This window comes from Brassica napus, chromosome A1 (genome assembly GCF_020379485.1).
Source record: "Brassica napus cultivar Da-Ae chromosome A1, Da-Ae, whole genome shotgun sequence".
Classification (NCBI taxonomy): Eukaryota; Viridiplantae; Streptophyta; class Magnoliopsida; order Brassicales; family Brassicaceae; genus Brassica; species Brassica napus.
In genome coordinates this window covers 20202227-20273206 of record NC_063434.1, presented here as the reverse complement: position 1 = coordinate 20273206, position 70980 = coordinate 20202227, and the positions used below count along the sequence as shown (strand labels likewise).

Genomic DNA, 70980 nt, shown 5'->3' with positions numbered 1-70980 from the left:
AGGAAAGTAGTATATTCTGTTCAAAGTAAACATTGATTTTGGCGGCTAAATTTGGCGGCTAATTCGTTAGGATACGATTCCTTAATGATTTGTGTAACCTTATTTATTTGTCCTCTTCTTCTCTAGCTAAAGTTCATCACCGCCGCTTTATATTACGTGAGTATCTAGCATTATTTCACACTTTGTTCACCAATTAGACAGTTTCTTATGACTTGTTATTTATGTTTTTGTGCAGAGATTTCAATGGCTCATATTGTTAATGCAAATGAAGAGATACAAGTTAGGAAAAAGAGAAAAAAGATGTCAAATTTCAAGATAGACGTTGATATTCTCTTACTGGTTTTTTCTATCATTGTGAAGGTACGTAATGTCACTTCACGTATTCCACAAATACAACGTGAAATTAGAAGATCAACTACAACACTCGGACATGAATACATACAAAATGCTTTGGTTGAAGATCCTAAACATTTTCGACATCTATATCGTATGTATCCGGATGTGTTTTTGAAGCTATGCTCTATTATAAGAGTAAAGATGGGATTAAAAGATACAAGATATGTTTCAGTTGAAGAAATGCTAGCCACCTTTTTGTTCATTGTTGGTCAAAACTCAAGGTATATTCAGGCTCAAGATAGATTCAAGAGGTCAAGATTCTCAATAAGTACGAGTTTTCATACAATTCTGAAAGTGTTAAACGCACTTGCTCCAAGTTACATGGCCAAGCCTGAAACAACAGTGCCTCCAAAGATAAGAGATAGCACACGATTCTATCCTTATTTTAAGGTACATGTAGTTCTTCTCTTATGCATTTTTTAAATACCGCAAAAAAATTTACATGTTTCTATATTTTATTAGGATTGTGTAGGAGCTATTGATGGAACACATATTCTTGCGATGATAAGTGGAAAGGATTCATCTAGCTACCGCAATCGAAAAGGACAACTATCACAAAATGTTTTAGCTGCATGCAATTTTGATTTAGAATTTATATATGTTCTTAGTGGATGGGAAGGTTCAGCTCATGATGCTAAAGTATTACAAGATGCTTTAACAAGAAATTTTAACAGATTACAAGTTCCAGAAGGTATGTCTGGTTCTTATGATTAAAATATTGATGTGTTATTTTTGTATTTTCTTAAAATTATTTGTATATGTTATATGATTTCAGGAAAATTCTATTTAGTCGACTGTGGATACGCCAATCATCGTAATTTTCTGGCTCCATTTCGAAGTACTCGCTATCATCTTCAAGATTTTAAGGGACAAGGCAAAGATCCTGTGAATCAAAATGAGTTGTTCAATCATCGTCATTCATCCTTGCGAAATGTGATTGAGAGAATTTTTGGCATCTTTAAGTCAAGATTCCTCATCTTCAAATCTGCTCCACCATTTCCGTATAAAACACAAGCAAAGTTAGTTCTTGCATGTGTTGTTCTACATAATTATCTTCGTAAAGAATGTCGTTCAGACGTGTTTCCTGAAGAAGTTGTTGTCGCTGATGATAATGAAAGTGATGTTCAAGAAATAGGTGAAGATGAGAACATGGATGATGATGTTCAAAATGGCACTCAAGAACAACAAAGAGTGAATGCTAATAATTGGAGAGCAAATATAGCAGCAACCATGTGGACAGATGCTATGCATATGGGATCTTGATGCAGCAACAGTTTACGTTGTTTTTAGATGTTATCTCTGCTACTATGTTTTTAAATTTATCTTTCATGTTGTGGTTTATGAATTTGGTTTTTTGATAAACAATTTTGATCTATTATATTGGCTTTTAGTAAGTTCTGTAGCTTTCTTGAATATTGTCAAGAGACTGCTGTTCAAACTTGTTGCAGAGATTGAATTGGAAGAAGTACAAGACAAATTGATTATGTAATATGCCATTGGATCTTCTTGTTTTTGGGATCTCGATGAGTCAACCTCAGGAAGTTGGATATGGAAGAGTATCTGCAAACTTTGATCTATAGCTCTCTCTCTCTCGTTCCCACAAACGAAGGAAGAAGACAAAATATTGAAATTTCACGTTTTTACTCTGTTAGTAAAAATAGTGATTACTTCATGTTTTAAAATAATTGGACTTTGAAAAGTACTCTGAAATTTAAGTTCAAATGATCTCAAGTACTCTGAAATTTTTAAAAAATCCTATTCAAATCTATTTTCCTTTTTTTAAATCCCACCCATCGTTTCGGGATTTAACCCAAATCTCTTCAAACTCCAATATTTTTTCAAATCCACCCAAACTTTTAAAATCCACATTTCAATACATCCCCCTAAAAGAACATCTCTCAATAGTTGCAATGAAAAAATACAATATCAAACTAAATTGATAATCTATTAATCAAAAGATGGGATATATCTATATGAATCCATCGCCATATGAACAATATCTTTCATCACTTCAAACATTATGCATACTCTTCATTGTTGTTCAAGTGATATATGCTCTATAAGATTAACTTCGTATAGAACTTGATTAATTTCATCAATTTTCTAAAATAGACAAAAAGGAAATCAATCGAAGATAAGAAGTCAACACATTTAAGCAATTTGGTTTTTAGTTAAACAAACAATAAACTTATTAATCTGCAAATCCAAAACGACATATAAGCATTTGAACTTATAGTGATGCATATTTCGTATTTATGTATTTTTTTCTTGGTTTCGTTTGGTCAATAAATCATTTTCAGTTTCAACCTTTTCAATATCATATTTTCCCATAAAATAAATTTTATCCGTGAAAAAATGTCACATGTCATTTTGAAATTTTTAAAGTTATAGTTTCACTGATTTCACCAATAACATAACATTCATAATATATTGATTAGTTTGTTACAAATACTTAGATAAACTATATGTATGTCCCAAAATGTGAATCATCATTTACAGATAAACACAAAGCAAAGTTGTGGAAGTTTATAAAGACCACTTGCTTAATGTTTTTGAATATTTTATGCTCTCATTATGAACATGCTTAAACACATTGATAATAGGAGAAAATAGCTCAAATAAATATACACAATACTGTAATGCGAACCCTAACAAATATATTGTGGTAAACCTAAAGAATATATTGTGGTATTTGAATAACAACATTTTTGGGCAGATTTCATCATTAAAAATACATTTTTCAATCATATTCATATGATTTTTACGAGTCATATATACTTTTTTACATGTATAACTAACCACATTCAAGACTGAGAAATCGTAAAACAAAACTTCCAATCTCGAACACTTTTGTTTTGCAACTACCACAATAACTGATTGAAGTTGATGAGCAGAACAATAAAATCATGATGTTTTCCTTAAAATTAATGACATTAGTCTATGTAATATTTTTATATTATTAACTCTGTCGAATATTTGGTCTCGTAACTTTTAACCAAGTTTCGAAGCTTAGCAAATAAAGAATTAATAACAATTTCATATATGATGAAGATATCTTGTAATACTAATGAAATTTTATTTGATTTTCTATTTTATCAAGAAACAAAAACTACTACTATCATTTATTTATTTTTCTCAGAAACATCAACAACATGAACCACAAACAAACCAAAAATACCATGATCAATTATTTAATATAGATTTGACGATCTTTTCTACAAAACAATACATAATACATTGTTTCTTAACTAGAGTGAGTATACTGGGACATACATTTTAATCTATCATAACAGTCATTGGCAATGAGTATAATTTTGTAAGGGTTCTTGGTCTCTCAATTCCACGTCTATGTTTCTTCCGATTTTTGTTTCTTATAATTTCACGTTTCTGTTCATGGTCTTCCTCATACACAAGCTGAAATTGACTTGTAGTTATTTGTTTAAATTTTCAGAGATCCATCACAAATCACCAACGTTGCAAGCTAAGTTCGTTTACTTTAAATTTGGCATGAACCATGGCTAGTCTGACTCTAAAGAAATGATAGATGAGATGTTACTACTTTCATACGATCTGAGTCTTGCTTCAGAATACAACTTTGATCTTGGTTTATCAGACCAATATGGTGCACAACCACCAAGTGGTAGGTGTTAGGCTACCCGTGAAAATAGGTTATTGGTGGGTCACTATTTCCAAGTTAATCCTATGTCAAGTATGATAATCCAGGATTTAAGTAGAATTTGAGAGTTATACAATTTTCCTGCTTTGGTTATACTTAGGGTTCCTGGAAATTATGAGAGAGATGACAGTCCATGCCCAAACAAGATTATAGTCTACGAGACTTATTTTTCCTCATGTTTATGGGAAGCTATACCTTCTCTGATTGTTGAAGTTGTTAGCTTCTTCAACATTTCCCCTAGACAATTTAATCTTTCAGCTTGAAGGATGTTAACTTCTATCCAAGTTTTTGGTGAATTACATTCTCACGAGTTGGATGAAATAACTTTTTTATGCCCATTATTTTAGATCTCATAATGTCTTAACAAAAAATTTAAGATATGCATGGAGTTGATTTTTTTTATATACATTATAAATGTTTTTTATTTAAATAATATGTTTATAAAAGAAACAAAGAATTATTTATTTGCGTGGATATTCATTTAGTTCAGAAAAATATTATTAGTTACGAACTTCATTATATAAAGTTCATATAATGAAATCTCAAATCATATGTTTATTAATAACTATGACTAATGTAATTTTTTTCTTTAAAAAATATATATATCAATACAATACTAAAAGTTGAATAAGATCAACAAAGAGGGTGTCCACGTCAGATCAAAAAATCAACCAATCAGAAAGTAGTATACCGCCACGTCATGCTGCAGTCAAACATAATCATATCGGTCCTATTTATTTGGGCTTATAATAATCTTCCGATACAGTTCATCTATCCTCCAAAAAAGAAAGCAATCGTTCTCCAACTTTTGCACTTCTCCATTATCGTTCCAAATCTCTAAAATTTCGCCGTTTCTGACTCACTCATTATACCTGTGTCATCCTTCCCCCTCCGTTTGTTTCTCTTCCTATATAAATCCTTTCGTCGTAATCTTTCGTCCAACAAAAAATCTACAACCTCCATAGAAGAACATCAAGCTATGGCCATGAAAGCTGTTAAATCCTTCAGAAAGTTTTCCGTTTGGGCTCCTCCGTCTATAGATCCTTCTGATCGGGTGTGTCCTATCCTTTTTATATTTTTAGGTTTCAGTTCTATGGAGATATATTTTTTTTTTTTTGGTAATCTCTATGGAGATATTTATTTGATAATAATCATCAATCATTGTAGAATTGTGAGATTTGAATATGCATTGACTGGAATCATAGATGTTTTTTTCACAGAGAAACTCTCAGGAAAGTTTAAGAGTTATTGGATTGAACCATTTTGATTCAAAACAAAATTCAACTAAACCTCAATACTTTTATAAATGTTTCTCCGATAAATAAAAGAGGAGGTGGAAGACAAGATTAAGAAGCTTGAGGTTGAGATATATGCAAATACAAAAACAAGACCTGGTACTTCTCTAGAAGCTGTCGAAGCCCGTGTGATGAGGGTTCTGAAGCAGAACAAAATGTAAGAATCGTTATACATTCCTTTCTTTATTAAATAGTCTCATGAAACAACTAATTTTGCTATAAACCACTGCATCATCATCCAATTTACAGATACGTTTTGTTTATTAGCTTTGGTGGTTGATAAATGGAGATTTGAAAGCGGTTTCTAAATTAGTTGAGCTACCTATTCTATGTGTTCTTTAGTTAAGTTGTAGACTTTTTCATCTCTGAATTTTCAACATCCTTGAGCTGGTTAGGTTTAGCTTCTTTTCCTTTAAAGTTTAGGATTTCTTCCATCTTTTAATCTTCATCTTTTTGTAGGTCTTTCAATTCGGTGGCCTGGAATTCTAACGGGAAAAGCTTGCTTCTGGCTCTGTTGATCAAATGGGTCATATTTGGAAAGTCAAACCTCACGCTTAGGTAGTTTTTTTGCCTTTTTGCTGGATATGTTTCAGTCTTCTGTCATTCTACAAGAAAATTTTTATAGGTTTTATTTGTTTTGAATCTAATGAGACTTCCTTTCCTACAGATTTCCCTTCTGATGTTTCGTATTACTGTACTTTCCAAGGACAGAGATGCAATAGGCACATAGATTGAGGTGAAAGAAGTTGGTGTGGCAAAGTGATGCAGAATGGTGAAATAAACTACCATTATGAAACTGAGAATCACACTTTACAAAGTAGAAATAAAATCTTCTACTCACAGGCTTCGATTCTCATCATGTTACAGTGGGAACTTTTATTCCAGCGGAGTCTATGAGTTATGATCAGTGTTTACATGCTGGAAATGAAAGAAAGTATTGACTCCAGAGGTATGTCTATGAAGTTTCCTTCCGCTTTCACGGTTGGCATCTACAGATAAAAAAGAGAAGAAGCAGAAGGCCAAAAGTTCCTAGAATTCCAGATTATCAGCTACATCCTCAAATGTTCACAGTCTAGCTGATTCCTACAATGAGAAATGTTGGAGCTTAATTCTTCCCATGACAGATTCAGTTTCTATGTGCTGAGCAATGAATCAGGTGACATACATATCTTAAAACTCTTAATTGTCCTATTTCCTGGCAATTGTTTCACTGATGCACTGAGCGATGAATCAGGTGGAGTTGAATATTGAGTTTATGCAAATGAAGATAGAGATGAAGCTGCTTTCTTTCCAAACGATCAACAGTCGATAGAAACGTTTCTTCAGCAAAACAAGACTGCTCTGTATACAAAATTCTATCAAAGCATCATAGGCAAAGCTCTTGGAAAAAAAAGAGCTGAGACAGGTGTGAGAATAATTATAATAAAGTTTGTGGTTTTTCAACTCAGTTTGTAAGGTTGGAGAGACCGTAGCGGTTAGAATTCTCAAATTTTGTAAATTATTTTTGTTCCATGAATTATTCTCGAAATCATACAAAACATATGAATTATATGTTCTTCAAATTAAAAAAATTATGGTAGAAAATAAACACAATAGCTAAATAAATTCATGGAACTTGAGACCTCTGCCAGGCAAGCCCTCGAGGTAATTTTGATTTCACCTTTCTAAAAATAATTTGTAGATGTAATAAAAGTTCAAGTGGATTATAGTTTGGGGACGGTGTTAACTATCTTATATCTCGGTGCTGTTATCTTATATCTCTATCACTATGCTTTTCTTCAGGTCATTTAGTACCATGTTTGAGTAAGTAGACTTGATTTTCCGGAAATGATGGCCGAGCACATAAGCTATCTAACAAAAATAAAAGAAACCACAGAGACTATGAAAAAATGTATTAATATATATAATTATTTTTATAAGTAAAATCTGATTACTTAGATTATAAAAAAAAAATGAATTTAACATCAAATCAACTGTAACAAAATAGACCTCTACAACTAAAGTACTTCATGAAATAAAATGTCTCTCCATCACATGACAAAATAAAACAAAGGTTAAAAAGAAACAAAAATTAAACAGAAAACAAAAATGATTATAAAATGATAAATTTAAAGATGAAATAAAAAAAAATGGGAACTTAATGATTGTAAAACCAACAAAAGTTATATATCATAAATTTAATTATTATTTTACATAAAGTTATATATTATTGTTTTACATAGAAACTAAACAAGCAAAATAAAAGAATATCTAGGTCAAAACTAACTTTTAATATTTTTAATTTATCTTACTACTATCATATATTTAGTTTCAATAACAAAACACAACAAAATTATTTCAAAAAGTTTAAAAAACTTTTTTAAAATTATAAGAAAAATTTCTTACGATATCCCTTTTTAGTTTTTTTTTTGTAAACTCTTCTTTTAGTTTATTTTACAAAAATAGCCCTCAATGAAGAAAATGACCAAAATAAATTTTATTAAAAAGGAAAAATACATTTTTATCCTAGGATTAACTAATCTAGACTTAGGGTTTAGAGTTAAAGGGTGGAATTTTGGGGATATAGTTTTAAAATTTAAAAAATAAAAAACAAATTTTAAAAATTTCAAAATAAAAGAGGCTATTTTAGTCATTTTTTGTTTGAATACTATTTTTGTGACAGAAACTTAAAAATTTATATTTGAGAGAATTGTCCAAATTATAGTTCTAGAAACAGTTTTAATAAATAAAATAAAACTCAAAATTTTGACAACATAGTAAATGATAAATTGAAAAAAATACATCAAAATACGAAAACTCGCGTAGCACGGAAAATGAACCTAGTATGTATAATCTCTATATTTCTATTTAAAACATCACACTGTTTCTCTTCAAAACTTAGTGTTTCAAAGATGGATCCATAAAAAAAATTATCAAGTCAAAACAAAACTAGAGATTAAATGTTATATGAAATTCTAGTAACATGTCTATTAGGTCCAATTTTTTAAATATCAGGCACGAAAAAAAGGCTGTGATCGTGACTTCTCCTTTATTTAATAGATAAGATTAAACATTGCTCAATTTATTAAACGATCATCGTCGTCGCTGCGGAGAAAAATCGAAATCGAAATCGATGTGGACGCACTCGTTTCGTTGAAGCAGACAATTTGAAGAAGAAGAAGAAGAAGAAGAACGAAGATGGATCCGGAGCAGACGTTTATAAGGGTTCAGGAGAGGTTTTCACAGATCTTAAATCCAAGGATTAGGGCTTTGTTAGAGTATACGTTCCTCTTCGTCGCCATCACTTTGTTCTCCATCCTTGTCGTTATGCACGCCAACTATGTTCAGCAGGTACTCTATTCACTCAAAGATTTAAACTTTAATAAGTCTGTAATTAGAGTTAATTGTTGATCAGACTTTTATGTTAATTGTTGAGCTTAAGCCTATAAATATGGATAGAAGGTATTTTGATTTGGAGACTACTGTTAGATCCTTCTCTAAAACTTGCAGTGGTCATAGAATCCTCCCCAATATACATTTCTGATTTCTTTATGTTTACGGCAAATAGATAGAATACAAATTCACATTTTGATTTCTTTGTGGCACACTTCAATTTTTTTCTTGCAAAGCCTGGTTGTTCAAGTGAGCTGACTGGAGTAGAGTTATCTGAAGCAGAGCTTTTACAAATCAAGGTATGTAATGTAACCTCTGATGCGAGTTTGCTTTATTTTAGTGCAAGTTTTTAGATTTTCCTGGCCCATCTTTTAGTTCTCTCTACAACATATATGGCACTAACTTATCTGTGTTGTTGTATAGATAACAAGCGCGGGGTTGTGGTCACGTACTGATGAAAGTACCGCTGCTCATGTTCCTCAAGTTGAAGCTTCAGCTGACAACTTAGAACAAGTCTCAAAGAATGATCAAGGTGATTCTTTATCTTCAGGAGTAGACTCTGGTTGTGTTGGTTTAGATAGGGGCTCATGCTGCTTCTTTTTTTAAATCATGTAGAAAGCTGTCCTAGTGAAGAGAATGCTGATGATACATTTGTCAAAATTGACAAGGAAGAGCCCCGGAGTAGTTTCTCCGTGTCTGCAAAAGAGACTGTCAGAGCAGCTATTCTTCGCTTTCCCAAAAAGTTTTATAGGCGCATATCTTTCGTTTTGCAGCATACAGCACGGTTCCTCAGTGGTGTTAGAAAAATATGGGTGAGTTGTCTCTTTAACTGACTTAGAATATCCCCGAATAATGAGTTCATCTTTGTTTCTTTTACTTTTGTTTCTCAAAATATGACTTAGATATTGCTTACGGCTGTTATATATAAGCGTTTTATCTCCTCTGTGAGGTTTCTGTTGAATATTCTTGGCAACAACTATCATGATTCTTTTGTTCGGAAATATAGGCTACTGGAAGATTTAAGTGGCTCAATTGTTAGGGTGTGGAATTTTTTCATTATTGCATCCCTTTGTTTTGGGAGGAAAATGAACTTAGGTCTAGTTACGAAATTTGGCTCTTTAAAGATATCTATATTTTGGTGGCACAGTATTTTATGATCTGTTGAGTTTCAGTCTGGTTTTTTTTTTTGTCTTTGACTAAACAAATTATTTTGCTCTTCAAAATTTTAAATGCAGAACGTTATTGCCATACCGCTGAATCTTAATTTGCCCAAATTGTTTCATGTGCTGTATATGGATAAGGTCAACTACTATGCAGGTAAAAGCCTTCTCAATAGAATCTCTATTATATATCTATAGTGGTTTTGTTCTTCATATCTAATGAACCTATCAGACAATGATGAGCCTTTTTTACAAATGAAAAATTGAATCTGAATACATACATTACATTGTTAACATTTCTTGTTCCAGATAGGCAAATTACCAAAAGTTTCAATTTTCATTTATGAGGTGTAGGGATTAGAAGAGGAAAATCACACAAATTGGGCTTTTGCTCTGTTTTGGGTGGGAAGATGTATGCACTTACTCATGTGGTATGTTTGAAATTAATGTGTTTGTCGATTGTTTGTGACAGTTCAATGGCTTGAGAGAAGAACTCAAGAGTTTGAGCCAACATATCTATATACTATGGAAAAGGTAAAGATTGTTCTCTGTTAAGAATTCAAAGCTGACTAGCGGAAAATCCATGAGCATTTTATACCCTAGAATAAACTATTTTGTTAAGGAAGATTTAAAAAATGAGGAACTCTTCAGTTGAAATTCTGGTTCGATCTTACAGTTGCTTTGCCCTATTTCCATATAGGGTTACTTTTTGCTGCCTGATGAAGCAAAGTCACGGCATAACATTCGCACTGCAAATGTAAGCATATCAGCACGGCATCCCTGCTTTGGCAACAGGTAATACTCATGTCATTTCTCCTCATAATGGAAACAATTAAAATTTAATTGGATAGGCTGGATCCTGATGATAAGCTTCGTAAAATTAAAATTAAATTACTTTTGCAGGTGGCAGCAACTTACTATAAACAGAGTTGTAGGATATGATACAATTATAATGAATAGCTTGCAGAACTCTGCTGGTCAAGGTAGGTATTAGCTGTTTGTCTGGTTGATAGAGCCCATGCAAGTTTCATTAATCGTGGGTCTCTTCATTTTGCAATTAGGCAGAGCTAAGTTATATATCTGTATCCTTCTAAGCCTGTGATTCCTTGCTTTTGTAGCTTGTGTGCAACCTATTTCCATCTGGAAGTTTAGCCTACTCTGACAAGAGACTCTCTGTTTATATTTTATTGATACCTTAATTATCATTTGGGAAATGCATGAAAATGCATAATGTAAAATAATCACTGTCATTACCACCTGCGCATGTCCCTTTGATTATTTTTATCTATATGCTATTGTGAAAGCTGGAGATTTCACCTCATATAACTGCGAACTTCACCCATTACAGGTTACATGTACAACTTTCAGACAAGAGAGTTTTACAATCTTAGTTACTCCCAAGAGCTTTCTGAAGGTTCTTCGCAATTTGGAGGTATGCCATGTTCTGTATCATGAACAACATATGTTAAAAAGTTTACCTTGAATCTCTCAAATCTCTTTAGTGTGAGCATTATGTTGGATTGGAAGATCTGGTTAAGGCGTTAGTAGCTCTTGCAATTCTCTTTAGATCAGTATAACCATTTGCTCAAGTAATATCATTATTCCGGGCTTCTGCAGATTACTTGGTGACAAAATGTGGTGTCCTTATGATGTCTCTGTTTGTGTTTTTCACAACCACAATGTCTGTGTCATTCACTTTGCGAGAGACACAAACTCGCATGTTGAAGTTCACAGGTTTGTCTTTCTTCTGTTTCACTAGCCACCTAGCCGGTGATTTCCCATCTTTGCTTCTCAGAATTTATTTTTGTTTGGATATCAATATTTTTGCAGTGCAGCTTCAACACCATGCTCAGCATCGGTTACCAACGTTTCAGTTGATCTTTGTGCACGTGATTGAATCCCTCGTCTTTGTCCCGGTATGCGTACACATCCCTGGTTCGTTTTGTATTACAACATTTCAGAGTATTCTCTCGTGACTGACATAATATAATCATTTGAAATTGCAGATAATGATTGGGATTCTCTTCTTCCTGTTTGAGTTTTACGACGATCAGCTATTAGCTTTCATGGTCCTAGTTCTTGTCTGGCTATGCGAATTATTCACCCTGATAAGGTTTGGTCTTTCTTTTGCCTCAGTTAGCTCTCTTGCAACCAATTAAAAGTTTGTTCCTCAAAAGGCCTATGTTTCAAATGTTGTAGTGTTAGGACACCAATATCGATGAAGTTCTTCCCGCGTTTCTTTTTGCTCTACTTCTTGGTGTTCCACATTTATTTCTTCTCGTATGCATATGGTAAGGACTGATTAACTACTGTCTATATTTTTCAGAGACGTCACGTATAAATGTCTCTAACTGCTTAACTCTCTCAACAGGTTTTTCTTATCTAGCGCTAATGACAACCGCTGCATTCATGCAACACTTGATTTTGTATTTCTGGAACCGTTTTGAGGTAAACTTTGATCCCAATAGCTCTCAGTGAAAAGTTCTTTCTTTATCTAAAAACTAAAACACAAAAGTCTGCAGGTACCGGCACTTGAGAGGTTCCTTCAAAGCCGACAGTCGCATCTTCACCAACATCCAGACTTCCACATCACTTCCTCAACAATCCTAGCGTCAACTCTTCACATCACAAGGCTGAACAGAACAACAAGAAACCGAGCTCCGTCTGGTCCAAACAACCCAACCCCAAACCAAAACACTGAATCAAGATCTCCAGCAGCAGTAGCGGATGCAGGAGACGAGAATCAAATGCAAAATCAACCGCAAGAAGTGAACACAGCAAACGCCATTCCTGTAGAGCCTAATCCGCACGCAGGCGCTATGAGCTCGTTCAGCTCGATGTTACTACGGATTTTAGGCGGTGCTTCCTCAGAAGGATTTAACTCGTTTCTCTCGATGTTTAGGGATGTGAGAGATGAAGATGAAGCTCAAGTGTTCGCAGATACTTCCCCTCCGAACCCTCATCATGATACTCTTTTAGTGGACTAAATGTATTCCTTTGTTTGCTGTATATCGTTTTTTTTGTTGTTCTGGTTTTCTGTTCCTTGTTGCTTGTATAGTCCAGTGGCCAGAGAAACAAGCATTTGGGATACAAAACAGAGAGGCTTGATAAAGAAATGGTAAAACGGTTGGTAAAGAATTTATGACACTGTTTTGGAGAAAATGAGCTTTTATGTAAGTATTTGCAATCCGCAACTAGTTATTGACAGCATAAAACTAGGATTAAAATACCCATCTACCTCTAATAAATTAACAGAAAACCAATAATTAACTATCTTAAACATATAGATGATTTACCCGCACATGTAGATATTTAAAGATACGTAATTAGTACATCAATACTATTAAAACACAAACATTTTAATCTACTTACAAATAGTCTATGTCAAACCATAATATTTAACTACTATATCTACTTATGTTTAACTTAATTATTATTAAATATATATTCTAACCTAAAATTAAGTAATAAATAACTGATCTATTAATTTTAAAAAATAATAAATTTAATTTATATTAACACCAAATTTAAGTAACTAATCAATTATATTTTATTTATTAATAAAATAAATTATATATGCCTATTAATTCGTATATATAGAATTGTACATTAGTCCAAATGCAAGAAATAAAATTTTCAAAATCCTCACCAAATGCATAATAATATAATTCTTCTAGATCTATACTATTAAAACAGAATCCTCTTTAGGATTATACCCCTGAATTTTCCTTTTAATTACAAAACATTCCAGCCCAAAAACTTTTGAATTATTTAAAAGCCTTTTACGAAAATGACTAGCCCACCTATTCTATACTATCAGAAATTTAAGCCCACCACTTCTATAATATAGTTTTCGAAAATTTAAGGAATATTTTCGAATTTACAACCCATTTAGCACTATAAGATTTTCAAAATCAAATCAAATAAAGAGAATATTTCCAATCTTGAAGAACACTCATAAAATATAACCGAAAATCTCTCTAAATATATGAAGATTTGATTTTCCAAATCGACATCCCTCAACTTTCTCCCCAAGTTTACAATCAAACCTAACACCTAGCTTAAATTCCGATCAATACTATAAGAACCCTTCACCAGTTTCCTGTTCAAAGCGCAACCTTCCAACAAACCAAAAAATAAATCTATGGCTACTAAAAAAATTTCACCTTCAATGCAAATCCAAGCATCGAAAGGTCCTAATGAAAAATCTGTCCTCTTCGGCGACTTGAAACCGTGGAAAAACACTTGGTTGGTTCATGTAAAGGTGCTACACGCTTGGAAACAATACATTCAATCCGTAGAGACAATGGAATTCGTCTTGGCTGATGAGACTGTAAGCGTTCCTTACTGTATTTATCAGTCGATTTGGTTTTATTTAACATTTTGGGATTGGCTACTAATATTTCAATTTCATATGGTTTTTGTTTTAGGGGCAAAAAATTCATGCAACATGTAAACAGACTTACATTGAAAGTAAGGGAAGGATCCTTACGGTTGGAGCATGGCGCTACATCCAGAATTTCCAGATTACTCCTGCTGGTGGAGCTTATCGAACCACAGATCATACCTGGAAAATTGTTTTCAATCAAAATACGGCCGTTACGCGATCTAATCACGTTAATGACGAGCTGTATCTGAATTTGTCAGACTTTTAAACTGTTTTGTCTGGAACACTTGATGAGAATTTTTTAATTGGTAAACATATAAATGTTTTCTGTTTTGCCACTATCTATTTGTAACAGTCTATACTAACGTCATCAGTTTTTTACAGATGTGCTCGGTCAAGTTTTGGATTGTGGTGATGTCGAAAACATTCAGTGTACCGGGGGAAAGCAACGAAAAAAACTTGAATTCACCCTAAGCGACATCAAGTAAGTTAGCTGTCATTTACTCCAAAAACAAATGTATTGCATACGAGTAAGATAATAAAACTAACCATATCTTGACAACCTTTCATAGTGATTCGCATTTACCATGCTGCATATGGGGCAACTTAGCCGAGAAACTCCATTCTGCAATTAACCAAGAAGTTGGTATGGTTACTATGCTGCTCAGGTTTGCTAAGCTTGGGAGATTTAGAGGTACATAATTCACGATAAACCATTATGATAAACTTAATGGTTTATATCTTAATTTTCCATCAAACAAGTTTGTTTCATATGGGCTTTACATTATATACTAAACATTGTTTTTGAAGTTATATAAGAATTTCATATTTATAATTAAAAAATTTAAATATACAATTAATAAACATAAACATAAAGTAGATAGGAATGTAATACATGATATCAATACACTCGGTCATAATTTAAATAATATTACAATTCATTTAAATATTTTAATAATTTAATAAGACAATGTACACATTAATTTTACCAAAAAAAATTGTAAAGTTAATATCTTCCTGTATTTTTGAAAAAAAAAATTATTTCACAATATTAACATTTGGTATAGATGAAAAAGTAATGTAAAACATAAAAACAAATGCTAACAAAAAACACTAAGACATTTGATATACATTTGTTATAATACTAGATATATGTCCAATAAAACAAACTCGCGCTTAATAATAAAATTGACAAAGAATACAAACCCGCGCTTTGAAAGCGCGGGTCAAAATCTAGTAGAGTATTAAAATTAGATATATATATATATATATAGTTAGCTAATATTAATATTTAATGATATGATGGAACATGTTACTATTAATATTTTTACGAGTATAGTTTTACGGGTTGTTCCAACAAACATGTAAATATTTATCAAATATAAAACTAACTGACAAAAAAAAACACATTTTAAGTTAGGCTTGGGAGTCTATGTACCTGTTGGGATACGGGTTCGGTATTTTGAATTTTGGTTCAAATTTACATCCTATGTCTAATTCTGGTAAATTTGTAAGTACGGATCGAGTTCGGATATAACACATTGTTTTTGATTCTAATTTTTATGACATCCTAAAACTCATAAAGTAATCATCCATCGTATGGATTCAGGTTATATTAGTTCGGTTTTGATATATCTGAAGTTAAATTTAAAATTTAAAAGAAAAGCATTAAAAATAAATACTTATTAATAGAGAATTAGATATTTAAAGTAATTATTTAAAATTTAAATACTTATTCTTAGATATCATTTCAAAGTAATATAAAATGGAGTATATGAAGTACATATTTATGCTTCAAATATTTATATTTGTGATTAATTTGAATATTAGAAACGGTTTTCTGGATTTTATTCGGATATTTTGGTTTTCCGAGTTATATGTTTGAGTTTGTCTAATAACACTCCGGGTTCGAATATGTTTTGAACCACTGTACAATATTCTTTTTGGTATTTCTTATATTTCAGAGTACGAATCAGGTTTTTTGTTTGGGTTTGGTTCGAACTTCAGGTTACATGTTTTATGCTCTGGCCTACTTTAGATAAAGAGAAAATGTGATTATATAAAATTTTCACCAAAACTAGTGTATTATTAATTTATAAGTCAATAACTTTAAATCAAACATCAAATTTATACTATTTCTTTTATGAATTTTTCTCTTCTTTGATTTTTAACTTTTATTGATTGAAAAAAAAATATATTAGTATAGGATAATAATATTATTTTGTTTATCTTTTCAAAATGCGTTGTTATTTTAGCCAGTTTGTATTATATTGATTTACAATAAATTATCTAATAAATAATATGTTCTCACTAATATATAATGATGTTACTAAATCAAAATTTTTGGAGTTATCAAAACCTACAAAATCCCAACATAAATCAAAAACACAAAATATTAAATAGAACTCAACTTTACATATTACATTAATCAAAGTAAATAAAGCTATTGATATATGTATAGTTATAATGTAAAATACCTTTTATAATAACTAAATAAAGATTTGAAAAGAAAGACGATTTGACAACCAAAACATTTAAAATATGTAGTGTATGAGATAAAAGCATCTCCAACCCTTTGTTTTTTTTAATAACATCTAACTTTATTGATTTCAAATCAATGTAACACATATATTACATGAAACATAAATTACAACAAACATATTGTTAAGAAAAACTTTTAATAGAGACACGATGATTCCTAACACATTCGTAGGATAGGCTGATTCTCCAACCCTTTGTTATGTTCATCTGTAAATGTCATAAACTTATAATAGAGAAAAATATTCTCTAGGTAATCTTTTTCTTCTTCAAAAATAGAGATTACTAGGTTGTCCTTTAAATATAGAGTCAATAGTATTCTTTCATTATAGAGTCATAATTTTTTATTTTCAAATTTTTTATTTTATTTTAAAACTTTAATAATTATAACTAAAACAAATATTTTATAATACAGTTTTTATATTAAAAAAATAATCACATTTTTACATAATAGTCTTTCAAAAAAATATAGTTAAAAAAATTATAACTCTATGAAATCCTTGTAAAAATTAAACGTGAATAGGTTTAATTTCCAAGTTTTATAAATATAAGGTACTTTTTTGTGAAATAGAAAACGAATATTTTGAAAATATTTCTTTTTAGAGGCAAACCTAGAGAAATACATTGGAGGAAATGCATCTTTATTTAGAATTACTCTAATGTAAGAAAATTAAATAAAATTTATTACCACTCTTCTAAACATATTTTTAATATTATAGTATAATAATATATCTAATATTCTAACCTATTTTAAATATTTTAGTATAATGATAAATCTAATTATTCTTGTATATAATACTAGTTATAAAAATTCAAGCATAAAAAGAAACATGTAGATAAACATAAAATAAATACATTGAATTATCTTTTCCGTTTTTTCTTTCAAACAGTTTTCAATTTATCTTTTCAACTAATTTTTCTTTATTTATATTTATTCAATTAAATAAGAAATTTTATAATTATTCATTAAGGGTAACATAAAATTTAGACTCTCTAACTTTTAACGTGAGAGACCGAATGCGAAAAATCACTTCGCAAATAATTATATCGATACTAGTTTTAAAATCTGCGTCTTATGCGGGATGAGCATTGTGTATACAAATTAGTTTTGCGTATTACTACTTATTTTAAGTTCTTTTACATATTATATAATAATAAATTATTATTAAATAATTGAAAAGCTATTAGTTATTACGTGTATAATTAAATACGCACAAACACATAAATAAAACAATCACTCTTCTTTACTTGCAATCATTTTGTGGTAAATAAATAAAAACAATAATTTTTACATATTTATATGGTATATAATTTAAATGATATCGACATATATATAATATATTTTAATATGGATATCTAGTAAATAAGGCTTCGTATTCATATGGTTTTATGATTATTTGTATATTTTTATAACAATAATTTTAACTGTTGATAATAAAATTTTCAATGTGGGCCTTTTAATAGTTGTAATAATTTTATAATCATTTTAAAAATTCAATGCAAATTTCAAAATTAAAATATTAAGTTGTAAATATTTTTTCAATGAAAATTTTGAAATTAAAATATTTATATATTTTATATGGTATATAGTTTAAGTTAAACGAATATTAAATATATATATATATATATATTACTATGAATATCTATCAATTGAGTCTTCCTACTCATATGGTTTTATAATCATTTTAATCTTGTTACAACAAAACTTTTAAACTACTGATCACAATTTTTCAGTGTGAAAATTTTAACAATTTTGATAATTTATAGTCATTTAAAAGCAATTCAAAATATAACTTATATGGAAAATCTAAATGTTTATTCTATGGTTAATGTATTATTTATTTTATTCTACTAATATAAAATTAAACAAAAATTATACATGATACAAAAATTGTTATCAAAATTTTATTATTCAAATCATTAATTACCATATATATGTTATTCACATTAGGTAATACCCGTAGTTCTTATTTAAGAAAAGAATGAACAATGTTTTTGTATACATTAATGATTAACTTTATGGTTAATTAATGAGAAATATAGTATAAGTTTAGGTGGAGCAACATTTTTCTCTTACAATTTTAAGAATCAATCTAGTGTTGATACATGATATAGCTTAAATGTTAAAATGCTTCTCAACTTATATATAATGGATTGTAAATGACTAGTTAGAAAATAAATCTGTATATACAATACTTGAGTATTAGATATGAGTACTAGGTATGACATTTACAAATACTTGAAAAATAATTCGAAACAAATTCCATTATGATCCATATAAAATATTTAGTAAAGAACACAAATCAATTTTGTATAAATCTAAGTTAATAAAATGTCTAAGTTTTGCATGGACATATATATCTCTTATATTTAATTGAGAAGCAATACAACATTTTAGGTAGCAACATGTCATTACTACAATGAATTTTAGAATTTTTTTTTAAAATTTTGGTTTGTCCATATAAACATAGATTATATTTTTTATTAAACTAACAATCAAATTTATTAGTAGTATACAATAAATATCCTCATTCTTTCCTTAAATAAAATCAATGGAACTATCTAATATGATTAACATATATATGGTAATTAATGAATTTAAATAATAAATATTTGATAACAATTTTCGTATACTCCATCATTTTTTAAAATTTTATATTATTAAGAAATTAAACAATCACAATAACTATATAATAAATATTAGATTTTCTCTTAGATGATCTATTTTATTTTTTTTAAACGACTATGAATTATTAAAACTGTTAAAAGTCTCACGTTGAAATTTTTCATGATCAATGGTTAACTTTTTTTCATAATAAGATACAAATGATTCATTTGTATCTTGTTATACAAAAAAGTTAGACAAGATCATAAAAATTTCAACTTAAGACTTTGAACATAGTGTCTCATAATTATCATAGTGTCTCATAATTAGATATAACTTTTTTAAAAGAATAATCGTATTAACTTCTTTTTTCCTGGGACTACAGTTTCTCTGAAACGATTTCTTATAAACTAATATATATTTCCACTGTTTTTATTCAATAATGTACTATAAGTTTTATTTTGTTTCAGTTAGATGATGATTTTAGTTTATAATGTAAAATTTATTAATTTTAATGTTTATAACCATTTGTGTTTTTCAAAATTTTAATTATTGATTGAATTATTTGACTAGGTAATTAATATATTTTCATTTTAGAAAAGGTAAGAAATTAAATGTATTCTAAATTTGAAAATTGGAAAAACTTATGGAATATTTGTTTTTACCATAAATGAAACTATACCTTTGTTAGATCATTTGTTTTCCCTTATTTCATGGAATCATCAAATTAGTCAACGAGTTTAGTTGGAAATACATAAATAGAAACATTGTCAGACTGTCCATGTTTAAGCATATAAATCTCTTTTCGTATGTGCTTTAGTTGGACATTGATCTCCAAGTTCTGTCTTAAACTGTAAGCCTTTTTGTTAGATCATTCTTTGTCCCTTATTTCATGGAATCATCAAATTAATCAACGAGTTTAATTGGAAGTACTTAAATAAAAACATTGGTTCTTTCTATAAACAAACTCTGTCCATGTTTAAATCTCTATATAGGCACCTCTGTGTATAAGCTGAATATAAATCTCTTTTCATCTGCATAGATACTAGGTTGCCTGTGGTATAGCTGGACACTGATCTCTAAGTTCTGTCTTAAACTATAAGCTTTTTTTAACCATTGACTTTGAATTCCACAGATCTCATTGACGATGACGTGGTACTGAGAAGGGGTTGGAAACTGAATCATCTCAAAGCGTTTCAATCATGAACAAAGAGAATGCTGTTTCTGGCAACGTCATACCGCTCCATGCCCATACTGCTTCAGAAGTGGATGTTGCAACACAGAGTCTAGGACATGTCGTTAGAGCAAACACAAAGAGAGCATCCTTGGACGAGAAGAAAGCCAATGCACCTAAGAAGCGAGCTGTTCTTAAAGATATCACAAAGGAGATTTCAGCTAAGGTTCATGTTGTTAAGCACACACAATACTGCTTGCTTCTTAAACTCCTAGTTTATATCAAATAATGATGACAATAGTATGCTTCTGCTAATAACTCTGTCCATGTAGTTGGAGAACATCAAGCAGATAGAGAAGGTGGCATCTTCTTCTGTATCCACTGTGGCAAGTAATCTGCAAGTCATTGACATTGATTCAGATAACAAAGATCCTCTACTTTGTAGCCTTTATGCACCTGAAATCTACTACAATCTGCGTGTTGCCGAGGTAATAAAATATCTTATAATGCTGCATTTGAGGCATCTGATTCCTAAATACTTGTCTACGCCTAGCAGCTTCAACGCAGACCATTTCCTGATTATATGGAAAGGATACAAAGAGATCTGACTCATACAATGAGAGGAATACTAGTTGATTGGCTTGTCGAGGTTAGTCTTTTACATCCTCTTTTTTTAATATTTGTTGCTAAGATTTAAAGTCTTGTTACAAAACAAATTTCAGGTCTCAGAGGAATACAAACTTGTACCTGACACACTCTATCTCACAGTATATCTCATAGATTGGTTTCTCCATGGAAACTACATTGAAAGACAGAGGCTTCAATTGCTCGGTGTCACTTGTATGTTCATTGCTTCGTAAGTTTATAATCTCTTCCCCCCTAAAAATCACACAATGCTGGTAAGGAAGGCAACATCTAAAAATGAGTTTGGTGTGTTCTTGAAATGTTGTAAAGAAAATACGAGGAGAAATTTGTGCCACGCATTGAGGAGTTCTGCTTCATCACTGATAACACTTTCATAAAAGATCAGGTCTTGGAGATGGAGAGACAAGTACTGATGCATTTTAGCTTTCAGATTTACACACCCACTTCAAAAACATTCCTCAGGTAAATGTGAAAACACTTCAGATGTTCTAGTTTTTTTGGTGATTCTAAGTTTCCATTCTTTTTTGCAGGAGATTTCTCCGGGCAGCTCATGCTTCTGATATGCAGAAACCAAGTGTCGAGATAGAGTTTCTGGCGAACTATCTCATGGAACTGACGTTAATAGACTATGAGTTCTTGAAGTTCCTTCCTTCGGTTATCGCTGCTTCAGCTGTTTTCCTTGCTAAGTGGACACTGAACCAATCAAGCCACCCTTGGGTCTGTTCTCTCTTTGGTTTTTGTTAAGACAAATCTTGAATCTTGAATATTGAATCTCACACAGCTTTTATTCTTTCATTTTATTGGGTTTAGAATCCAACTCTTGAGCATTACACAACGTTGAAAGCCTCAGACCTCAAAGCATCAGTTCACGCCTTGCAAGATCTACAGCTTAACACCAAAGGGTGCACCTTAGTTTCTATACGCATGAAGTATAAGCAAGAGAAGGTAAACACAAAAAAGATTCAAGTTAAATCTCACTTTTTAGTTTGGTTTGGTTTGGTTTGGTTTACATAACTTTACATATTTATATTACAACAGTTCAAATCAGTGGGGGTTTTGTCGTCTCCGGAGATACCTGACAGGCTATTCTGAATAGAGACTAAACAGAGTGGTTCTTCTCCTAACCGATGCATTTGCAACTTAGAAACTGGTGGCCAGGACCATCCCTTTTCCTCCTTCATATGTAGCTACAAAAAAAGTCTACATTAATAGCAGATTATTATAGCACGTTTTACCGAACTACTATCACAGATAACTTAGAAATTTTCGTACTATATAATAGCGTTAAATAAACGTTACTACAGAGTCAAACCTAAAATAACATTTAACTAATATATTTTGAAATTTAAGTGAGCGGAAAAACAAAATTACTGATTTCGTCAACACTTACTAAAAAATTAGACTTAATTGCCAAATACATTATTTAAGCTGTTTCAGTAATGTTATCAAATGCATATAATAGCATTTTTCTAATGCTAAGAAAAACTATTTAAACCTCTAAACTCTAAACATAGTTTTAAACCCTAAACATGGTTTTAAACCCTAAACTCTAAAGACAACTCTTAAGACTAATATTTTTATATTATAACTTCAAATCTTAATGTTAAACTCAAAATTATAGTTTTCTTAATCTTAAACAAAAATCTTTAATCTTTAATAATTAATCAAACTCTATATCCTAAATCCTAACTTTAAACATAAACTATATATTCAATACTCTAAATATAACCTTCAAATCTTAAATCACAAAGCTAAACTTTACTCTTAATCATAATTCTTTTTTACAAACCATAAAATCTAAATTAAAAACTTTTAAATCAAACATACACATTTAGAAATGAATTATAAATCAGATTAATGGTAAACTACTAAAAAAAAAATAATAGACTAATTAATAAATAATTAAGCAAGCCTTTGAAAAGAAACACAGGAAGGAGAAGTAGTGGTGTGGCAGACCGGTGTCTCCGGTTAAGCGCGGTGCGGCGATGGTGTGACAGAGCGGCGCTGGAGTCTTTTTTTTTTTTTTTTTTTTTTGTAATAGTCAATGTATCCGAGTCATTCGTTTCCAAGCCTGAGATGCAGAAGGTCCTTCACTTTCTCTTACCCTTTAGCTGTGTGCTTATTGCAATGGAACACACTTTAAAGTGTTTGAACTTTTACTTCTTTTGGCTGGAGATTGAGATGCTTCAGGATTCTAATCTATCAATATTTAAATCTGAAGCCAAAAGTATCAATATTCCATGGGTAAACCTATACCATATTGGGTTATTTTTTGGGTCTGGATTTCAATATTGACGTTTATGGGTTTTTGCGGATTGGGTATAAACTGGGTTGGATTATCTGTGGGTTGGGCTGGGCTAGGTTATTTTACCCTACGTTAACATCCCTATTCTCAGGTAACATATATAAATGGTTGTTCTACTTCGTGATGGTGATGAATCCTTGAGACATCTTTTGAAGGTATTACGAAGTTTTTTACTTTGGATTGTTCTTTTCTCAAGGTTGAGACGGAGAGAACAGATCCGGAGGCGGAGAGAGAATAGACGCTATCGGAGCTTGTCAGAGGAATAGTAGAAGAAGCTTGACGACGGAGGAGGTAAGGCTGGTCGTACGGGGGAGATGCGAGTGCGGCAGAGACTGAAGAAGAATATGGTTTAGTGGCTTTATTAGGTTTAGACGTTTAGTTAATAAACCAATTTGTAATAGTAAACCATGTAAACCAAAATTCAATTTATTGTAAACTAAATTTAATTTATAAATAAAATTTATTTTATTTTTATTATAAAACAATTTTAGTTTAATTTTCAATTATTTTATTTTTAATTATAATAATTTTTAGTTTATCTAAAAATCTATAGTAGTCTTTCCACGGTCTGGATTCTGATACCCAGTAACTGGATTAATCAGTGTTCGTTTATTCCGATCTAGTTTAGACTTATTTGGTTCTACCAAACCGAGATTATTTTAATTGTAAAGGATGTATAATTTTTTCTATTTTCTATCAAGCCGTTATGGCTACAGAACATTATTTTGTTCTGCTTTGCTATAACCTAAACTAGATCTGCTATGTCATCCCTATTAAATTTGATATCTACTTTCTTTTTGATTAATAGGAAATTTGATGTGTACACAAATAAATTATACTAGTTTGATGTATACATTAAGCTACAATTGAGATGATTAACTCATTTTTGTTTATCTCTATCTAAACATAGGCAGACATTGTGATACATACCCAACAAGATCCGCAGCCGATGTTTTTAAAACCGGACAGGAAACTGAACTGGATAATTTTTGGATCACGTTTCAACATGGTTGGAACAGGTCAAACATGGTTTAATAATCTGGTTTAATATATTTTCAAAGTATAAATTTAGAAGTAATGTTAGTAAATACGATACATAATCAAAATATAAATAAATTAAATACATAAACATTATAAAGATACTTTTTATGTTTATACAAATGGTTCATAGATTTTTGATAGTTTTAATGATTTTTATCACTTTAATAACTCTGAGATCCAATCCGACTACGTGACGGGTTCATGGTCGAACCAGTTATTAGACCCAACCCGGCTATATAACCAGTTCATGGTCGAACCCGGATCAACCAGTGGGTTGGTCCGGTTTTAAAAACACAGCCTGCGGCCTAACCATAAGACATTTCTGCTTGTTTGATTCATTTTCAGGTCTAATATTTACTAAGTCATTTTCAATGTAATGAGGTCCATAAACAATCGACCAAAACATAGAGAAACACAAGGTAAATCGCTTTGTATAAATAATCAAATGATATTCAATACATAAGTTCAGTGTGCTCTATAGGCTATTATAAGTTCATTTGTAACACGATCTATCAACACACCACACAACCATTTGCTGATAGAGTTTTTACGGCTCCTTGGCTTTTCCACGATCAACCTTAGATCCTGAAACCATAAACCACTCGCTGCAATCATAATCCGATATCATAACGGTTGATTCTAACAATGCATGGTTTGGTTCCTCTAAACAATTATAAACCTCTATCTACTATATCACATACATTCGGCCAAGCCCGAACAAGTCAAAGCCTAACCCAACAATCTTATTCAGACCATAACCGAATCGCCCTTATTTCATTCCGATCACACAATTCGGGTCTAGGTTCGATTGGCCAATCTTTAAGTCCGGCCCATAGGCCCACATACCTACTTAACTTATTCAGCCCAAATCTTGGATCCATAGACACGAGTAAAGCCTATCCGGATTGCCTTGCAACCGATCAGACCTTGCGATCTCTTACCGCGGTCAAACGAACCATACGTCGACTAATAAGTCTTAGACTGACTCAATGGATCGGCCTAAGCCTTAATTACATTGGTCTGCTCAACACATGCGCACATCCGGCCCATGGCCTAGGATCGCGGTTAGATGCAAACGATCTAAGGCAAGGGACATAACCCTTCATCTCAACCTTCTCACATATTCGTACATATCCAGAAAGAGAAGAAGTAGAATGAATTGAAATATATTAGAGAAGAACAGATGCGACCTAAACCAATCGGACCATAGACTCGACTAAACCGAACAATGGTCTAGTCTGATGGATCGCCGGTCTATCACATACCTTGGAGCCACACTCAGAGGTTTCCACACGTTTCTCCTTGCCAGCTCCATCTATTTCTAGTTGGTATCTCTTCCTCAAACGATCACCCTTGTTGGAAAGTAAACACCACCGCGATCGGCCTTTCTCTTGATTGGATTATCTCTCTCTTTCTTTTTTTTTGTTTCTATTCTCTCACGATATTTCACTGAGTTTTTACTCTTGAAACTGATTATTAGAACCAACATAGAGACCCTATATTTATAGGGAATGAGGTCGGCCATTGCCTTGGGCGAACGAGTACAAATTGCTAGACGGATGGGTACAACTTGGTTGAAAGTTTGTAAGTTTAGCCAGTTCCACCCCATTGCCTATAACCGCCCCATATTGGGTCGATCTTATACCCAACCAGTTATCTAAGCCCCCTAGGCCTAGCCCAGGACCTCACCAGCCCATAGCCAACATGGCCAACCAACCAGCCTTGCACCAGCCCGGACCCGGACCAACTGCTCAAGCTCCAAACACTCCTTCCAGCTGAGTTGAGCTGGCTCCCAACTGACCCAGCTGAGTGAGCTAGTAGTCAAGCTAGTTGAGCTGACATAACTTGGACCGAGTAAATTGAGCTTGACCAAACTTTTTTCAGCTGATCGAGTACACGTCTACATCGCCCAGCTATCATACAACTCGTCCAACTTTGTCATCTTTGTTTCCTTCAATGCAAGGTTAAGTTTCTTCCTTCTGATGGACTTAACCTTCTAATTTGGCCATGGAACACTTGATTTTAAGTCTTACAAACGGATGGTATGTTTCCCCGAACCATGGCCCATCCCGACGATCCTATCTAGGATCGAAGATGCAATAACTCTCCCCCACTTGCGATGGATTCGTCTCGAATCCAAACCAAGTATTTCCTCGGTCGCAAATTGCACAAACCACTGAGGATAGTCGGCTTTCATCCTAGCCTCTGTCTCCCAAGTTGTTTCCTTTTGCCCATTATAATCCGAGATGACTTTGATCATTTGGATCGTTTTTTTCCTTGTTGCTTTTTCCATCCTATCTACAATCCTAACCGGCCTTGTCTCAAAGGTTAGGTTCGTACCCATATCCGCAAGAATCTCTGGTATAATGATATCTTGGTCCGTTATACATTTCCTAATTTTGGTGACATGAAACACATTGTGGAATGCTTCCATCTTGGTTGGCAAATCCAACTTTTATGCCACATTACCAACTCTTTCAATGATCCTGAATGGATCCAAGTATATCGAGTCTAATTTTCTTCTCCCAATAATCCTCACCCGTCCCTTGAAGGTGATCATTTTGAGATGCACGAGGTCATCGACCACGAACTCGAGATCTTTCCTTCGTTTATCTGCATATTTCTTTTGTCGATCTTGAGCCGCCCTCATCTTATCCTTCAATAACTTAACCTTCTCAGTTGTCTCCTCGACAATCTCTGGACCAATCATACTACGCTCCCCTAGTTGTGTTCAGCATAGTGGTGTCATGCATGGCTGCCCATATATAGAGGCCGCACACCACACAGCCACTCACCGATAGAGTCTTCACGGCTCCTTGGCTTTACCACGATCAGCCTCAGATCCTGAAACAATAAACCACTCACATCAATCATAATCTGATATCATAAAGGTTGATTCTAACAATGCATGGTTTGGTTCCTCTAAACAATTATAACCCTCTATCTACTATATCACATACATTCGGCCAAGCCCATAACAAGTCCAAGCTTAACCCAACAATCTTACTCAAACCATAGTCGGATCTACTTCTTCTCTTTCTCGATATGTACGAATAGGTGTGAAGGTTGAATCGAAGGGCTGCGTCCCTTGGCTTAGATCGTTTGTTTGATCACTGTGGAATCGACCTGTTTCGGTGTTAATTTTATTGTAGTAAAGTACATGTCTAGGGATGTTTTCTTACATACCATCATCTGGTTGGACCTATAAGGAATATTTTCTTTCCCTATTATATGGTCTTATAGTTATCCGTTTTCTATTGGAATATTGTTATTCCTTAATATATTTGGTGACCAATGAAATTGAAGATAAATGAGTAATTCCTAATTTTTTTCCACCTTGATGGACAGTTGAGATTAATCTAAAGGAAACCCTAAAGAAGAATTAGGTCATCTCTCCACCTATAAATACATATCTTTAGACCATCATAAAGATATCCTAAAAGCAAAACTAACGTTATAGGCGAGGCGAGAGAAACCTAAAAGTTTCTAAGAAGAGATTGAGCTCTTCATCTTTCATTCAGGACTCAATCCATTCAGGAAGATCTCTCAGGCACAATGAATCCAGGTAACTCTATAAACATTCATATGATTCTATTATATGATTAACCTAGATGTTTAAAGATCTTATAATTCATGTAAATTTAACTTACATGACCGAGGAAGTTATTTGAATGAGTTTTTATTCTTCGAGGTTATATATCGACATGTTTGTTTTGTGTTTATCTTTGGGTTTTTTCCTGACACGGGTGCCATCCATGTCAGGATTTATGATTTAGTGTTTGCAATTTCAATTTTACTTATAGTTAAGACAATATAATAGGAGTATATAGAATGAAATTTGTGAATACTGAAGGGGAAATCGTGGGTGGGTTATGTAGGTTGGAGAAATAGAGTGCCAGAGGGTAAAGTGAAGAAGGAGGGTTGGCCACACATGTTTTTTCTCCTCTTTGAGCAATCTACATCGCGCGGAGTTTGATTCTAAAAACAAATTAATTGCTATATTTTTTCCTATACTTTTGGATTTGTGACATATTTGGTTGGAGCAACTGTTTTGCATTAATTTGTTTTGATATATTTCTTTGAAAATTTGTGTTTGATATACTATGGATTTTACCCGCTTTTAGCCATGGTATATAGATGTTTTTAAATACATTATATTTTATTTACTTCATTTTTCACATTTTCTCTATTTAAGTTACTCTCATTTACTTAATATCCAATCACACTAGATGACCGTATAACACATATAGCAATATAATCTATGTGGAAAAGTTATTTACTTTTATTTCAGTTGCTTGAATATCCATCAACCGGATTTTTTTTAATATTTTTCTCTCGTTACTATTCAAAGAAGAGTAATTGTAGTGTGTGTTTATCCCATCCAATTAGTGAATAGAAAAATGTTGAGCTGCATTTCACTTTCTTAATTTTTATTTACTTTGAAGATTTTCCACTTGTTTTCTCATTTTTAAGTTACTCTCGTTTATTCTATTTTATCCAATCATACTTTATGACTATATAACACATATAACGATATAATCTGGGTGAAAAAGTGATTTATTCTTATTTCAGTTGTTTTAATACCAATCATGTGGAAACTATTTTTATTTCTTTCTAATTATTTACTCTTTTTACTATTCAAAGAAGAATAAATGTAGTGTGTGTTTATTTCATCCAGTTTGTGAAGAGAGAAATATCGCGTTGCATTTAATTTTCTTATATTTTATTTACTTTAGAGATTTTTCACTATTTTCTCTATTTTAAGTTCTTCTCAGTTATTCTATATTATTTATTCACAGTATATGGCTGTATAACGTATTTAACGATATAATCTAGGTAGAAAAGTGATTTACTCTTATTTCAACTGTTTTAATACCAATCAAATAGATTTTTTTTATATTTTTCTCTCATTACTATGGATATTCAAAGAATTGTAAATACAGTGTGTGTTTATCCATCTACTTCGTAACAATAATGTTGTCACTGCATTTCGTTTTTTATATTTTATTTACTCCTACGTTTTTTCACTCATTTTCATTATTTTAAATTACTTTCATTTACTCTTAAATTATCCGTTCACACTCTATGATTGTATAACACATTTAGTGGGTCTGATTGGTTGCAGCTGTGATTTTAGTTTTTTGCTGTAGAATTTATGCGGTGTATTTTTTTGCTGTAGCTGTAAGATTTTTGCTGTGATTTTGTATGTTATAAAACTCACAGATTTATTAATAAGTTTCTAAAACACTGTTATTGGGGGTGATTGGTAGTTGTTGTAGGTGCTGTCCACAGCCCTATTTATTTCTACAGCACCAAATTCAAAGCAATCAAGCTTTAAATTTTTTTTTTGAAACCAAAGCTGTTGAAATAAACTACAGCTGTACAAGTGCTCTGCATAGCCAAATATCCAAAGCAATTTTTTAGTGCTTTCCATAAAATTCTACAGCAATAAAATCTAAAGCCACAGCAAAAAGTCTACAGATTTTTTCTATAGTAAAACTTTTAAAGCTACAGCCATTACCAATCGGACCCATTATGCTGTGGAAATATTAGTGTCTACAGCCAAAAAAAAAGAAAAAAAAGAAACGAAGTTGTAGGTTTCAAAAATCAAAGCAAAGCTTGACTGTTAAATATTGTGGCTGTAGAAATATTTTTTTGTTGTCCACAGCAACCAAAGCACTAACCAATCAACCTCTAATCTAGTTGAAAAATGCTTTACTTTTATTTCACCTGACTTAATATCAATCAAATGGAAAAAAAAAACAATTTTTTTATTTTTTATGTTTTACTCTCTTTTCTATTTAAAAAAGAGTAAATCCAATGTGTATTAATCACATTGAATTTGAAAAGAAAAATGTCAAGCTGCATTTCACTTTTTAAAATATTTTATTTACTCTTCAGATTTTTCATTCATTTTTTTCTTTTTTTTTTAGTCTCATTTACTATATATTATCCAATCACATTCATAGCTAATTATTTCTTATTTAGTATAGGGCTTATTGGCGATATAGCCAGATTTCAAAAACAAATAAAAAAAGTAACAATGATTTTGACGTAATTCAGTGTCAGACATTTTGGCTTGATACTATCCGGTTATGCCCCTTACCATAACAGGTTGCCGGTTCCTTGTTATAAAATGAACGACATGGAAGATGTGTTTGCCACATTAACAATCACATATAATAGGGATCGTTGTGCGCATCTGTCTTGAACACGTATGCGAAAGGATATAATCAAGAGTATTTGACGAACAGTTGTGAGGGAGATAGAAACTCTGTTAATAGAACAGCGATCTGAAGATGATGACATAAATCCTATTCCGATTGTATTGCTTTCCATACTATGTCACGTACGTGGAATGATTTATTGTAAGTTCATTTACAATAGAGTGATGGTGTTCTTAATTTCAGAATGGTGATAAGGTGCATGGTGAAAGTAAAATACGAAATGGTTTACATAAAATCAAGCCGAATTCAGTAAAACGTCCAAGTTAGAGGACGAAACTTTCCGTTTCACATGAGTCAGATGGAATGTAATATATATTATGAACGTAAATAGATACATGCAAAAAATCTTCTTTCCATTCCACATGAACTATATAAGATAGAATAGGTGTATGCATATGACCCACAAAATAAGTAGACGCTGATGTATGCGGTTGTGCAGAGTTGATGACGTATTCCCTGCAGTAAATGACCACTAATGGATTACAACTATTTCATATAAAGGATTACGAGGAAGCCACGTAAATAGGTGGAGTTATTAGAGATGTTTTACTGTGCAGAGTTAAACAAGTGGTGTAAATTAGAAAGTGTACCAATAAATGTTGTATTCCATAATATAATTGTTGTGTACGGTTAGTCCACATAGTACGTACACATGTCAATGTGTTTATTCCATTGAATATATTCTATACCACGTACTACATACTATGTTATGTGATGCTATACACATAGTTCACCAACTTTGATTTACATACAAATGATAGCTAATGGGAGCTTGGTAAAACAACATTTCACAGTAAACACTAAACCTAAGTCCATGAAATATAAACCCTCATACAATGCAGTCCAAATCATTCCGAAATGACACTCCTTTTCTCAAAAACATGATTCGCCTAATTACATTCTTTATCAGCCATAGCCCACACATGGTTGACGTACATAAAGCTAATGAGTATATGTAAGACAACGCTTGATATGTACATACACTTCATAGTACGTACACATGTCAATGTGTTTATTCCATTGAATATATTCTATACCACGTACTACATACTATGTTATGTGATGCTATACACATGGTTCACCAACCTTGATTTACATACAAATGGTAGCTAATGGGGGCTTGGTAAAACAACACTTCCCAGTAAACACTAAACCTAAGTCAAGGAAATATAAACCCTCATACAATGCAGTCCAAATCTCCCTTTTTCTCAAAAACATGATTCGCCTAATTACATTCTTTATCAACCATAGCCCACACATGGTTGACGTACATGAAGCTAATGGGTATAGGTAAGACAACGCTTGATGATGTAAACCCAATTCCATAAAATAGAAACCCTAATACATTGGGGACACAAGACGTCCAGAAATTAAACCCACATTGCCGGAAGACGGTAGAACATCAATCCAATGTATGTTAAAAGTAGTTGTTAACCCTTTTATTCTCTGTGGGTTCAAAGCCTGTCTCAAACAATTTACATGGGAGGTCTAAATCGTCCACGCCAAACCTGCAAAACGATACAAGCTAATCAACAAAACTATGGGAAAGATGATATACATTTAGTGTCTAAAACCAACAAACACGAATATTTCATCTCGTATAGAATAGAGCAGGGCGATATCATACTACATACAAGTGCATGCAAAGTGAAAAGTAGTGCTATTACATACAACATAAGCATATTCCAATATAATCTACATGCAACACAACCATACCATTCCAAATTCAATCTACAAACAACACAACCATTCCATTTCAAGTAGAATAAGGCGAAAATATAGTGGATTATCTAATTGAGTGAACTAATAATGCAATGATATTTCACACCAAAATTCAATTTTCCATACTACATACAAGCGCATGCCAAGTGGAAACTAGTGCTATTACATATTCCAGTACAATCTACATGTAACACAACCATTCCATTCCAAATACAATCTATGTACAACACAACCATTCCATTTCAAGTAGAATAAGACGATAAAGTATTGGATTACCTAATTGAATGAACTAATAATGCAATGATATTCCACATGAAAATTCAATTTTCCATACTATGTAGTTCTTGTACCAGAGAAACCACAATTCCAAAATCTGACCGAAAGAACGAACGAGGAAGCATAAATAAAATGAGGAATGCACTGAATATGATGAAAATACCACGAATTGAAAGCACATTATATAACTAACTGTCTAATACTATCTCATATGGAATAGTGAAATTGCATAATAGTAATATGACAAGATAAAACGAGATGGAAAGTGGATATAATTTACTATATGTAGTCGCAAAGCAATTGTCAGCCACAATATTCCACACCAAATAAATCTACATTCATACACTACGGTCGGTGTGGCACCGGTTCAACAGAATTCAAATTTAGGAACCATCAGAACAGTCGGAACAACCAAAACATGAAATCAAAATCCCTAAATTCTGAGCATAAGGCCCTAATTTCGTAGAAGATCCCAAAATCATATGAAATATGAACAGACGAAGAGAAGGTGAAGTTAAATCAAAGAAGACAGTGATAACTTACCGTACTGACAAAGACCGGAGAGGAATCGGTTTGATGAAGTTGGGGAGAAGCGTCTCTAACTAACCGTCTCTGCAAAGTAAACGCCTTCTGTTTCGAATGATAGTGGAAACAGAGAGAAGAGCACAACTAGAATTACAGTGAGAAGGGGATGGAGAAGATGTTGTGATCTACCAGAAGCGAGAATGTGTAGCGAATCAGAAGATGTGAATAATAGTAAGCCACGATTTACTTTTGTGGATCTAATAATTTATTTATTTCTTTTGCAGGTTACACTGGTTGAAGGAGAGGGTAATACAGTATTAATATGTATATGTGACGCCGTGTATCGAACTGTTAGGTAAATTGAGTAGTGGATGAATATTAGTTTTTTTCATGGTTATAGGCCCCAATTGCCGTTTAGTATATATGCAATTAGAGAGAGAGTACTTTAAACACACACACACAAAAAAAAAAAAAAATCCTTGTGATGAAGATGGCTGGCCTTAGCCATATCACCGCGACTGCTACAGCCCTGCTTCCATGTTTCTACAACGGGACCATTCTTAGACGCAGCTCCCTTCGTCTCCGAAATGGTGGCTCTCGAGAACCGAAGCTTCGGCTCCGATGCGTCTCGCCTTCCGAATTTGATTTCTCGCCGCCTCCGATCGATCACGATCTCCTCGTAAGCTTCTTCTTCTTCTCACTTGTTAAATATATAGTGTGAGTATTGATTGTGCAACTATGGACTTGTGCGAAGGATACAATTAGTGCTGGTGGAGGGATAGTGTCAGAAGATGGTGTTGTTGAGAGTTTTGATAACGACGATGAGGCTTTGGATGCTTTTGATAATGGAATCGTGGTTTGTTATCTTCTCTTTGAAACCTCTTTTTGCGTTTTATGATTCTTGTTTGATCAAAATTTGACTTTTTTCAGGTCGTTGACCTCTCGCATTTTGGCAGAATACGAGGTATTTTATCAGGCCTAGAATTGGAACTCATTTTGCTTTAATTAAATCTCTGTCTGTGGTGTTCCTTGCTGTCAAGTTAGTGGAGATGACCGCCTTCATTTCCTTCACAACCAAACTACTGCAAATTTTGAATGCCTTATCGAAGGACAGGTGATTGTTTTTATCATCGAATGTAGATTGTTGAACTCTAGTAACCACTTTTGTGGATATGTTTGCTCGTTTCTCAAGGGGTGTGACACTGTGTTCGTTACCCCAACTGCAAGAACGATCGATATTGCACATGCCTGGATAATGGTAATTAACACTCTTTTTCTTCCTGGAAGTGATATTAGGTTGGATTCACCATAATAAAAGAGTTGACTCTTTTCCCTTTCAGAAAAACGCAATAATGCTAATGGTTTCTCCAACGACGTGCCAAAGCATAATTGAGATGCTAAATAAGTAATGTTATAACGTTTCATCCCTGCTCTAAATATACAAAACTGTTGTGGTTTCTTTGAAGATTAAGGCTCTGGATTGGAGTATCGTGATGTCACTTACTTCTCATCTTCATCTTCTCAGGTATATCTTTTTTGCTGATAAAGTAGAGATCAAGGATATCACCAAGCAGACTTGCTTATTTGCTTTAGCAGGGCCCAAGTGTAACCAAGTAAGATTCTTTCTTTTAGCAGAGTGACCATTTTCTTTGTTTAGCATCTATGGTAGTTCCAATAAATTGTTTTTATGCTAATGTAAAAGAAACTGGAAACAGATTATGTCTAAACTGAATCTGGGAGATCTTATTGGGCAGCCATATGGCAAACATCAGCATTATACTGTAAGCCTTTTTTTTTAACTCTGAAACAAATCCTTTGAAGCAGCATATAGTTTATATGTTCCTTTTCCTTTTCAGTTCGATGGAATGCCAATTACAGTTGGGGTCGGGAGTCTTATTTCAGATGAAGGCTTTACCATGTTAATGTCACCTGCTGGTGCTGTTTCAGTCTGGAAGACTCTTCTATCTGAAGGTGCCGTTCCAATGGGTTCTGAGGCCTGGGAGAAACTTAGAGTCCTTCAAGGTTAGTAAAGTCTATTATCCAAATATAGGCCCCCTCAGTGTTTCTCGATCTGGTCACCACTTAAGGCATGTTTGTTCGATATTTACCTTAATATTAGTCAACAAGCTCTAAAGATGCTCGCATATATTTGGAAGCAGTGTTGTACAATGCTGTTCTTTATGTCTTCTGCCTTTCCATTAGCTATATGTTTCTCAGGCCAAAAGCATTGATGTTTTGCAGGAAGGCCAGCACCTGAGAGAGAACTCAGCAAGGAATTCAATGTTCTGGAAGCGGGTCTGTGGAACTCAATCTCTTTGAACAAAGGTACTCATGAAGCTTTGGTTAGTGAACTAAAATGACACAATGAGCGCCCAGAGTTAACAAAATTCAAACCTCCCAGGATGTTATAAGGGGCAGGAGAGTATCGCAAGACTTATAACATATGATGGAATCAAACAAAGGTTGTGTGGACTTGAACTCTCTGCACAAGCAGAACCCGGCAGCACCATCACATTCGACGGGAAAAAGGTATCGAACCATCGCGTTCATGTATAGTTACTCTAAAAGAAAGAATAGCATCTACGTTTTGTTATATCAATTCTTGACATTATTTTTCAGGTGGGGAAGCTAACTAGCTACACTAGGGGAAGAAACGGATCAAGCCATTTCGGTTTAGGGTACATCAAGAAACAAGCAGCCTCAGTTGGAACCACAGTGACTATAGGGGAAGACATTTCTGGGATAGTTGCTGAAGTCCCTTATCTATCCCGGCAACATCCTCCAACCAACCCAACTTCTTGAGTAGAAGGTATTAATATTGTGTAAATTGTGATTGAGATTTAAGAGTAAATTTTAAGCTAAAAATCTTAGGGGTTTTTAACTTGTTTTAGTTATTTTCAGTTTTTGTTATGTTTTTAACTTTAAAAATGGTTATAAATTATAAACTGCTAAGTTCCCATTGAAAATTTGTGATTGTAGTTTAAATATTCATTACAAAATACAAATGATTATAAAAAAATACGGAAGATTTATTTGCATTGGATTTTGAAGACTATATATATATATATCTTTTACAGTAAAACATATACCATATAAAACTAACTAATTATTTCAATTTTGATTTTAATAGTTTCATTGTATTTTTAATAACAATTATGGATTATTGAAAAGAATATACTATTTGAATTTTTATTAATATATAATGCTTTCAAATAGAATATGTGAATGATTATTTTCACTTAACAACCAGTGGTTTCCCGGGTTTTTTATATAAATTTTTATTTTAATTTAATCTATTATATTACTATATGAATATATATAATGCATATCTATCAATTTTTACAAAATATAATTTATAAAATGAATTTTAACTTATTAGAGTGCAAACCTTAATAATATTGAAAATATATATTATATGACTTAATAACAATATGTTGCTGATTTATTATTCTTATAATTTTTATTAATGCTTTAGATGTACTTTTCAATTAATTTTATTTTCTTATTTTGATATTTTTTATTGTTTAGAACTACTTACAGTAAAACCTCTATAAATTAATACTCGATAAATTAATAATCTCTATAAATTAATAAACTTCGTCGGTCCCAACTTAGGCTGGTTCAAAATTTGACACAAATTGATAAATTAATAAGATAATATTTTTTTTAGAAAATTCTATGTAAATATATGGTCCCATTAAAATTATAAATTAATAATTTATATGTATACATATTTTAAATAAAAAAGCACTTATTATTATATTGTATGTTTTATATTCATAATGGAATTATCTTTATATTTTCTTAACGTTTAATATATTTATTATGAGATTTTGCAATATTATATTTAAAACCACAATTAAGTCATATGCAATATATATTATATACACAAATAATATAATAAAATTAATATAAATATCATATTTCAAAAAATAACAGTTAATGTCTATACACTAAAATCAAAAAAAATTCTTATCTTAGAATTAATGTATCTTAAAATAAAAAATCTAAAGAAGGAAACTTTCTAAATTAATATCTCTATAAATTAATAAAATTTCAAAGTCCCAACATTATTAATTTATAGAGGTTTTACTGTATTTCAGTAAAATTAAATACTTTTATTGGTTTGTGAAAGTAAACTTTGAGCTTTGTTAATTTATGGCCTTTCATTCTCCAAACTAAATAAGATGTAAATATATATATTGTATTTTTACTTGTCGTCACTTTTTGTTGTGAAAATAAAAAAAAATAATTTAATAGATACTAAAATTAAATCTCTGAAATTAATATATGATGTTTCACTTTTTGATTTTCAGTAAAAGAATATAATTTATTCGAAAATGTATATTTTTATTTTTAAAAGTGTAAATTTTCTGAGCTTTTCTATATTTTACTTTTTTTGAGCTTTTCTTCATCAATACTATTAAAAGGGAAGGAGTCTTTAAAAATCTACTTAAAATAAGTCATAGTTGGCCCATTTCTTTTAACTAAAATTCCTATTATTTCTCATACTACTAACTTCACTATTCTTCATTAAAGACAAATTAGTCATAAAAAATGATACTAACCTAATTCTCTACACATACATTTACTATATACACATTATTCCATCATAATTATTTTGTGTTTTTATTAAATAATGTCCACCCTATATTGTATATATGGATACTTGTGATTTATTTAAAAGTAAATACTTTCGGAGACTATAAACATAATACAATATCCATTGTAAAAAAAAATTGCATCTTTTACAGAGATCAACCATTATTTTATACCAACCTTATTAACTAAACTGATTTCTTAACCATGTTATATATATGAACACTTCAGCATTATCATTCACAAACTAAACGATGTTTGTCACAACTTAATATTCCAAATTGGTTGTATTATTTAATACCAAACCAATTCCTATACAAATCCATATATATGATTATGGTCTACATAAAACCGGTTCAATCTTTCCATCTGCTATATTTTCAGAAAATGGCTATTTATCTTTGGTTCTGTTAAATATTTAGTCTAACCAATTATAAATCGGTTAGTGATAACTTCTAAAAACTTTGGAAACACATTGTTATTTATTAATACTATATCGATACTTTAAAATAGGTTAGCAGTAGAATTGTGTTTTAGAACAAAATCTATTTATCTTAAAACATAATATTATTTTGAAAATAGTTTTGATACTATGTGTTATATTAAACATAGTTATATATATTTTTTAAATAAATAATTATATACATAATTTATACTTTTGGTTAACTAAATTATTTACCAACCAAATAAAATATTTGGGTAATTCAAGTTTTCGGGTTATCCGTTTTATAAATAGTATTTTTAGGATATTTGGTTATTTAAAATTGAATGTAATTAATATTTTTAAATATATAATTTTTATTTGAAAATTCAGGTACTCATTTGGTTCTCGGTTTGGTTTCATTTTTTCAGTCATAAATATATGGTTTGCTCTATTATTTATGCAATTCAGTTTAATTTTGGTTTCAGTTTAGTACGGATTGGTCCGTGTTTTTGGATAAATGTGCTCAAACTTATACAATATCTTATATAGAAATATGTTTAAAATATATTAAATTACAAAAACAAACCCGCGGTTGAAAAAAGCGCGGGTGAAAATCTAGTTATGATTTAAATGTAAAGTACTAATATGATTATTCGTAAAGCATTGTTTCACATAGGCAATATTAGACAAACAATATCATCAGAAAGATGCTTGTCTCTAGTGTTGTGTTTGTCGTAAACAAACCAAATCAACATGTCAAGACTCAAGAAAGAGTTGAGTTGCTCTTCTTTTATAAAATATGCTACGCTCTTTATATATATTCTTTTTTTTTTTTAATCTCATAGCGATCCTTCAAATTTCATATTAAGACTACTAGGATCGGTCCGCCCTACGGGCGGGATATTAGTTAATTTGATATTCACTAAATGCTCGAGTTGAAATTTGTTTTAAGATTCAAGAATTTGGTTATCTATTATGTCTTACTTATTAGTATGCGGTGGTATTATTCTTGCTTTGGTATTGTATCAAATTAAATAATTGTCCAACTCATAATTATAGATGTACAAATGTGGATTTGTGATAAAGTTTGATGACAATACTATTTTTTTTTAATTCTTATTCATAGTGGAGTATGCATGTGTCAGAAAGAAGCCTATAACAACTTTTATGTTTTTGTGTATGGATTTTAAATATATATTATTTTGTATAACGCATATTTGCTCTACAACATTTGCTTGTAGACTAAAAAAATTGTTTTCTATATTTTTAAAAGAGAAAATATTTAGTCTAGAATATAACATGGACATATGTATTGACTATATATAGAAGTTTGGTGTTATTTTAAAATGACATGTGTATAGAGATTTTTCAACCATTACTTCACTGGCACAAAACATTTATAACTGTAAATACCTTCTTTTAAAAGCAAAACTAATAAAAACGTGTACAACAAATGTATTTTTGATATATATTATATGCATCAAGTTATAAAGGTTGAAAACATTGCAAAACTGTTTGGAGCAAAGTTTTTAACTTCACGATCTTCATCTTGACGTCAGTTCAGTGTCGTCCCTGGCCACAAGCAGAAGAAGCATGGACTTCCAGCTGACACGATAATAAATATTTTCGCGGCCACATATTTATAAAAAGTGACTTTAGCCTAGTGGTTCTAAGAGAAATTACCAGTGCTAGAGGTGCTGGGTTCAATTGCCCTTAACTGCATTCATTTATTTTGGCCCTAAATATAAAATGGGACACGTGTCACTCCCAGAACGCACGAATTGATGACGTGGCTTCACGGGAGAGAGACAAACATTTCTTTATATATATAGATATCATTATGTCTCATAATTCCCTACAAAATGGTAATAAAGACTGGATCAGAGATACATTTGTATAATTTGTGTGCCTAAAAGAAAATATTAACTACACACCAAAAAATAAGCTGATATTTGTATCCACTATATTTAGATTTCATTTTTTATATCTTTAGGTGAAGAAATTACCACAAAGATGCGATCTTAATGCGTATGGAGCATCAATTTCATTTAATATATGTAAAATAGATTTTGACCCGTGCTTAGAAAGCGCAGATTTATTTTTGAAATTACATTATTATTAATGAATTCATATATAAGATAGTGTAAGTTTGGAGGACACATTTACTCGGAACTACGAAACGAACCATACCAAACTGAAAAAATCAAAATCAAAATTAAAAGAAATTTCATAAATAACTGAACATATCATATATATATGTGGAACCGAAATATTGATACCGAACTGGGAGCCTAATGGGTACCTGAATTTAAAAATATAAATTATATAATTATAAATATTAAACATATTCAATTTCTAAATAACTGAATATCCTAAAAATACTATTTAAAAACCTAATTACCCAAACAAATTACAGAATATATTTTTATTCAAAATATTAAAAAAATATTTGAATTATCTGATATTTTTATCCAAACAATCTGAATTATAAGATATTTAAACTGAAAGACCTAAATTGTCTGATATTTTTTTATCTATAAATCCGTTGTTACCGGAAAAACCAGAATCAAACCAAAATTAAATTTAACCTTTTTTTTGCATATTTACCGGTTCTCAACTTTGCTACTTAACCAAAATAACCAAACTGACACCAAATCAAAATTTTAAATAATTAAACAGTTTCTAAATTTCTAGAACCAAAACACCAAAACCAAAATCCCGAACCAAAACAGAACAAAAACCAAAATACCGAACCGAAACAGAATGCTGAGAAATAATAGTGTATATACATTTAAATGGTGCGAAGAAGGCATTTTATTTTTACAAATGATTTAACTTCTTTTAGTAGAGGTATATAAATGGTTTATAAATGAGATAAGATATAAGAAATGTTTTTATATTCAATTTGGACTCACTCAGTTGTCGTATATAATTATGATTGACTTATGTTCTTCATGTAGTATTCTATCAGAGATTCTACCAACTAATATGTTTCCATAAAACTTTGATTTATTGAAAACCTATTAATTAAAAATCCCATAAGACCCAAAACCCCGTTATTAACCTGTGAACCAACACCGGCTCATCCGGCAAAAACCAGAAAATCTTATAATACTTTAAAAAAAAATTAAACTTCTCATATACTTTATAATAGTACATAAAAGAATAAAATATTTGATTTGTTATATAAACTAAACACATTGTATTTATGTTATGCATTTCAAATTATAAGTTTTGTAATAATCAATACTATTACAATTTTAATGTAGATAAATTATTTCTTTTGTTTAGAAACATACAATGAGTTAGACCTATTGATATGAGAAATAATATCTTATGTTAAATAAATACATGTTGTATACTCATATCTTTTTTTTTTAATTTTGATTAGTAATAAGGTTAACATATGTATTTTGTCTTCTTTTGGTTCATACGTGTAGCTAAGGGGAGTTGTAACTTAACTATGTGTGTTTTGCTTGAGTTAAGATAAATGATCAATTAGGAAATAAAACATATTAGTAGTGATTGAGTTAATTTAAGTATGGGTCCCATAAATTGTGTTGCTATAATAAAGTTTAGTTATAATATTTGGTTAGTTATAATATGCTAGTTTAAAAATTAAAGGATGCAATAACTTTTTTAAGTAGATTTTTTAAGACTCCTTCCCTTTTAATAGTATTGATACCTTAGTAGTTGCTAGATTCAGGATTGCATGACATGCAGTGCATGTTAGTAATAAAGCAACCTTGTATTCACCAAATATAATTTTTATTGCAAAGAAAACTAATAAATTCTGCACAATGTGGTAAAACGAACCTTGTCACTAAATAAATCTTAAAATTTGGATAGGAAAACAATGATACCTTCTCACCAGTTTCCTCGTGATGCGCTTTTGGAATCGCCTTCCTCTCCATCTCTCTTGTACTGCATAAGTTAAAGATAAAGAAGAAGCGCAGAATCTTTAAACTACTAATACATATAGGGACTACACATACATGTAATGAAAAAAATATAAGTTTTGTTAAGTTACCTACGTAGGTGTTATGTGTATGATAGGTGCGACTACGACTTACAGTATCTATGGTGGTAGTCGTTGTAAAAGAATTTTTTTCTTGGCCTCCATAGTAAATGGAAGAGCTTAACTTGCATGGTGGTTCTGCTTCTTCATTATGGCAACTCTTTTTTATCCTTAATTTTGGGTTGCTGCGTGTGACATCGAACCCACTTAAGGTGTACACCGATCCTTCGGTCAAACGCCCCCTAAACGTTAGTTGTAAAGACGCAGGAACAGACCCTTGGACCAGCGTAGACTGTTCATATCAAGAAATGGTGAAAAAAATCAGAAAACAAATCATAGAAAACTAATTACGTGATTGCAAAGAAATTGATTAAGGAAGAAATGGGGAAAAACATTTTTTTTAGTTTTGTAAAACGTAAAGAGATTTAACCGAGAAGATAATTATATGTGTGGGAAAAGATACTTACATGCTCATCAATCAATAACATCTCAAGGCTCATCAGTTGTCCCCTTTTGTTGATGTTCTTGGCCTCACAGAATCTCAGAAGACGGACCTCCTCCACGTTGGAGCATCTCCCGGCTCTCAAGTCAGCAAGAACAGTGCATGAATTAGCCATCGGAATCGTTTGCTTGCAAATTGAAAGTTTGCAGATTTGGTTTGAGTTGGAGTTTGCATGGTATGAAAGTGAGATATTTATAGCTGGAGATCTAGCAGATTTCAAGGAAAACGAACAGGTGCACCGAAATCTTAATGAAGGAGGAGTAGATTAATCAAGGGGAAACTCAAAATAAATATCGGATTTAAGGAGTTGTGAGGCGTTACGGGTAGCAAATGGAGTGTTCAGTTTCTGTGAAATTTTGACGGTCAGGCATCCGCCGCAAGAAGAAGAGCGAAGAAGAACCCTAAAATCACGTGGGCCACCAACGATCATCAGCATCTGGGCTTATGTGGGCTTATTTTCGAAACATAAACGAAACCCAAATCGAGGAATCAGCAAAACAGAAAAGCGACACGCGGAACAAAGGAAAACGCGTGAGATACACAGACAACTCAGCGTGTCGACATGTGGCGAGAAAGCAGCCTCCCTCTCCAGAGCGACGTGTACGCCTGAGAAAGCAGATATGTCAACTTTATTTATAAAGATATTATGGATGTACAATTTAGTTTTTTTTTTTTAACTATCACTATTATGTTTTTGCATTTGTAATTATGACAGAATAATTTATGGTGTATGTATTTTATTTTATGCGGTTATGTCACACACCAGTTGTGTTGACTTATTCGAAATATAAATGTTGTGTGAATAAGATAGTACGATATATTCCATGGATATATTAAACCGTTCGAACACAGTAAATACATATTACGGACTCGGTATTTGAAACCACTAATTTGACTTATGTGTAAGTTTTAATATGATGGTTTTCATCAGAACGGGAAATGTAAAACTCTAAGATAAGACAGAGTCGTCTGTTGACAAAATTTAAAATAAAACAGAGTCAAGAGTCTCAAAATATTAGCATTTGTAGCTTCCAAAATGATGTTTTCGTCGAAGCTTAAAAATGTTGGATAACACACTGGCTGTTGTTCCTGCGATGAAAGTAATGCAGTCAGTATTTAAAAAAATATTGAATTAGAGATAGCAGATGAAAAGTGTTTTCGTATGTCAAATGCCTTCAAATATTTATTATAAAGGCTGCCAAATTTTGATCCAAGCAAATATGCACATGTTTTTTAGTACCTGTTTTTTTAAATCATTTCAAATTTGTTTAAAGCCACAAATAAATTAAAAAAATTATAATATATCTATCAATTTATATTTTATAATGGTTTAACAAACACATATCTATATATATATTCAGATACAGAAAAAGTTAGAAAAAAAAAATTGTACGTATAATAAAAATGTTTTGTAATTAACGGAACAAAATACATGTCGAATTTTTTGGTCTTTTGAAAAATATCATTTTTATTTCAAAAAAGTGTCGTTGTACAATTTCAATGCAAAATGTATTTATTTTATATTTTAATCTATTTTTCTATTGGTTGAAATAGGGTTAGATGTATTGATAATGATATTTTTATTTTGGAAATATGCAAGATTAATTTTTTTTAGTCTACAGCACAGTTGTGATTCCGCTTTTATGTCTATGTTGAATAGATTTGAGGTACAATCAATTTTCGTGTGAGCCAAAGTCTAAAACGACAATTAAAATGAAATGGATGAAATACTATTTAATATTTTATTAGTATATAAATTTAAACAAAACAATAAATATGCATAACGAAAAATTGAATAAATAATGGAGAATAATACTACGTAATATAGTATATTCAAGACTAATACTAGGTAATAAATTATATTTAAATTTTAGTACAAATTTATTCAGTAATAATCACCACTGCATCATATTCTTCACTGTTCCTTCCTCGATTAAAATCATGTCAGTCAAACAGTAGTGATCTGTCTTCTTCGGTTCAAAGAGACCCCAAAAACCTTAACGACAACCAGATCCCTGCAACAAATATCGGTCCACCCAACGAGTAGATAACGCCGAAACCTTTTTAACTAAGGGTTTTTAGTAATTAAACCACTCAACTAAAAATAAATCGTAAAAAAAACCTTGATTAAAAATCATGTGAAATAAACCCTCAATTTTAATTCCATTAACGACTATCCGTCTAAAAAACTGTGACGGAAAGTGACATATGTTAACGGTTTATAAGTTGAGGGTTTATAATGTTGAAAACTTTGTTGAGGGTTTTTTTACGATTCAAAAATAGTTGAGGGGTTTTAACAATAAAAGTCATTAAATATTATTAAATTATTTATTATCATTTATACATTATTTTGGATTGATTTATAAGCCTTTAAAACTAATTTATAAATTTTAATACATTAATCTATTATAAAATTAATTTATACATCTTAAATTAATAATTTTTAACACTACTTACAATTTATTATAACTTCAAAATATTAAATTATTTGATATTTGGCAATAGTGATATAAATAAAATTTGTGTGTTTATATTGTTATTGTTAAATATCAAATAATTTAAAGTTTCTAAGTTATATTAAGTCTTAAGTAGTGTCGAATATAATTCATCCATGAAGTCAATCTTTCTATTCAGAGTAGGACGCATGTTTTCCTATTTTCATGATTTCTCTCATTCTGCTCATATTTCCCACATATTTCACTCCTCTCCTCCAAAATAATACATGATTATTATTCTTATTTATTTCTGAATAAATACGATATTTTTATTTTCTTGATCAATAATATATTTGAAACATAAAATAATAGAATAAATCAAGAACAATATAGGAAAATATGAAAGTATGAGCCGGATGACGAAAATAATGAAAATATGAAAAAGTGTGTCATACTCTAAATAGAAAGATTGACTTTATGGATGAATTATCCTCGACACTACTTAAGACTTAATATAACTTAGAAACTTTAAATTATTTGATATTTGACAATGAAGATATAAACACAAATTTTTTTATATCACTATTACCAAATATTTTTTTTTATATCACTATTGCCAAATATCAAATAATTTAATATTTTGAAGTTAAAATAAGTTGTGTTGAAAATTATTAAGTTAAGATGTATAAATAAATTTTATAATAGATTAATGTATTAAAATTTATAAATTAGTTATAAATCAATCTAAAATAATGCATAAATGATAATAAATAATTTAATAATATTTAATAACTTTTAGTGATAAAACCCCTCAACTATTTTTGAATCGTAAAAAAAAACCTCAACAAAGTTTTCAACACTATAAACCCCCAACTTATAAACCGTTAACATATGTCACCCTCCGTCACGGTTTTTTAGACGGAGGGTAACATATGTTAACGGAATTAAAGTTGAGAGTTATTCCACAGGATTTTTAGTTGAGGGTTTTTTTTAAGATTAATCTTTAGTTGAGGGGTTTAATTACTAAAAACCCTTTAACTAACTAGCATGGGTGAAACCACCAAAACGACACGAAATTAAAGTTTAAATTCTCAAAGAAGCCAAATAAACACCCGAATCTATTCTAATAGTCTTACATCCTTCTAATAACTGTTCAGTTTATCCTATCAAATGCAGCATGTTTAAAATTAGCACAAAATGATATTGAGTGGTCTTCTCATGCCTCATTGTTCTTAAACGAAACAACTTTTAATTTCGGTTTGGGTAAAAAAAGAACGCTTTATCACCATCTAACACTCTAACACTCTTTATAGGCAATTTCTATCAAGCAATTTTACGCTGCTACATAACCACCTTCGTTCGGTAGGTTCAAGTGAAACCACAGCCTCAACTGTCACCACAACAGATCGAAACCCTCACCACAAGGACAAAGACTTTAATTTTGCAACCAATAACTTCTACACTAATTTACCAAAATTATACTCTCAACATATTTTATATGTTTCATATATATAGACAACCCGCGCGAAGCGCGGACATACAACTAGTATATAATAAAGCGTAAGATCATAGTTATAGATGTCTAAGCCGTTGTTTAAATATTTTTTTAGAAGAGTGGTCGACAAAAATCTTAGTTTTGTTTTTTAAACAAGGCCTAAAATATGATCTTACATTCGTCTGACCAAACAAAAACTTAGTTTATGGCACACAAAGTTATTTTCCAACTTATTTCATACTTTTTAATGTATCACTAATTTAAAAAATATGATTCATCAAATATACCACTAATTTTCCAAATTACTTTTCCATCTGTTAGATCGCTGACAAGGATTTTTTTCCGCCCTAAATCAATGCAGACTTCCAAGATCTCCCTTTTAATATCAATACAATACTAAAAGTTGAATAAGATCAACATCTAGACTATCCACGTAGGCAAATTAAATCGACCTATCAGAGTATTGAATTAGGTAGGGGTGGGCATTTTACCCGAAATCCGAAGTGGCACCCGAACCCGATCCGAAAAACCCGAACCAAAATCCGAACCGAAGTAGCAAAATATCCGAACGGGTATTGAATTAGGAGAGATTGGATATCCGAACCCGAACGGGTAATATCCGAACCCGAATGGATATCCGAAAATAACCGAACATATGATAATTAACCTTATATTTATAGTTTACATCTTTCATTTTATATAAAATATTTATATTGATACTACACATACTTTAAATTCATATGATATACATACAATTACGTAGAAGATGATTTGCTATTCGCTTAAAATGCATGTCAAACTTCTTATTTCAGCAATTAACAAAAAGTTACATTCAAAATTTAAAAACAATAACCAAATTAATGTCTTTTTAGTTTGAAAATGTTATGTCCAAATATATTAACCATGCAATCTATTAAAAATAAAAAATAGTTAAGTGAAAAGTTATATATTTAAATACAAGAAATTTGAGAAATGAAAATTTTCATTTTTTTTTCTTCAAAATCTAAATATCCGAACCCGATCCGAAATAACCGAAACCGAACTTAAAATACCCGAACCCGACCCGAAGTACAGAAATACCCGAACGGGTTCTACACCTCTATACCGAAATACCCGAAAATCCGAAATACCCGATCCGAACCCGAACGGGTACCCGAACGCCCACCCCTAGAATTAGGCCACATCACCCAAATCAACCTAAACGACATATTTGCTTCATCTTCTGCAAAATCACCTAAGCTTCACCGCCGTTACTTGCCTTCTCTTCTAGACCAGTTCCCTCCTTCCGATCATTCTCTCTACCCTCCCCATCCGCCTCATTTTCCCACTGTAAGTTATAATCAAATCCTTTCTGATTACTCCGTCGTGATTCCCGATTTCGATTAGGTTTAGGTTTCGAGACTTCGAATTGGATCGGATTTCTCTATGAGAGTTTGATGATTTTCAGCTTCTTTCGATTTGAATAGTGTGTTCTTCCTGCTGGTGTGGCATTCCATTCGTCTGGGTTTGTTTCCAGCGACCCTGTGAGTTTCCCACGGAGCTACCCCATTGTCTTGACGGGTATGTGATTTTTGCATTCTTCAATGGAGAAGTCGTTATGCATGTTCAATTTAAGTTGTTTGATTTAAGTTTGTTTGATTTGTATACACTTGCTTTATCTGTTTCTGGTTATCTTCAATCCACAGAGGGTGATGGAGTGAAAATATTTGTTAGATTGCGTTTCGGGACCGAGTCTGCGAGGATGTTACTGAAGCTTATCGTTTACCACCCAATACATACGCAGACAAGTGTATCTGTATCGTCTCTCACGCCCCCAATTTCCGAGCTCTTTGGGATTCTCTCGAGGTGATTTTTGGTCTTTACTTCTCCTCAGAAGGAAGCTGGTAAAAACATTCAGTGCTAAAAAATATGAAAGCAAACCTCCATTCTTATGTTTTGAAATTGATGTTAGTCGCCTCTTCAATTTTTTAGTAAGCCATTGTGGTATATTATCGCTATGTTTTCAGTCTCTATTTTTCCTCTGTATTTGGTAAGATGCCAAAGGAATCTTCAGTGACACTCTTGATCATGTTTTTTTTGCTTATTGTTGCCAGTTGGATTGTAACTTATAGATTGCTAAGCTGGTGAATGAGGGGGAGGTAACTAAGGCTGAGACAATGACTATTGGTGAAATCTTCGATTACATCAAGAAAGGATCCGCCAAGGTAGAACTTGAGCTGTAGATATGCCACTCAAATCAACATGCTTAACTACGTATATCACCCGGTCGTTGACGAACGCAGGAGGTGTTTTCTTTTGTCTATAACTGTTACCAAAGTTGTCTCTTTCTACCCACCTCTGACAGTCCCACAGGTGAAACCACATTTGCTGCAACTGCTGAATTGCCCCTGCTCTCTGGAAATGTTTTGTCTGCATCTTCCAAAGGATGTGGAGACCTTGCTGATGAGAGAATGGTGGCTCAAATAACAGTGGCGAAGCACAGGAAGCCAAATGTGCTACCCATGTCAAATAGGTCTTTCCAGTTCTTAAGTTTTGTTCTGTTATTTCTCTGTAAGAGGTCCTTTCATATCTTAATTATTTCGACATTGCTCAAGTTAGACTTTGGTCTTTTTACTGCTTTGCTTGATTGTGTGGTTTTAATTGTTTACTCATTGTTAGCACGCACCCTTTGACCTAACAAAGAAGAAGGTGATGAATGTCATTCTGGATCCTATCGAGGACTCAACAGAGTCACAAGCGGAGAAAACTTATTCATTGCTTGGTATGTGCCGTGAAACTTTGGCTGTTTCTTTTCAATGGTGTACATACATTACTTTGTCTTTACTTATTTTCACTGCAGCTTTTGATGGCCTTCAGAGTTCATTTGCTGGACAGAAATCAGTGAGTCTTCTAACGTCTTGCTTCTTCTAAACTTTGTTTTTTTAGAAACTGCTGTTCTTATGATTATGTGTCTCACATTTTTTTTTCAGTCGGTGGGTTTAATCAACCTGACATTTATCGGTGATGAATCATGGCCTCATTTGCAACAATATTAGAACATCATTAGAAAATGTGAAAATGGAGTTTGCTTTCAACATTTGTAACAGTTCTATTTTGATTTATCAACAAGCTATTAAGATTATACATCTTAAAGCATTACTTAAGAATAATCATTAGATCTAACATTTTTTAAATCATATAAAAATGATAAGTTTTTAATTATAAACTTCTCAAAAGAATAATTTCACTGGTAAAAGCATAAACAGTTACTCATTTATTTTATGATGCAAATAAAGAAAGCAAAAAAAAAAATACATATTTTAAATTTTCAAAAGATTTGAGTTTATGCTTGAGAAACAACCTTTTGGTGTATATCATATTTTCCAATTAATAATTATGGTATATATGCAAACTTTACCCAACTATAGGATCTATCGTCTTTTCAATGTAATCATTTGTTTATGTTTTAATTTGAAAGCTTTTAGTCAAAACAAAGATATAGTATCTATATTTTGGTTTTAAGTAGAGAGGAAATGGGTATAATGTCCAAAAACATAGTTGTGTAAAAATTAAAAGGAAAAACATGGAGAAAGCTTCAAAATGTTTCTGAATATAAAAGAATAGTTGAATCATAACTAAGTTTAGTTAAATTTTTATTTATATTCCTTAGTACTTATCCCAAATTTACTTCTTATATTAACAATCAATCTTGAATTTCAATATTTAACTTAATCGTATAATTGACAATACTTTTGCGACCATATTGGTATTTGGTAATACAAATAATCGCTTTTTGGAGTTTAAGTTTTTCTATCTGATTGATATTAGTAGTTTGATTAAAAAAAAAAAGGTCGATCTGTACATTGTAATTGGAGAAAGAAAACAAACAAAAATCAACCGAAGACTTTTAAGGTATGTGAAACAAAAATTAGAAATAGCAATTCTCTGCAATTAAAGAATAAGGCAATAAATAAAAATACAAAATAAAACAAAAAATATACACAGAAAGAAAGATTTGGTAAAATAAAATCATAATAAAATTTCCATAATTGATAGTGACCAGTTACACTAAAAAGTCAAAATTTACAACATACACAGTTTTATTTACAACTTTAAACCCATTATCTAATTAAAATGATTCTAAGAAAAAGTCTCAACATGAAGAGTTAAAAAATATACGATAAAATATAATACATAATGTTAAAAATAAATGATCACTGATCACTAAAAAATCATGTGAGTAGTAATAAAAATAAAATGACAACACATTTATTAAAACAATAGAACGGCACGCAACAAGGTGTTATTAAATATACAAACTATAAATAAATATGCTCAACGCAAACACAAATAAAAATGAGACATCATATTTGGATATATTTAAATAAATAATTTTAAATATATTATATTCTTGATAATTTTAAAATTACTTAAAAAGAAACTAAATTATAAGAAAATTAATATACAAATAAAACTAAAGCAATATTTTGTAGCGTCAAAATAATGAATGAATAAAAAATATTTTATGTTAATAAAATAGATTTTAGATTTTAAAGACTTCTAATTCATGTAATATTACAAAAATTAAAAATTTGTTTATTATAATTAATATTTTTCCATTTGATATATTAAAATAATATTCTAGATCGATATTCAATTGTCAGTTTTCAACTATTACACGTAAAAAATTATTATTAAGTATATTTTTTTTTTGAAAAGGGGGTTTTATATTTTAAGTAGGTTATTGGAGTACTTTTTTTTAGTGAATTTATTTGAGATGAGATTCCGATCTTTTAACCTAAGATAATTTATGTTCTATACATTATTATTATTTTTTTACATAACTCTAAAATCTCGGACTTGATTCTTCATATTTTATTAGTTAATTATGTTACATATAATAGAAATATTTACTTCAAACTAAAAATATATATAAAAAAAAAAATCAAATTTTGAAGTTTAGTTATATATAATTTAATATACAAAAATTCACATACAAATAAAAATGATAGATATAACAAATTTAAATATATTATCCGCGCGTAGCGCGGAAAAAGGATCTAGTGTACATAAAAGCATTTGGAAATTGGTTCAGCCTCCAAAGTTGTTTAGTGAACTTGACTTGACTGGTCATTATAAATTATAATCATAAAATCCTTGTTATTTAGTTTTGTTTATGTATAGGTTAACAAAATTTAAATTTAGTTCCTTTTCGTTTTAGTTAGATTTTAGTCAAAATAAATACAACACACATAAAATGAAAAACATTTAGAATCATAATGCATCATACTTGTAGGGTGTTGAATCTGAAATTTGAAATGATTTGTACTAAATGAAAAATCTTATATAATTAGACATAAGTTTCAACATAAAAAAGCAAAACAAATTAGTGTCACTGGAAGATGATTTAAATATGTACTTTACATTATACTGTCATTTAAAAAATATTTTTACATTTTATGAGTTATTTATGATTTTAAAATAAGCAGTTATGGAAGCTATATATGAATATGGAATAAAAGTTTCTCTGAATGAGTTTAATGAAACCAGAGCATAGTTTTCACTCTGGTCTATCTAAGATCTTTGACGGTTACATATGCCATGTTTATTTCTTTGATTTTTATTTTCTGTTGGAGCCTGAATAAGTTGAGAAATGCGTAATTCTAGATTATTTGTGAATATGACACTAAACACTCCTAGATATTTATACTAAAGATAGTTACAAAAATTTATAATGCTACTATATACACAAATGTGTCTAATTTAATTTGGAGATGCAATTATATTATTATCTCATGGGAATTTAAACAATATTACAGATAGATATGAAAATTGTTTAGAACAACAGTTTGGGGTATTATAATTAGAAGAAATTTTTTATTTGCAAATCATATTAGGACAACTACAGAGACGCATGTTGTTAGCCTGAGAAGTGCAAGTGCAGGAGATTGGGCTAAGCCTTACATATGGATACCAAGTATTTAACAAGTCATTTACACATTGTTGTGCTCCATCATTTGAGCATGAACCACTGAACGCTTGTTTTTTTGATGGGCACCACGGCTTTATCTGCCCAGCAGTCACACTTAGTTCTTCACCTATAATTCATCAATATAAAAACTGAATTAGATAAAGTTGGTCTGGGTTAACTTGGAATGTGATGAGCAAAATGGTTATCTCAGTATGATGATAAGACCTTGAGAGAAGTGGTTTGGGAGTAAAGAGGATAAGATACAACAAGCCAAGAAGATTGCAGCCAACCTCATATTTTCTTTTGTTTATTCTCTCCTCTCTCTCTCTATGTCTCTTTGTGTGTTTATAATATATTTTGCTATATAACTAGTGGCTAACAAGCACTAATATATATAGTACATTTGATTCTGTTCAGAGTAAAAATAAAGCAATATTTTATGGTAAGCAATCTTTCTTATAAATCAAAGATTTCAAATTGATATTTTAATACTTATAGCTATAAAAAACAAAAGAATCTATGTTAAACTATTCAAAGAAAATTTAATAAATAATAAGATATATTTTAGAGGATCTTTTGATTCAGGTTATCTAGATTTTTTTTAGAGGATCTTTTGATTCAGGTTATCTAGATTTGTTTCTAAATAGGTTTACATAAAAAAATCAAATTTTAATTATTTCATTTTAGATATGTGTAGATTTGGTTTTAATGTATCAAAACCAAAAAAAGAATAATATAAATTTAGGTCTTATGGATCAAGATCTGTTAAATATCTAGAAAATATTTTAGAAAATATTAAATATTAAATATATTATTTTTAAGTTTGACCGAAAGATAGAATGAATTTTAGTTCTTTGTAGATATTTTATTTTCAAAAAGAATAATTTAATTTAGAAATCTTTATTAAAATTTCATAATTTTGAGTTTTAGTATTTCTAGATATTTGTGTTAGGGATAATTAATCAGATCCTGTAGTTGTAGGTAGGTTTGGACGTTCAGATATCTGTTCGGGTTTAGGTCGCGTGTTTCGGGTATTTTGGTGTTAGAGTCTAGAATCCTTTCTGATATTTTTATGTATCGGGTCAGGTTCGGATATTTTTAGTTTGTGGTTCGATTATTTTGGATCGGGTTCGAATATTTTAGATTTTAAAAATAAAAATAAAATTATTCATTGGTCAATTTTTTTGTACTGAAAATTTTACCATTAACTTAACTGGTTTTCTAATTTTTAAGAGGTTACATGATTAATAGGTTTGTAGATAAAAAAATGAAAATATAAAGAAAATAATTTGGCTGTTGTTTGCGATTTGAATACAACTTTTGTTACTTCATGAAACAAGAAGCTTTTCACATATATTTTAAGCAAGTAGAAAATCACTTTGTTTGCAATTATATGTATATTATATGATCTTTGAACCATATGCAGCAAATATTTTGAATAAAATGAAAGAAAAAAAAAAGAAACAAAATATAGGGTCCAGTATAATATGTTTGGTTATCTTCGGATATCCATTCGGGTTAAGATATTGCCCGTTTGAGTTTTGAAATCCAATCTCTTGTAACCCAATACCAGTTCGGGTAATTTTTCACTTCAGTTCAAATTTCTGTTTAGGTTTTCAGTGACGGTTCGGATAGGAGTTTGAGTATTAGGTAAAATAAGCAGGTCTAGTTGTGGAAGTCATATCTTTGCCGCCATAATCCTCTTAGTTTAGGATTAGACATGAGATTAGGCTAAAAGAGTTGGAGTTTCTGCTAACTGGAAATTGCATCAAGTTTATGAAACTATTGAAATTTCCGCCTAACGTTCCAAATGGTGACCCATCAAAGCTTAAGGGTTGATAGCTGCAAAAGGAACCATCGATGAAGCTTGACAAGTCTGGTATCTGCCTGTGCTGACTAGGGCTGGGACTTATTAGTAAAATGTCGGATACGTCGAATTCAGATTTGACTCTGAATATCTTGACTTTAAGTTCCGGATACGCATTTTTAAAATATATTAAATTTAAACTTTTATTGATAATTATTGTTCATATACTAATATTTATACATTATATTAGTCTTATAAAATAATATTTTATTATAATTTTTATAATCTTTTATATATATATATATATATATATATATATATTTTAGATATTTTTTTATAAATATTTAATTTATATATTATTTTAAAAATTTAGTATTTTAAAAATATTTTTTAAAATATATATATATATATATATATATTTTAACCTTTTTACGGATCTGAATCCAGATCCAAATCTAGATACTCAGAGATATTTCAATATTTAGATGGATATCTGAAACCCAGATATCCGAAAGGTACAAATTCAGATACTAAGATCATGGCTTCGGCGAATCCGTATCCGGATCAAAATACCTTAAATTTTCTGAATATCTGGATCCGTCCCACCCTTAGGGCTGACTGCGTATCCATCTCGAGTGATGATGTATGGCGATACGCTTGTTTTTTATTTTTTCCGATAATCAGTATATTGGGTCTGGGTAAAAGGGTTTAAAATGTATATCAATGTCGCAAATGGCGGAGAATATGTATGTCAATCTTTGTTGTATGTTCTATTATGAGTTTTTTTTATGAAATAGAAAGCTTCATCGGATGTTTACTTCCCGTTTCTGAACCGAAATCTGAATCATGTGTAAGCTTACGGAATGTTGCTTCCAAAACACTTAGAGCATTTCCAACCCCACTCCATAATTTACTGTAAAATAGAGTGGGAAATGGAGTGATGAACAAACAAAAAAAAGTGAGTAATTGATTTTTTGTTTGTTCATCACTCCATTTTGCAGCAAATTATGGAGTGGGGTTGGAGATGCTCTTATGTTTTGGATTCACGCTTCCAAAACACTTATGTTTTGTTGGAATAGATAAAAAATACAAAATCATGTTTTTTTATATAAATCTAAAATTTAATTGTAATGAAATAGAGAAATAGAAATATACAAACATTAAAACTAAAATTATCTTTAAGTATTGAGGTTTTATTAGAGATATAACATATATATTCAAATAATATTGTGTCAATTATTTATGAAATATTAAAAATAATTAATATAATAATTTCTAATAAAATTAATTTATGTGTATTTTGACAGTTTTAATATGAAATTATTTAAAATTATTATAAATGAATAAATTATTTATATTTAATTTGAATCATATATTTTTTTAATGAATTTTATAAAAAAATATTATATTCAAATATATATATATGGATATACGCTTCCAACGCGTATTGACTTCTTAATTTTTTTTAAATCTCGCTTCTGCGCTTCCATAAATTTCCGATTCCGTGTACTCGCTTCTGATTCCATGTAACATAGGTTTAGAATGCTTTAATTAACATACACAATTTAAAATGTACTAGTTAATGTATTAGTGTTATATATATTCAATTTAAAAGTTAAACTGATTAAACAACCAAAATATTATATTCATTTAAAGATACCATGTCCCTTGGGAGCCGAGCAAAGTTTTTGATAGATCTCACCAAACCATAAAAGTATACGGGTGAGCAAAAAAAAGGTAATATCTTGTCTCATCGGGCGCACCACATAGCACGTAAGTTTGAGGTTGATGTTCGAGAAACAACGGTGGTGAGACTTTCTCTCATTGCTAACAAGGTTAAAATAGAGTAACTAGATACTGAAAAATAAAAATCCCTATGAAGGTGTCACCAATATTCACCACCAGGTTTGAAAGAAATTGATTGTTCATAAAAGGTTTTCTTTAATAACAAGAAAGTTCTGGACCAGAAAGCCCGTACATATTCCTAGAGCAAAACCCATACCCAACTTCTTTGACCACTCACTTGGTCTTGTTAAAGTATGGTTGAAGAAATTGGGTCAGTGTTATCATGTCCCTAGTGCAGCATCTAGTTGTTTGCACTTTGGATAGTACTCAACCTACATATCGATTCATTGTCTTCCAAGGTCATTTATGGCTTAAATTGGATCAGAATGTCACTTTATTTAATACAGCACACAACTTAAAGAAAGAGAATGGGAAAAGCTCCTTAATGGTGTTTGAAGATAAACGAGGAAACTTAGGCTCTTAAAATAACTTTGCTCTTATCCTTCATTAGAGGTTTCCGCCTTTTTGAGCCATTTTGTGAACTCTTCAAGCGTGTTCTCGTCTGTTTTATAGTGTTTCTTTACGAACTCATGAAGCATAGACCATGTAAAATCTGGATACACTCTTTCACCTTCTAATTCCTCTGGTGGCTTCACCACTTTGTCCACTTTTGGAGATAGGAAGAATGCAATTGTCTTTCTTTCCGTCTCGCTATTCACTACCGCCTGATGCAAAGAACTCTTGTATATTCCGTTGGTAAGAGCCTATAATCAAAGCCCCGGGAAAAAGGGGGGAAAGACAAATTGTTTAAATTTCTTGTTATTATTAGTCTCGCTCGATTCTCAAACTATTCATAAATACTCAGCAAATTTATAAATTTCATGTAGTAAGAAACAAAATAAATAAATTCGACACTCCAATACATCCAAAAAATAATAATATTTATCTCTTTCATGCATTGATCATATCCCCCATAAGAATATTGTGTAAGTAGTCTCGACCTCAATATCTCTGCGAATTTTATTTCAAAATTTATTTGATTGCGTAAGAAAGAGTTAGTGAAGGTTGGGACTCCGATTTACTTATTGAAATAAATATTTCCTTCATTTATTGATCTTAACGGAAGAGGAAAACTTACCCTGAAAGTGTCGCCAATGTTAACCACCAACGCTTGAGGGTTAGGAGGGACAGAATGCCATTGGTTGTCCACTAAAACTTGAAGACCACTGACGTGGTCTTGTTGAAGTATGGTTAGAGAGGTTGGGTCGCAGTGTGGTCCTGTCCCTAGTACAACATCTGGTTGCTTGCACTTTGGATAGTAATTCAATCTCAATATCGATTCATTGTCTTCAAAAAAATCTTTGAAATGGCTTCTATTAAGGCCAAGACTCATTCCAAGAAGCTCCATGATCTTCAATGAGAGATTGCTCATGGCCTCGGCGTATTCTTGATATACCCTCCTGCATATATGTATGGAAAGAAACTATTAGTATCGATCTATACTCAGTTAGTCACTACATAACATAGAAACGCAAACGAACTAATTAAAATAAAATAAAAAGAAAGCGTCTTTTATATACCCAAAATCATTGTATCCGTCACCCATTTTTTCAATAATGAAATCTTTGACGATTTGAGAGTGGTTATCGGTCTTCTCCTCCGGGGAGAAAGAAAACGACAGCATTTCCTTCCAGGGTAGATTCTTCTTGTATTTCCCGAAATAGCTATTAGCGTAACCCCAGCTTTCACGCCACTCCCCCAGAGCCTTCTGTTTCACACAAGTCGGTGACAAAAAGAATTTGTCCATAGATGTATAGGCACTGGACAGGAGCCTCTCATCGACTCCATGGTTGGTGACCAAGAAGAAACCATGTTGCTTTGCACCTTCTGCCACAAGTCTTGTAGCCTCCGAGACCAAGAATGGGTCCTCGGAGAGGAAGCCAGCAAGGTCAATGAGAGGGACTTGGAGGATTGGAACGTTTGGAGAGGGTTTCTGATGGTCGGGCCATACAAACTCTTGAGGTACTTGGTTTTCTTGATCATGTAGGACCATTGAATCAAAGGTCGTCAAAAGGCTATCTTCGGTTTCATTTTCATTGAAAGGGAGCTTTGTGATGCATTCCATTTCGAGTGGAAATGAATAGATGTTACTGAAAAGAACAAGAACTTAAAAGGCCTTTTAAAAGATAAACAATGATTGATTTAGTGTTGTAGTGTACGAAAATGGAGAGAAAAGAGTTATATATTTATAGGAGCGACAAGGAAACGTACCCCCAAGGAATAGTAACGTAAGCTGAACACGAGAAGTTCGTTTTAGTTTCTGATTTTATCTTAAAACGTTTTTTATCCATGTTTGTGAGCCAATCAAAACCTTTGCCTACTCATATATCATATAACGGTAACCTCACTATATGAAGACATGGCAGAATCTCAGTATACAAAGACATTTGTCAAAATACATTCTGTTGGTACTGATTGCGCGTCAAATTTCTTGAAAGATTTGTCTATTTCCTTCACTTTTTAGAACTCTAAGCATTTTTTTTTGACAGGAACTCTTATTGGTTTATGTATTTTAGTGGATTTAAAAATCTAGGCAAAATTCAGTGTTATTGGTTCTATGATTTAATAATCCATATTCAAATCCACTGTTATTGGTTTTATGATTTTTAAACAGATTTTAGAATCAAGTGTTATTCAATTGCAAAGATTTAGTTATTGATTTGATTTGTAATTTGATTTGAGTGGATTTTTAAGTGTTTTTAAGGTAAAAATACAAAGGAACAAATATTGAGTTGAACCTTCTTATTTTGACTGGATTTGTATTATTACTTTTTCAGTTTATTTTACGTTTGGACAAGTTCACAAATATTACCGCAGAGTTCAACTTGTCAATATATCATACAGTGCAGACTACCATAAGAAATTATGTCTTCTTCGTCTGGAAACAAATTCATATTATACATGATTCGTTTTCCATCCTGCAAAAACTAGTTAATCAACGACTGGAATTGTTTCTATTAGCCACTTGTTAATCAATCAACGACTGCAAAAACTAGTAAATACCAACTGAAGAAGAAGCAAACCTTTTTCTTCCTAGAACCTAGCAAGCAACATGTCCATGTCTTGATTGGTCGGAGGATGAGCATGAGACACTCCAACGCTCCTGATTCTTGATCATATCCCTAAAGAAGGATGCTCTGAATCGACTCAAAGAACTTGTTAGAATATCTATCAAAATATAATAAAAATCAGTTAGATATTATTAGCTTAATCACATAACATAGGAGTGATGAGTTGAGAAATTAATGAGAGATAAGGTGAAATAATAAGATCTGTGTGTTCTGTATGTAAGAGGAAGTTCGTCGGTTATATTAAGAATATAATAAAAATGAGTCAGATGTTCTTAGCTTAATCGATAACAAGGAGCGATGAGTTGAGAAGTTTGTTATCCTCGCTACATTGTCGTTAATTATATCATTGATAATTTTCTGACGATCCATGTTCTCGGAAATTGTGGTAAGAGGACGTGATGTTCTCTGGTAGTGTCTTTTTTTAGGTCTGGTTACAAATCCATTTATAACAATCCATGTATTTTGATTTTGAATTTCAGGTTCATAATTCTCAAATCTATTTGTCTGAATTTGGAAATCATTGGATTTATGAAAGATTTCTAAATATAAGAAGGATTTATAAATCCATTAAATTACTAGAACCAATAACCCCCACTAAGCATTTCAATTTTATAGAAACGTGACACATAAAAAAAAGTTTCAGATTTGTTTCAATTAATTTCCTAAATAGGTAACCAGTTCAGCTTTTTATTATCCATAACTAGATGTTAAATCTACCCCACTTTATAGATTTTTTAAAAAATTACTAAATGTATATTAGATTTACATTTTTTTTATAAAAATTAAAAATATGATGTCTACTTTTCCTTTTATTTTATTTATAATAAAATTAGAAAACTTTAGTAAAATAGTAAAATAATTATTTTGATAGTTTAAATAATTAATTTTTCAAAAATACGAACAAGATTTTAAAACTGTGGCATATTCTACATGCGTTTTTTTTGTTAAATGCTGAATGCGTATAAATCATAAAAAGGAAAAAACTTTTGATATTTGTAATAACTAATCTTTAATATTGTATATGCTTATAATTACCTTTTTTTTTGACAGCAACTTATAATTACCTTTTGCTAACATATTCTTATACCTATTACATATTTTCTGTTATGACTAAACATATATTATAATTTTTATTTCTAGTAAATGATAGATATACTTAGAAGATATCTTTTTTTTTTTTTGTAATAACTTAGAAGATATCATATATATATTTTTGTTAGAAATATGAGAGAAGTGTTGCTGTGAAAGTTGTGTCTTTCTCATTAGCTCTCACTATCAATATATAGTGGAGGTTCATACAAAGGTTTACAGCAAATGAGAGAATCTACACATTTAATACATATTGACTACATTCATTACAAAGATACAGACTTGGTCAAAGCTTATAAATGCTCCGGTTGAATGAGTCTTCATCTTGACTAGTCTTGGACGAATGTAGACGGACCAGAGACGGGTGTAGATGGACCGGATAGTCGGGTCGGATGTAAACCTCCTTGATGGTTAATGGCAATCCACATATTCATACAATGGATTTATAACACTCCCCCTTGGATGCCATAACCATATCGGGCTTGTAATGTGCTAACGTTGCCTCATTAAAACCTCTCCCGGAAAACCCAAAACCCAATGTGGTAAAAAGGGAAACCAAAGAAAGGAAAAAGAGTACAACACACATTACTCCCCCTGATTTGGACATCACTGAAGGTCCTTGAGTCTTCGCATGCCAATCTGCTGCGTGAGCTTCCTGAATGTGCTGGTGGGCAGTGACATGGTGAAGAGGTCGGCTGAGTTCTCACTTGACCGGATTTGAGTGACGCTGACCTCCTTGGCTTTCTGCAACTCATGTGTGAAGAAGAACTTGGGTAGTACATGTTTGGTTCGGTCACCTTTGATATACCCATCTTTGAGTTGAGCAATGCAGGCTGCATTATCCTCATATATGATGGTCGGACCATTGTCCTCGACCATTCCACTATCTGATCGGATGTGTTGAGTCATAGACCTCAACCATACACACTCACGACTTGCCTCATGCATGGCTAAGATTTCTGAGTGATTATATGATGCGGCTGCTATAGTTTGTTTCATGGAACACCATGATATTGCAGTACCACCATAAGTAAACACATATCCGGTTTGGGACCGAGCATGGTGTGGATCAGATAAGTAGCATGCATCAGCAAAGCCTACTAAACCATCTTTGGTTTCATTGGTATAAAATAGACCCAAATCCTTAGTTCCTTGAAGGTAATGTAGGATATGTTTAATTCCATTCCAGTGCCTTTGGGTCGGACATGAACTAAAATGGGCTAGGAGGTTCACGCCAAATACAGTAACGCTCCTATGGCACTGAGGTAAGGCACTTCAGGACCCAAGACATTCTCATCATCCTCCTTAGGACGGAATGGGTCAGTGTCCACTCCAAGGGACCTCACGACCATTGGGCTGGTCAATGGGTGAGCCTGGTCCATGTTAAATCTCTTGAGTACCTTTTCTGTATATGTCTTTTGATGCACAAGGATTCCTCCTTTTATGTACTCAAGTTGTAACCCCAAACAGACTTTAGTTTTACCTAGGTCTTTCATTTCAAACTCTTTCTTGAGATATTCAACTGTTTGGACGATTTCCCCAGGGGTTCCAATGATGTTCAAATCATCAACATACACTGCTATGATAACAAATCCTTTGTTTGTAAACTTCTTTATAAAGATACATGGACTGATAGGGTCGTTCTTATAGCCAATTTTGGCAAGGTATTCGCTTAAGCGGTTATACCACATTCGACCACTTTGCTTAAGTCCATATAAGGATTTGTTCAGCTTTATGCAGTGTTCTTCTCGAGAACCTTTATTAGCTTTAAGCTCAATACCCTCTGGTAATCTCATATATATTTCGTTATCCAGTGGACTATAAAGGTATGCGGTTACAACATCCATTAACCGCATATCCAAATTTTCTTTGATGGCCAGACTTATTAAAAATCGAAATGTAGTTGCATCCACCACAGGGGAGTATGTCTCCTCATAATCAATGCCTGGTATTTGTGAGAATCCTTGTGCTACAAGCCGTGCTTTGTATCTTACAATTTCACCATGTTCATTTCTCTTCCTCACAAATACTCACTTATATCCCACTGGTTTAACATTATAAGGTGTCCGGATAATCGATCCAAAGACATTCCTTTTCTTAAATGATTCTAACTCCACGTTTATGGCTTCTTTCCATTTAAACCAATCTGATCTTTGAGTGCACTCTAGTATAGACGTGGGTTCATGATTCTCATCTAAGTCCATCATATCAAGGGCTACTTGGTATGCAAATATATCATTGATGTCGACATCTTTCCGGTTCCATCTTGTCCCAGACATTAAATAATTAATTGAGATCTCATCATTATCAATACCTTTAGTACCATGAGGCTCGGCGTCCCGAGTCCCATTGGTTGGTACTTTAGGCATGGCCATTTCGGCCTTGTCTGGACAATCTATGACCTCGGTTTCTTTTGCACCTTTCTTTAGTTTCCGAGGTCTTTTATCTTTGGAACCAATTGGTCTACCACGCTTAAGTCGTGCTTTATACTCTGTAGCCACTTGATTGTGTCCATCATGGACATCAATACTTATTGGTGCATTACAAGCTGGTATATAGGACTTAGTCACTCTTTTCGGATCAGCAAAGGAATCAGGCAATTGATTAGCTAGCTTTTGCATATAAATTATTTTCTGGACTTCTAAATCACATGATTGAGTCCGAGGATCTTGCCATGATAAGGATGTTTGATTCCATACAATTTCTTTGCCCAGCTTGTTATTTTCTCCCCCTAATGTTGGGTACTCTGATTCATCAAAATGACAATCAGCATATCTGGCCTTAAATAAATCTCCAGTAGTAGGCTCAAGATATTTAATAATGGTTGGAGAATCAAAACCAACATATATTCCCATCCTCCTTTGAGGTCCCATTTTTGTTCTCTGTGGTGGTGCAATAGGAACGTACACAGAACATCCAAATGTTTTGATATGGGATACGTCTGGCTCATGACTCGAGAGTAATTGGGATGGAGAATATTTATGTCCACTGGATGGCCTTATGCGTATTAATTCAGCAGCATGTAATACCGCATGTCCCCTAGCTGATACTGGTAGCTTCGACCTCATGAGTAATGGTCGAGCAATCATTAAAAGCTTGGGAACTGAATTCACTTGCATTGTCAAGACGTATAGTCTTTAGTGGAAAATCTGGAAAATTGGCTCGCAGTCTAATGATCTGTGCCAATAGTCTTGCCAATGCTAAGTTTCTAGATGATAATAGACAAATATGCGACCATATGGTCGATGCGTCAATGAGGACCATAAAATATCGAAATGTCCCACAAGGTGGGTGTATTGGTCCACATATGTCACCATGTATTCTTTCCAGAAAATTTAATGTTTCCTAACCCACCTTTTCAGGTGATGGCCTTATTATTAATTTCCCTTGTGAGCATGGAATACATGTAATGCTCATAGGGATAGTTATCCTATCTTTCAAGGAATGGCCAGTTGAGCTCAAGATTATTTTGCGCATCATGGATCTGCCAGGATGGCCAAGCCTTTCATGCCATTGTTTAAAGGCTTCTCTGAACTCATTAGGAATTGAAGTGTTAGCCTCACTCGATTTTATATTGGCACAATAGAGGCCCATTGATATAGCAGAGATAGTCTCTAGGAATTTCTTATGGCTTTGGGCATTTTCATAAATCAAGAGGAATTCTTTCTTTTCCTCGCCCCTAGTATCAACATGTAGATCATTCATGCGAATGTCTTTGAAACTTAACAGATTTCTCGTTGATTTAGGAGAATATAATGCATTAGAAATTTCTAAATGCGTGCCTTTAGGCATCACTAAGTGAGCCGGGCCATGGGCCTTCTTTAAAATGAGGTTAACAAAATATCTCTTGTCTTTTAATATTGTGTGACTTGATCCACTATCCACTACTAGCTGGTTCTTGTCTTCTTTCATTTCTGAAAATAGACAAGAGTCAACACCATAGAAAGCTCTCTCCGCCGAGAGCTAATGAGAAAGACACAACTTTCACAACAACACTTCTCACATATTTCTAACACGTTATCAGCACGATTGTGCTCTCCACCTGAGAAAGCTCTCTCCGCCGGCATTCCCCTTTCCGGCCAGCTCCTCCGGTGCTCAGCCTTTGCTCCACCGGCGCTCAGCCTTCTCTCCACCAGACCACCTCTCTCTCTCCGCCGGAAAACTCCTCTCTCTCTCAAATTCCGGCCAACTCTCAGCCTCTCTCTCTCTCACGGTGGTCCTCTCAGATTCTTGTGGTGAAAAAGGTAAACAAATCAAAACCTTGAAATCTAAAGAACACCATTATATCTGAAAGAAATCTAGGATCTATATGAATCCATAACTTATAAACAATCTATAGATTTAAAATATTAATCTTGTTTCTATGATCCATATGATCCATATGAAACTTGATTCTAAAATTATTTTGAATCCATAAAACTTAAAATTCTCTAAAGGTTCTATGTTTCTCTAAAAACTTATAAACTTATTAAAATACCTAAAGATCTATATGAATCTTGTTTATAAAAAAACTTATGAATCATAAAATTATTAGAGAAAGCTTAAACCTTTTGATTCAATCCTTTTGGTTGGCCATTTTACCAGATGTGATAAACATAAGTGTATAATCTGGCCAAAACAAAACTCCATCAAATCCTTGCTGTGCCATTTTCGGCCAGATGCCCTAAAAAATCAGTCAACCCATCAATAAAATCGAAATTAAATTCATTCATTGCATATCCTTGACTGTTAATATTTGTTTTGTAAATATCAAAGTTTTAAAAACCTTTTATGATTTTTATAAATGCATAATCGATTTTATAAATGCTTGTTTGATTTTATTAAATGCATATCTTTGACTGAAAATTATTTCTAAAGTTTTATAAGCCATAGTCTTGTTTTAAAATTGATATGTCATAAAGTAGAATAAAATCTGTTTGAAATCATTTGATCATATTGTTGTTAATTAAACCAACCATGAACCGATTTTATCTCATACTGAATTTTGATTACATAGTTTGCTAGTTAAAATAAAACTTGATCTAGTTTCATCCTTGAACCTGATTCTGTGATTAAATTATGTACTGATCATTTGCATACCTGATAGCATCATTTAGTAAATCATTAGATCGAACTTGAATCATCCATGAACCGACCTTTGCATGCATCCAACTATCATATTGTTAAAACTGGATATAGGTATCACATAATTGAAACCAAACATACATGTTCGCATAGCTTTAGCAATGATGATACTAGTGCGTCTGAAGTGGTTCATGTTGTTTGCATCTAAATGATTCACACTGTTTGCATATAGTTAGACAAAATCGGTTTCTATTTAAAATTTAGTACATTTGCTTTATTCGAAATTATAAACCAAGTTTTAACCGATTTTAAAAATCTACTTTGGTTTACAAATATCTTGAACATTATAAAATTTATTTGTCTTGTCCATGATGCATTTTGATCCATCCAAATTGATTGACAAAAAAAAAAAATTATCTTAATGCATATAAATTATTCTCTGAAAATAAAATGCATAATAAACCATCATTATTATAAATCATCAATCTCCTTGGCATATAAATTCAAATCCTGAATTGTATTATGAATCCTTACTCCTTTATGGATATTTGATTCAGATGTCGAAAATCAACAACCTTGAATATGCTTCCCTCAATCTCTCCGGAGATAATTACCTCCAATGGGAGCTTGATACCAAGATCCTCTTAAGGTCCAGAAACCTTGGTGATACTATCACTGAAGGCACTGAGCCATCAGACAAGGATAATTACAAGGCAATTGTTGTCATTCGCCATCACCTTGCTGAAGGTCTCAAGGACCAGTATCTCACAATTGAGAATCCTCTGGAACTTTGGACATAGTTGAAAACCAGATTTAATCATCAGAAAACTGTGATATTGCCAAAAGCCCTTTATGATTGGAGAAACCTGAGAATCCAAGACTATAAGTCTGTGGAAGAGTATAACTCGGCTTTGTTCAAAATAGTCTCAAAGTTGAAACTTTGTGGTGAGACTATTACTGATGCTGATATGTTGGAGAAGACATTCTCCACATTCCACACCAGCAATGTTGTGCTTCAGCAACAGTACCGAGAGAAGGGTTTCTCCACTTATGCTGCCTTAATCTCTTGTTTGTTGCTAGCTGAGCAAAACAATGAGTTGCTCATGATGAACAGTGAGCTAAGGCCTCCTGGTGCTAAAGCATTGCCTGAGGCACATGCGGCCGTAGAGCCAAAGGATGAGACTCCAAGAGAGTCATACCGTGGTCGCATGAGAGGCCGTGGTAGATGGCAAGGTCGTAACCGTGGGTTTCAACCACGTGGCCGTGGATTTCAACCACGGGACCATCTTGGTCGCAGCCGAGGTCATCAAGCTAACCGTGGGTATAAGTCCGACTTCAAAACCCATGGCTCGAGCTCGACCAAATCTGCTTGCCATCGTTGTGGGATGACCAATCATTGGGCTAATAAACGCAAAACTCCCCAACACCTTGTTAAGCTCTACCAGGAGAGCATAAATGGCAAGAACTCTGAGGCAAATTTGGTCCATTATGATGATGAGAATGATCTGGACCATGAGGATGATCAAGCCCATGACAAAGATGATCATGAGGACTTTGAGACTTCAGACCTCCTTACAAGTGGCTGAATATGAAGATTTCGATATCATATTGCTTTTGTCTTTGCACTTTGAATTCTTGATTTGGCTTTATGTCTTTTGTTTCCCATGTTCTATGACTTTGGCAATTCTATTTATGAAATGGACTATGACTTTGAATTCATAAATAGAATTGCCAAAGTCATAGAACATGGGAAACAAAAGACATAAAGCCAAATCAAGAATTCAAAGTGCAAAGACAAAAGCAATATGATATCGAAATCTTCATATTCAACCACTTGTAAGGAGGTCTGAAGTCTCAAAGTCCTCATGATCATCTTTGTCATGGGCTTGATCATCCTCATGGTCCAGATCATTCTCATCATCATAATGGACCAAATTTGCCTCAGAGTTCTTGCCATTTATGCTCTCCTGGTAGAGCTTAACAAGGTGTTGGGGAGTTTTGCGTTTATTAGCCCAATGATTGGTCATCCCACAACGATGGCAAGCAGATTTGGTCGAGCTTGAGCCATGGGTTTTGAAGTCGGACTTATACCCACGGTTAGCTTGATGACCTCGGCTATAGCCTCGGCCTCGGCTGCGACCAAGATGGTCTCGTGGTTGAAATCCACGGCCACGTGGTTGAAACCCACGGTTACGACCTTGCCATCTACCACGGCCTCTCATGCGACCACGGTATGACTCTCTTGGAGACTCATCCTTTGGCTCTACGGCCGCATGTGCCTCAGGCAATGCTTTAGCACCAGGAGGCCTTAGCTCACTGTTCATCATGAGCAACTCATTGTTTTGCTCAGCTAGCAACAAACAAGAGATTAAGGCAGCATAAGTGGAGAAACCCTTCTCTCGGTACTGTTGCTGAAGCACAACATTGCTGGTGTGGAATGTGGAGAATGTCTTCTCCAACATATCAGCATCAGTAATAGTCTCACCACAAAGTTTCAACTTTGAGACTATTTTGAACAAAGCCGAGTTATACTCTTCCACAGACTTATAGTCTTGGATTCTCAGGTTTCTCCAATCATAAAGGGCTTTTGGCAATATCACAGTTTTCTGATGATTAAATCTAGTTTTCAACTCTGTCCAAAGTTCCAGAGGATTCTCAATTGTGAGATACTGGTCCTTGAGACCTTCAGCAAGGTGATGGCGAATGACAACAATTGCCTTGTAATTATCCTTGTCTGATGGCTCAGTGCCTTCAGTGATAGTATCACCAAGGTTTCTGGACCTTAAGAGGATCTTGGTATCAAGCTCCCATTGGAGGTAATTATCTCCGGAGAGATTGAGGGAAGCATATTCAAGGTTGTTGATTTTCGACATCTGAATCAAATATCCATAAAGGAGTAAGGATTCATAATACAATTCAGGATTTGAATTTATATGCCAAGGAGATTGATGATTTATAATAATGATGGTCTATTATGCATTTTATTTTCTGAGAATAATTTATATGCATTAAGATAAAAAAAATTTTTTTTTGTCAATCAATTTGGATGGATTAAAATGCATCATGGACAAGACAAATAAATTTTATAATGTTCAAGATATTTGTAAACCAAAGTAGATTTTTAAAATCGGTTAAAACTTGGTTTATAATTTCGAATAAAGCAAATGTACTAAATTTTAAATAGAAACCGATTTTGTCTAACTATATACAAACAGTGTGAATCATTTAGATGCAAACAACATGAACCACTTCAGACGCACTAGTATCATCATTGCTAAAGCTATGCGAACATGTATGTTTGGTTTCAATTATGTGATACCTATGTCCAGTTTTAACAATATGATAGTTGGATGCATGCAAAGGTCGGTTCATGGATGATTCAAGTTCGATCTAATGATTTACTATATGATGCTATCAGGTATGCAAATGATCAGTACATAATTTAATCACAGAATCAGGTTCAAGGATGAAATTAGATCAAGTTTTATTTTAACTAGCAAACTATGTGATCAAAATTCAGTATGAGATAAAATCGGTTCATGGTTGGTTTAATTAACAACAATATGATCAAATGATTTCAAACAGATTTTATTCTACCTTATGACATATCAATTTTAAAACAAGACTATGGCTTATAAAGCTTTAGAAATAATTTTCAGTCAAAGATATGCATTTAATAAAATCAAACAAGCATTTATAAAATCGATTATGCATTTATAAAAATCATAAAAGGTTTTTAAAACTTTGACAGTTACAAAACAAATATTGACAGTCAAGGATATGCAATGAATGAATTTAATTTCGATTTTATTGATGGGTTGACTGATTTTTTAGGGCATCTGGCCGAAAATGGCACAGCAAGGATTTGATGGAGTTTTGTTTTGGCCAGATTATACACTTATGTTTATCACATCTGGTAAAATGGCCAACCAAAAGGATTGAATCAAAAGGTTTAAGCTTTCTCTAATAATTTTATGATTCATAAGTTTTTTTATAAACAAGATTCATATAGATCTTTAGGTATTTTAATAAGTTTATAAGTTTTTAGAGAAACATAGAACTTTTAGAGAATTTTAAGTTTTATGGATTCAAAATAATTTTAGAATCAAGTTTCATATGGATCATAAGGATCATAGAAACAAGATTAATATTTTAAATCCATAGATTGTTTATAAGTTATGGATTCATATAGATCCTAGATTTCTTTCAGATATAATGGTGTTCTTTAGATTTCAAGGTTTTGATTTGTTTACCTTTTTCACCACAAGAATCTGAGAGGACCACCGTGAGAGAGAGGCTGAGAGTTGGCCGGAATTTGAGAGAGAGAGGAGTTTTCCGGTGGAGAGAGAGAGGTGGCCTGGTGGAGAGAAGGCTGAGCGCCGGTGGAGCAAAGGCTGAGCACCGGAGGAGCTGGCCGGAAAGGGGAACGCTGGCGGAGAGAGCTTTCTCAGGTGGAGAGCACAATCGTGCTGATAACGTGTTAGAAATATGAGAGAAGTGTTGCTGTGAAAGTTGTGTCTTTCTTATTAGCTCTCACTATCAATATATAGTGGAGGTTCATACAAAGGTTTAGAGCAAAGGAGAGAATCTACACATTTAATACATATTGATTACATTCATTACAAAGATACAGACTTGGTCAAAGCTCATAAATGCTCCGGTTGAATGGGTCTTCATCTTGACTAGTCTTGGACGAATGTAGACGGACCGGAGACGGGTGTAGACGGACCGGATAGTCAGGTCGGATGTAAACCTCCTTAATGGTTAATGGCAATCCACATATACATAGGATTTATAACAACTTTTATTTATTTCAATATGTGCTTATTTCCAAGCTTCGTATTTCTCTATATCTTTGCTTACCATAGGTATAATACAACACAATCTCTTCTCTCTTTCCTTTTGTCCACATCACGTTATCAATACGAAATCTAATCGCTCAGCAAAATCTAAGACTTAGCCAATTGTCTACAAAACTCTTTAAAAACTAATCGGCGTTATACAATAACCAGAAGTTTATAAATATGTTTCACTTGAACCATGTAATCCATCACGGTTTAAGAATAACCAGATTTCGACACACACACCTGCTCAGCTGTATTTTTTAAAAAATATGATGCTATTTGTTTTTTTATGTCACTATTTAGGGTTGGACAAAAAACTCGAATTCGAAGAACCGAACTAATCCCAATCCGAATAAGTAGTACCAAATCCGAACCAAAATTGATTAAATATCCGAATTATTCAAAATTTTGGTATTTGAAGAACTAAAACCTAATCCGATCCGAACCAAAATATTTTGGGTACCCAAAATAGATTTATATATTTATATATATT

General features: G+C 32.1%; 7 protein-coding genes and 2 long non-coding RNA genes across 11 annotated transcripts; 6 read left to right on the top strand and 3 right to left on the bottom strand.

The window, feature by feature from the left end:
* The first annotated feature begins 537 nt into the window (after positions 1-537).
* LOC106403498 (putative nuclease HARBI1) lies at positions 538-1659 on the top strand. The gene is made up of 3 exons (XM_013844322.1): positions 538-786; positions 859-1087; positions 1172-1659. The coding sequence occupies exons 1-3, from the start codon at positions 538-540 to the stop codon at positions 1657-1659; spliced, it is 966 nt and encodes a 321-aa protein (XP_013699776.1).
* A 1789-nt stretch (positions 1660-3448) lies between these two features.
* Positions 3449-7353, top strand: LOC125576348. The gene is made up of 2 exons (XR_007314728.1): positions 3449-5524; positions 5827-7353. It is a non-coding gene; the product is annotated as an uncharacterized LOC125576348 (long non-coding RNA).
* Positions 7354-8420: 1067 nt separating this feature from the next.
* LOC106422510 (membralin-like protein At1g60995) lies at positions 8421-13061 on the top strand. The gene is made up of 15 exons (XM_022719852.2): positions 8421-8697; positions 8976-9038; positions 9163-9271; positions 9355-9551; positions 9975-10056; positions 10372-10433; positions 10600-10694; positions 10803-10882; positions 11248-11331; positions 11517-11633; positions 11730-11815; positions 11906-12012; positions 12099-12190; positions 12271-12347; positions 12422-13061. The coding sequence occupies exons 1-15, from the start codon at positions 8545-8547 to the stop codon at positions 12884-12886; spliced, it is 1869 nt and encodes a 622-aa protein (XP_022575573.2). The 5' UTR covers positions 8421-8544; the 3' UTR covers positions 12887-13061.
* A 7570-nt stretch (positions 13062-20631) lies between these two features.
* Positions 20632-22340, top strand: LOC106422453 (cyclin-A2-4-like). The gene is made up of 8 exons (XM_048735767.1): positions 20632-20829; positions 20936-21091; positions 21157-21252; positions 21326-21459; positions 21558-21710; positions 21779-21965; positions 22059-22193; positions 22287-22340. The coding sequence occupies exons 1-8, from the start codon at positions 20632-20634 to the stop codon at positions 22338-22340; spliced, it is 1113 nt and encodes a 370-aa protein (XP_048591724.1).
* An 11423-nt stretch (positions 22341-33763) lies between these two features.
* On the top strand, positions 33764-36310 carry LOC125576346 (putative transferase At1g60990, chloroplastic). Of its 2 annotated transcripts, XM_048736176.1 has the most exons (12): positions 33764-34023; positions 34099-34200; positions 34275-34308; positions 34385-34458; positions 34537-34602; positions 34685-34749; positions 34870-34957; positions 35060-35125; positions 35201-35366; positions 35586-35669; positions 35746-35873; positions 35964-36310. In XM_048736176.1, the coding sequence occupies exons 1-12, from the start codon at positions 33829-33831 to the stop codon at positions 36144-36146; spliced, it is 1251 nt and encodes a 416-aa protein (XP_048592133.1). In that variant the 5' UTR covers positions 33764-33828; the 3' UTR covers positions 36147-36310. The 2 variants fall into 2 exon arrangements, with proteins under 2 accessions (XP_048592133.1, XP_048592130.1); XM_048736173.1 differs by having other exon boundaries at positions 34385-34602.
* Positions 36311-40228: 3918 nt separating this feature from the next.
* LOC111215874 lies at positions 40229-43522 on the bottom strand. 2 transcript variants are annotated; one of them, XM_048736169.1, is made up of 4 exons: positions 42853-43511; positions 42441-42677; positions 42231-42291; positions 40229-42113 (listed from the first exon to the last, which is right to left on the bottom strand). In XM_048736169.1, the coding sequence occupies exons 1-3, from the start codon at positions 43000-43002 to the stop codon at positions 42235-42237; spliced, it is 444 nt and encodes a 147-aa protein (XP_048592126.1). In that variant the 5' UTR covers positions 43003-43511; the 3' UTR covers positions 40229-42113; positions 42231-42234. The 2 variants fall into 2 exon arrangements, with proteins under 2 accessions (XP_048592126.1, XP_048592125.1); XM_048736168.1 differs by having other exon boundaries at positions 42231-42677; positions 42853-43522.
* Positions 43523-45470: 1948 nt separating this feature from the next.
* Positions 45471-49938, top strand: LOC125576345. The gene is made up of 9 exons (XR_007314727.1): positions 45471-47289; positions 47995-48146; positions 48284-48377; positions 48503-48662; positions 48911-49102; positions 49170-49367; positions 49476-49578; positions 49657-49697; positions 49787-49938. It is a non-coding gene; the product is annotated as an uncharacterized LOC125576345 (long non-coding RNA).
* A 2613-nt stretch (positions 49939-52551) lies between these two features.
* LOC111206755 (defensin-like protein 245) lies at positions 52552-53161 on the bottom strand. The gene is made up of 2 exons (XM_022704075.2): positions 52993-53161; positions 52552-52894 (listed from the first exon to the last, which is right to left on the bottom strand). Exons 1-2 carry the CDS (start codon positions 53060-53062, stop codon positions 52674-52676), a joined length of 291 nt encoding a protein of 96 aa, XP_022559796.2. The 5' UTR covers positions 53063-53161; the 3' UTR covers positions 52552-52673.
* Positions 53162-56735: 3574 nt separating this feature from the next.
* LOC106377998 (gibberellin 20 oxidase 4-like) lies at positions 56736-58583 on the bottom strand. Its single transcript, XM_013818206.3, has 3 exons — positions 57940-58583; positions 57498-57819; positions 56736-57123 (listed from the first exon to the last, which is right to left on the bottom strand). The coding sequence occupies exons 1-3, from the start codon at positions 58482-58484 to the stop codon at positions 56857-56859; spliced, it is 1134 nt and encodes a 377-aa protein (XP_013673660.2). The 5' UTR covers positions 58485-58583; the 3' UTR covers positions 56736-56856.
* Between the last annotated feature and the right edge of the window lie 12397 nt (positions 58584-70980).

Coding starts and splice junctions, on each gene's coding strand:
- LOC125576346 (XM_048736173.1), top strand. CDS start 33,829: ATGAAGATGGCTGGCCTTAGCCATATCACCGCGACTGCTACAGCCCTG. Junction 34,201..34,274: donor CTTTTGATAATGGAATCGTG/GTTTGTTATCTT, acceptor GACTTTTTTCAG/GTCGTTGACCTCTCGCATTT. Junction 35,126..35,200: donor GCAAACATCAGCATTATACT/GTAAGCCTTTTT, acceptor TTTCCTTTTCAG/TTCGATGGAATGCCAATTAC.
- LOC106422510 (XM_022719852.2), top strand. CDS start 8,545: ATGGATCCGGAGCAGACGTTTATAAGGGTTCAGGAGAGGTTTTCACAG. Junction 9,039..9,162: donor CAGAGCTTTTACAAATCAAG/GTATGTAATGTA, acceptor GTTGTTGTATAG/ATAACAAGCGCGGGGTTGTG. Junction 11,332..11,516: donor AGGTTCTTCGCAATTTGGAG/GTATGCCATGTT, acceptor GGGCTTCTGCAG/ATTACTTGGTGACAAAATGT.
- LOC106422453 (XM_048735767.1), top strand. CDS start 20,632: ATGAACAAAGAGAATGCTGTTTCTGGCAACGTCATACCGCTCCATGCC. Junction 21,092..21,156: donor ACAATCTGCGTGTTGCCGAG/GTAATAAAATAT, acceptor GTCTACGCCTAG/CAGCTTCAACGCAGACCATT. Junction 21,253..21,325: donor TAGTTGATTGGCTTGTCGAG/GTTAGTCTTTTA, acceptor AACAAATTTCAG/GTCTCAGAGGAATACAAACT.
- LOC106403498 (XM_013844322.1), top strand. CDS start 538: ATGGGATTAAAAGATACAAGATATGTTTCAGTTGAAGAAATGCTAGCC. Junction 787..858: donor GATTCTATCCTTATTTTAAG/GTACATGTAGTT, acceptor ATATTTTATTAG/GATTGTGTAGGAGCTATTGA. Junction 1,088..1,171: donor CAGATTACAAGTTCCAGAAG/GTATGTCTGGTT, acceptor ATATGATTTCAG/GAAAATTCTATTTAGTCGAC.
- LOC111206755 (XM_022704075.2), bottom strand. CDS start 53,062: ATGAGGTTGGCTGCAATCTTCTTGGCTTGTTGTATCTTATCCTCTTTA. Junction 52,895..52,992: donor CCCAAACCACTTCTCTCAAG/GTCTTATCATCA, acceptor GATGAATTATAG/GTGAAGAACTAAGTGTGACT.
- LOC106377998 (XM_013818206.3), bottom strand. CDS start 58,484: ATGGAATGCATCACAAAGCTCCCTTTCAATGAAAATGAAACCGAAGAT. Junction 57,820..57,939: donor GACGGATACAATGATTTTGG/GTATATAAAAGA, acceptor ACATATATGCAG/GAGGGTATATCAAGAATACG. Junction 57,124..57,497: donor ACATTGGCGACACTTTCAGG/GTAAGTTTTCCT, acceptor CTTTGATTATAG/GCTCTTACCAACGGAATATA.
- LOC111215874 (XM_048736168.1), bottom strand. CDS start 43,002: ATGGCTAATTCATGCACTGTTCTTGCTGACTTGAGAGCCGGGAGATGC. Junction 42,678..42,852: donor TGTTATTGATTGATGAGCAT/GTAAGTATCTTT, acceptor TGATATGAACAG/TCTACGCTGGTCCAAGGGTC. Junction 42,114..42,230: donor ACGAGGAAACTGGTGAGAAG/GTATCATTGTTT, acceptor TGGTGAATACAA/GGTTGCTTTATTACTAACAT.